The following is a 72,089-nucleotide window of genomic DNA, read 5'->3' on the forward strand; positions in this document are numbered from 1 at the left end:
GTGCTTTAGCCATACGAATAACGTGGTCAATCTTATCCTCAGGCACTTTCTCCCTTGGCGGCGGTGGCGGTTTCGGTCCAAAATGGGCGTCCACTTGGGCCTTCTCTATGGCTTCGTTTTGCTCATTGGTCATGTCGTAAGGCTTCTGCGGAAGAAGCCCGAGGCTTGGACCATATTGAAATCGCTTGCCTCCTCCTGTACCTCCTGTACTACCTCGACTTGTAGCACTACGCACCATAGCTGCGGCGGCTCTCTTCCGCGATTGTTGAGGTAGCGGAGATGGCTGACGCGGTGTCGTACATGGAGGAGGAGTGGGACGCGTTGGTGGACTTGGAGGAGGATGAGTGGCCTCACACGTTGGCTGAGTTGAAGCAGGAGGAGTGGCCTCATGCGTTGGCTGAGTTGAAGCAGGAGGAGTGGCCTGAAGTTGTGCCGGACTAGGAGGAGCAGGAGTCGTCTGCTCCTCGTCACCTCCTGGGATGTCAAGCTCTAGCTGACGCGGTGTCGGTGGCCTTCGAAAGATGATGCAATCCTTTCTCCATAGGATGATATGATGTATGGCCTCTCCCAGTGTGTGCTCCTCGTCACCTCCAGGATTGTCAAGCTGTGGCCCCGAATATTGGTCCACCACCTCATCAACCATGACACGAGCATAGGCGGCTGAAATCGTTCTGCAATGGAAGGTTGCTCCGGGGCGATTTGTATAAGCAACAACGTCCGCCACCTTCACGGATATGTTCTTTATTTTGAAGTGTAGCTCACAGTTAGTGTTCTCCATGATGTCATCCACAGGGTATATCCAGCAGTGCATCGCCCGGGGCGGAACCCACGCTGCTTCTCGGCATAGATGGGACGGTGCTATCCAATGCTGGATCATCCGCTAGCTGCTGCCGCTGCTGAGACCCCCCTTCCTGGCTAAGTGAGTCGATCTGCTGCTGCCGCCGCTGGAATTTGAGTGCCAAGTCCGCGTGCGTTGATTCTAGGCCTTGAAGGCGTTCTGCTTCCTGCTTCCTCTGCTCGTCCTCCAGCTTCTTCTTTTTCTCCTCCTCCATCTTCCTTCTCGCACGGCTTCTGTAGTCGGTGTTCCATTCAGAAAAGCCCTCATACCACAGAACAACTCCCTTGCCTCGTGTTCTTCCCGTGTGTTCAGGATTTCCCAGTGCGCGTGTAAGCTCGGCGTTCTCTCTGTTGGGCATGAACATCCCCTTTCGAGCTTCTTCTATTGCTTCAACTAACTTAACATCGGCTCCTTTAAGACATGCCTTCTTCGAAACCTGGCCTGTCTTCAGGTCCAACACCCCCCCATAAGCATAGAACCAAGTTCGGCACCTAGGGGGCCAGCTCAATGTAACTGGAGTGACCTGTGCAGCCAGCATCTCTTGCTCAGACTTATCCCACTTAGGCATTGCCACCGCGTAGCCACCTGGCCCCAGCCTATGGAATTGCTCCTTTTTTGCGGCATTTTATTTTTTCTGGACCGTTCCTTAGATAATTCTGATTCCTTGAATTTCACGAAAGCGGGCTATTGTTCTCTTTGCTTCTCCAGTGTTCCCTTGAATTTTGGAGTCTTCTTTCCTCCTTTGACGTAGTTATTCCATACAGTTTTCTTGTGGTCGTTGAATGCAATTGCCATCTTCCTAAGAGCAGCGTCCTTGACTTTCTCCTCATCTGCAGCTATGAAATGATCTGGTAGCTAGGGTGAAATGTTCCATGAGATTCTCCCAAAGCACAGTTTTTGCTCTGCCATCGACAAAAGTAAGATCTGGACGGGGCTTTGATGGCTCTTTCCATTCTTGAAGGGAGACCAGGAGTTGGTCCTTCACAAGAACTCCGCACTGACGAACGGACTTGTTCGCAATGTTCTTAGGGGCTATTGGTTCGCCATTAGTTTTGATGGCATCGATGTTGTACTTTACACCCTCCTTCAACTTTTTGCCCGGGCCTCGCACTCTACTTGTAGAAGATTTGCTCGATCCGGAGGGCTGAAAGAAGAAAGATCGATTCGTCAATATATCTTCAAATCATTTAAAACATGTGAAGAAAGATCGATTCGTCAATATAAATACACCTCGCCGGTCTCTGTTATTTCCAGATCAACATTTTCTTCGCCATCATAATCATAGTCGTCGTCCATGACTTCATCAATTCGGTCGTCGCGATCGAATATCATATCATCACCCTCCCCGGTATTGTTCAGATATTGGGAGCCGTCATCTTCTTCATTTCGACCATCTGGCGCGCGAGGGGAGCGTATGATCTCGAACAGGGCCTCTTCTCCCTCTCTGCCGATATTGTCCGCCATAGCTTTTATTTAACTAATTCAGAAGAAATATAAAACAATTTAGTATTCAAATTACAATGCATGCATGCAATCAATAAGGAAATCCTGAATCATAGTACATAATATGCATCATCTCGAATAATATATAATCTCGAATACATCGTCTCGAATATTATATATCAAATACATCACTAGCTAGCTAGCTAATAAAGATCGAATACTATAGAATAATCTAGGCCACTCGAGGTTCCTGAGGCGCGGGCGGTGGACACCCAAAGAGAAGGAACCATCACAGGATCATAGCTCCGGTCATCTCCCCAAAGTCCCTGCCAGGTATTTGAGAAGCTGACGTCCACAGCAGCCATGTAGCGACGGACGTGCTCGTCCTCCTCCCTGACACGGCGACGCACCACCTCCGGCAGGGCAGTCTCCCTCCGCACCAAAAGTGGCCCACGGGAACGCCACCAAAGGAGCTCAGGGTCGATGACGGGACCCAGGATCCTCACCAAGCGGCGAGCCCACGAAGGTAGCACCTCCCAGTGCCAGCTCGGTGGAACCCAGCCCCGGACATGGGTCCTCTGAAGCAGGAGGTCGTCGCGAACGGGTCAACGGCGAGGATGCGCGCCGGGCATCGTCGAGAACAAATACTATACGCCGCAAAAGGAACATTTTTTAAATAATTGGATTGTGATTTCTTATATGCAAATTCTAAATTTCTATAACTAAAATTATAAGAAAATAAAAACTAACATTTCTATAACACTTCTAACATTTCTATAACAATTTGAAATTAATCTAATTCATCTAGCTAAAACTAACAATTCTAAAATTTCTAACATTTATATATACTATTTGACATTAATCAAATCTAATTAATTAATTCATCTAAAACATTTGTATAAAAAACAGAAAAAACAGAAAAAACTAAAAACAGAATCGTGTGTGTGTGCGCATGCGTGGGCGCGCGCATGTGTGTGTGTGTGCGTGCGCGCGCACGCGGGTGCACCTACGGCGCCGGCGGCGCGGCGGCTTCGATTGGAGGGAGGAGAGGGGCCGGGGAGAGGGGCTCACAGCGCGGGCGAGGACGAGGTGACGGCAACGGCGATGGCGAGGCGAGGGGACGGCGAGGCAGAGGGGACGGCGACGGACGGCGACGGAGACGGCGACGGACGGCGATAGGGACGGTGACGGACGGCGACGGGGACGACGACGGGGGCGGCGACGAGGGGCGGCGGCGACGGGGCAGAGGAGAAGAAGCAGAGGGAGAGATGAGAAACTGAATTTTTTTGAAGTGTTTTCTTATATAGAACCCTCCTTTAGTACCGGTTGGAGCCACCAACCGGTACTAAACGGCTGTTTTGGCCAGGCGAAGCAGCGGGAAGTGCACCCCCTTTAGTACCGGGTGGTGGCTACAACCGGTACTAAAGACATCCCCTTTAGTATCGGTTGGAGCCACGACCCGATACTAAAGGGGGTGCACTGGCGCAGGTGCGGTGCGGGCAAGTTTAGTCCCACCTCGCTAGCCGAGGGGCGCTCGCACCTGTTTATAAGCCCCGGCGCGGCATCTCTGTTGAACTCCTCTCTATAGCAGACTTCTGGGCCTAACTCTGCCACTTTGCCCTATGGGCCTATTGGGCCCTGCGGGCCTGCATCCTGGCCCAACGACAGGTTGGGTTTCTAGTCGTATGGAGGCCGCAGTGGCCCAGTAGGTGGGCTTTTTATTTAGTTTTTGTCTCAAAAAAATTTAGTTTTTTTATTTTCTATTTTATTTATTTTCATTTATTTATTTCTGAATATTTTTTCTTTAGGTACAAAAAATTACAAACTTTCTGTTAGTGCCAGTAGTTTTAAAATTTGAATAGTTTAAATTTGAATTATTTGACGAACTAATTTGTAGACGAAGTGCATCCAGTTTTTGCTCATAAAATTTCTTCGCCTTTCAAATGCCAAAACACATAAGTACCCTAACTATTACAAAGATTCCCTCCGATTTGTTCGAAGCAGCACTTTCCAGATATATAAGTCCAGAAAGTCACTTGAGAAGAAAGTGATGACGGTGAAGCCTATCACATCCCAGAGTGGGATCTTTGGGTGTGAAACTTTTTCTTCGCGTGTGTCCCTTTGCGCCGTAACCATGGACAATCTTCATCATTTAACTGGATGCTTGGATCAACATTCACTCTGAATGGAGCAATTTTGTCAAACTTTTCATAATCTTCTGACATGTTTGTCTTGTCATCCACTCCCACGATGTTTCTTTTCCCTGAAAGAACTATGTGGCGCTTTGGCTCATCGTATGATGCATTCGCTTCCTTATCTTTTCTTTTTCTCGGCCTGGTAGACATGTCTTTCACATAGAAAACCTGCGCCACATCATTGGCTAGGACGAACGGTTCGTCCGCATACGCAAGATTGCTGAGATCCATACTACGGGTCTTCCGTTACCCCGCCTCATGTCATATTGACCCATTTGCACCAAAACAAAGGTACCTTCAAACCACGTCCATAGTCAAGTTCCCATATGTCCGCTATGCAACCATAATATATTTCCTTTCCCGTCTTGGTTGTTGCATCAAAGCGGACACCACTATTTTGGGTTGTGCTCTTCTTATCTTGGGCGATCGTGTAAAATGTATTCGCATTTATCTCGTACCCTTTGAAAGTCATTATATTCAAAGATGGTAACTAGGACAGCAAGTACATGTCATCTTCAATATCGCCATCATGCATGGCACGTGTCTGCAACCAACCGGCGAAAGTCGCCGTTTGTTCACGTGTAATCTAGTCGTCAGACTGCTCCGGGTGTTTGGAGCATAGAAAATTCTTGTGTTCCTCCATATACGGAGCCACCAAGGCGGAATTCTGTAGAACTGTGTAGTGTGCTTCAGTGAGAGAATGTTCGTCCATACATATTATTTGATCCCCTCCTAGCGTGCCTTTTCCATCCAGTCTGCCCTTATGCCGCGATTCAGGAACACCAATCGGCTTAAGATCAGGAATAAAGTCAATACAAAACTCAATGACCTCCTCATTTTCATGGCCCTTCGAGATACTTCCTTCTGGCCTAGCACGGTTATGAACATATTTCTTCAATACTCCCATGAACCTCTCAAAAGGGAACATATTGTGTAGAAATACAGGACCCAAAAAGTTAATCTCTTTGCATAGGTGAACAAGGACGTGCGTCATGATGTTGAAGAAGGATGGTGGGAACACCAACTCAAAACTGACAAGGCATTGCACCAAATCATTCTGTAACCTTGGTATGATTTTTGGATCGATTACCTTCTGAGAGATTGCATTGAGGAATGCACATAGCTTCACAATGGCTAATCGAACGTTTTCCGGTAGAAGCCCCCTCAATGAAACCGGAGGCAGTTGCGTCATAATCACGTGGCAGTCATGAGACTTTAGGTTCTGGAACTGTTTCTCTGCCATATTTATTATTCCCTTTATATTCGACGAGAAGCCAGACGGTACCTTCATACTGAGCAGGCATTCAAAGAAGATTTCCTTCTTTTCTTTGGTAAGAGCGTAGCTGGCATGACCCGGATGCATGCCGTCTTTTCCGTGCATACGTTGCAGGTCCTCCCGTGCCTCCGGTGTATCTTTTGTCTTCCCATACACGCCCAAGAAGCCAAGCAGGGTAACACAAAGATTCTTCGTCACGTGCATCACGTCGATTGTGGAGCGGACCTGTAGGTCTTTCCAATAGGGCAGGTCCCAAATTATAGATTTCTTCATCCACATGGGTGCGCGTCCGTAAGCGTCCTTCAGAACAGGTTGTCCGCCAGGACCCTTTCCAAAGATTACCTTCAAATCCTTGACCATATCATGTACATCAGCACCAATACGGTGGCGAGGCTTCGTCCGGTGATCCGCCTCACCTTTCAAATTCTTGCCTTTCTTTCTGACGGGATGCCAGCTCGGAAGAAATCGACGATGTGCCAGGTACACATTCTTCCTACAACTATCCAAATATATACTGTCGGTATCATCCAAATAGTGCGTGCGTCCGCGGTATCCCTTGTTTGTCTGTCCTAAAAGGTTACTGAGAGCAGGACAATCATTTATGGTCACGAACAGCAACTCCTTTAGGTCAAATTCTTCCTGTTTGTGCTCATCCCATGCATGTACACCTTTTCCATTCCACAGCTGTAATAGTTCTTCAACTAATGGCCTTAGGTACACATCAATGTCGTTGCCGGGTTGCTTAGGGCCTTGGATGAGCACTGGCATCATAATGAACTTCCGCTTCATGCATAACCAAGGAGGAAGTTTGTACAAACATAGAGTCACAGGCCACGTGCTTGGTCCAAACATTATAGTGGGGCATGAAACCGGACTCAAACAGGTGGACGCGAATGGTTCTTGAGGTAGAGTAATTGTGATCATTCTTATAGCCAGCACATGGACAAGGCATAAAACCATCCGCACGCTTGTTTGCCTGAGCCGCAATCAGAAAAGTATGCACGCCATCAACGAACTGGGGAGAGCATCGGTCATCGTACATCCATTGCCGGCGCATCTTTAGTACACACCACCGAATAGACCAAACTAATACAAGTTCATACATAAAGTTCCTACAACACTTAAATGCAACATACAAATAACCATCTAGGTAAAGTATTTAAATGCGATCAAGATCGCAACTAAGGTAACAATTGATCCAACAGCATAATGATACCAAGCCTCACTATCAATGGCATATTTTCTAATCTTTCTAATCTTCAACCACATTTTCTCCATCTTGATCTTCTGATCATCGACGACATCGGCAACATGCAACTCCAATTCCATCTTCTCCCCCTCAATTCTTTTCAATTTTTCTTTCAAATACTTGTTTTCTCTTTCAACTAAATTTAACCTCTCGACAATAGGGTCGGTTGGAATTTCCGGTTCACATACCTCCTAGATAAAAATATCTATGTCAACTTGATGGGCATAATGTGTTATAAACACGAAAGGCAACAAATAGTTTTTAAAGAGAATATACCACTTCCGAATCGTAGCATGGACGAGGGCCGACGGGGACGGATATCAAAACCATGGCACTATGTATAACAAACAACGTACGGGTAAGATAATTATACAAGTAACTATATATCTAAATCACACAAACATGATTTTTTATATAAAAAAGATAAGAACAAGAGGCTCACCACAAGGTGGTGCCGGCGACGGGTCAGTGTGGATGATCGACGGTGGTTACGACGGAGACGGGAAGGCACTAAGTAAACCACACCTACATATGCAAACTAAGAGTTATTTTAAGCTCAAATTGCATATAAATCAAATAAACTACCACATATAATTCCTCCCAAATTACTAAAACCCACAAATTAATCACTATATAAGGCATTACAAAAGCTAATCTAGCAATGAGAGATGAAAGTACAAAGTTGCTACCTTTGTGATCACTTGAATGGATGGGGGCCTTCAAATCTTGACAAAATTTGGGAAAATCTGTGATGAGCTCGAGGGGAAGAGAGGAAGAACAGAGAGGAGAGGGGAAAGGGGGAAGAATAGAGCGAGCTGGACGAAGGGTTTATATGTAGGATGACCTGTAGTACCGGTTCGTGGCACGAACCGGTACTGTAGGTGCTGGACGGGCCCCAGTCTGACAACATCCCATTAGTGTCACGAACCGGTTCATGGCACGAACCGGTGCTAAAGGTTCGCCACGAACCGGTACTACTGAGAGCGGCCCGCCTAGCCGTTGGAACCGGCACTAATGGTCCCATTAGTGTCGGCTCGATTCCAAACCGGGACTAATGAGCTGCACATTAGACCCTTTTTCTACTAGTGACCGAGGCTTAGTAGTAGCGCGGGTTAAAGAGATGCGCTACTGCTACTTACCAGTAGCGCCTTTAAGCAAGACGCGCTACTGCTACATGCTTAGCAGTAGTGCAGTCTTGTAATAGCTCGCTACTACTACAATAGCCACAGGCCTCCCGCCAGGATACGTATAGTAGTAGCGCCCCTCCCAAAACCGCGCTACTGCTAACAGAGTAGTAGTAGCACGTTTTTGTGGAAGGTTGCTACTTCTAAGTTTGAACTTGGCCACATGGTTGGCCCGATGTAGCAGTAGCGCTTGCCAACATAGCGCGCTACTACTGCTCTTTTAGCAATAGCGCGGTTTCCCCAACCGCGCTACTGCTAAAGCGCAGCCACCAACTTTTCTTTCCCTCTCCTCCCGCTACCCACCCACTCCCCCATCCTCTCTTCCTTTCACTTTCCCCCACTTTCCAACTAGCTCTCCCACCTCCTCTCTCCCTCACTTTGCTTCTTCCTCACTACTCCCCCCCATTACTATCTTTGATCAAAGGTAGAGTTTTTAAAAATTATGCACCACCTGCGTTGACAGGCCAAGCGACCCTGTATCAGTTAAACGCTCTTCAGCCAGATCCAGAGCGTCTAGGGTATTTCAAGGGGTACAATTCGGAACACGCCTGGACTCACAAGACATGCTCATGGAATTTTCCTTGCTTCGAAGACGTCCTTTGCCCACACAACATCGATGTGATGCACATTGAAAAGAATATCGCCGATGCACTTTTTGGTACATTGTTCGGCATAGAGGGGAAGTCAAAGGATAATCCTAAGGCTAGAGTTGATTAGGAGGCGCTATGTGATAGACCGTTACAAAACATGCAGGAACTGAAAGGAAAGCAAAACTAGACAAAGCCAAAGGCATGGTTCAGTCTTGGAAGACCAGCTATGAGGGAAATTATCTTGTGGGTGAAAATGCAGTTGATGTTCCCCGATGGGTATGCAGCGAATCTAAAGATGGGGGCGAGTCTTGAAAAATTGAAAATATTTGGTCTCAAGAGTCATGATTGGCACATATGGATTGAGCGGGTAATGTCGGTGATGTTGCATGGCTTCAACCCTGAGGATGAATGGCTAGTACTGGTAGAGCTAAGCTATTTCTTCAGTGTTCTTTGGGCGAAAGAACTATCGCCTGGCTTGCTAGAAGAAATGAAAGAGTTGGCGCCAGAGATGATCTGCAAGTGAGAGAAGATCTTTCTGCCGGGCTTCTTTAATCCAATGCAGCACTTGATTATGCATCTCCCGACCGAGGCAAGATTGGGGGGGGCGTGCAAAATCATTGGTGCTACGCAACTGAGAGGAAGTAGAAGACGCTTTGAGGAAAATGTAAAAATAAATGTAGAATTGAAGCATCGGTGGCCAAGGCATTCATTACTGAAGAGGCGGCTAACTTCATGATAGCACACTATGAAGCCAAAAATCATCATTTGCATAATCCGAAGCCTCGGTACAATGCTGGCTGATGTCTACTACACAACCTTTTCCTTGTAGACTCGTGTTGGGCCTCCAAGCGCAGAGTTTTGTAGGACAGTAGCAAATTTCCCTCAAGTGGATGACCTAAGGTTTATCAATCTGTGGGAGGCTTAGGATGAAGATGGTCTCTCTCAAACAACCATGCAACCAAATAACAAAGAGTCTCTTGTGTCCCCAACACATGCAATACAATGGTAAATTGTATAGGTGCACTAGTTCGGCGAAGAGATGGTGATACAAGTGCAATATGGATGGTAGATATAGGTTTTTGTAATCTGAAATTATAAAAACAGCAAGGTAGCAAGTAGTAAAAGTGAGTGAAAATGGTATTGCAATGCTTCGGAACAAGGCCTAGGGTTCATACTTTCACTAGTGCAAGTTCTCTCAACAATGATAACATAATTGGATCATACAACAATCCCTCAACATGAAACAAAGTGTCACTCCAAAGTCAGTAATAGAAGAGAACAAACAAAGAGATTATTGTAGGGTTCGAAACCACCTCAAAGTTATTCTTTCTAATCGATCTTTTGGGCTATTCCTATAAGTGTCACAAACAGCCCTAGAGTTCGTACTAAAATAACACCTTAAGAGACACATCAACCAAAACCCTAATGTCACCTAGATACTCCAATGTCACCACAAGTGTCCGCGAGTTTGATTATACGATATGCATCACACAATCTCAGATTCATCTATTCAAACCAACACGAAGAACTTCAAAGAGTGCCCCAAAGTTTCAACCGGAGAGTCAAGACGAAAACGTGTGCCAACCCCTATGCATAAGTTCACAAGGTCACTAAACCCGCAAGTTGATCACCAAAACATACATCAAGTGGATCACGTGAATATGCCATTGTCACCATAAATAAGCACATGCAAGACATACATCAAGTGGTCTCAAATCCTTAAAGACTCAATCTGATAAGATAACTTCAAAGGGAAAACTCAATCCATTACAAGATGGTAGAGGGGGAGAAACATCATAAGATACAACTATAATAGCAAAGCCCGTGGTACATCAAGATCGTGCCAAATCAAGAACACGAGAGAGAGAGAGAGAGATCAAACACATAGCTACTGGTACATACCCTCAGCCCTGAGGGTGAACTACTCCCTCCTCGTCACGGAGAGCGCCGGGATGATGAAGATGGCCACCAGTGATGATTCCCCCCTCTGGCAGGGTACCAAAACAGGGTCCCGATTGGTTTTTGGTGGCTACAGAGGCTTGCGGCGGCGGAACTCCCGATCTTGGTTCTGTTCTAGAATTTTGGGGATATATAAGAGGTGTTGGCGTCGGGAACAAGTCAGGGGGGTCCACGAGGCAGGCACAAGGTAGGGGGCCCTCCACCCTCGTGGTGGCCTTGGGACTCTTCTTGTCCATATTCGATGCTCCGTGGGCTTCTTCTGGTCCAAAAATAATCTCCGCAAATTTTTCAGGTCAATTGGACTCCATTTGATATTCCTTTTGTGCAAAACTCAAAAACAAGGAAAAAACAGAAACTGGCACTAGGCTCTAGGTTGATAGGTTAGTCCCAAAAATCATATAAAATAGCATATATATGCATATAAAACATCCAAGATAGATAATATAATAGCATGGAACAATCAAAAGTTATAGATACGTTGGAGACGTATCACTGGCGACCGTAAAAAGGTGAAGGAAATATGCCCTAGTGGCAATAATAAAGTTGTTATTTTATTTTCCTTATTCATGATCAAGGTTTATTATTCATGCTAGACTTGTATTGATCGGAAACTTAAATACATGTGTGAATACATAAACAAATACCGTGTCCCTAGTAAGCCTCTACTAGACTAGCTCGTTGATCAAAGATGGTTAAGGTTTCCTAAACATGGACATGTGTTGTCATTTGATGATCGTTTAGTTTTATTGCTATAGCATTCTTCATGTCGAATACATATTCCTTCGGTTATGAGGAATACCTTGTGTGCTATCAAACGTCAAAACATAAATGGGTGATCATAAATATGCTCTAGAGTTATCTCCGAAGGTGTTTGTTGAGTTGGCATAGATCGAGATTAGGATTTGTCACTCCGAGTATCGGAGAGGGATCTCTAGGCCCTCTCGATAATACACATCATAAGCTTGCAAGCAAATGACTAAGGAGTTAGTCACAAGGTGATGTATTACGGAACGTGTAAAGAGACTTGCCAGTAACGATATTGAACTAGGTATGAAGATACCGACGATCGAATCTCGGGCAAGTAACATACCGATGGACAAGGGGAATTACGTATGTTGTCATAACGGTTTGACCGATAAAGATCTTCGTAGAATATGTAGGACCCAATACAGGCATCCAGGTTCCGCTATTGGTTATTGACCAGAGAGGTGCCTCGGTCATGTTTACATAGTTCTCGAACCCGTAGGGTCCTCACGCTTAAAGTTCGATGATGATATGCTATTATATGAGTTATGTGATTTGGTGACCAAATGTTCTTCGGAGTCCCAGATAAGATCACGGACATGATGAGGAGTCTCAAAATGGTCGATAGGTAAAGATTGTTATAAAGGATGATGGTAATCGGACACCGGAAGTGTTCCGGAGGGTACTATTTACATATCGGGTCACCGGAAGGGGTTCCGAGAACCCCCGGCAAAACATACGGGCCTTTTGGGCCAAGAGGGGAAACGCACCAGCCACAAGGGGCTGGTGCGCCTCCCATATAGGCCGGCCTAGGAGGAGAAGGAAGGAGGGGAAGGGAAAGGAAAGAGTGGAATAGGATTCCCCCTTCCTTCCCTCTCCCCCCATCTTTCCTTTCCTCTCCGACAAAAATGGCAGAGGGCGCGGCCACGGGCAGGAGCCCAAGTAGGATTCGGACCTACTTGCGGCACCCCTTGTTCTCTCCCCTCTCCCTCCCACCTATATATACGAGGAGGGGGGCGCCTAGAACACACCAGACAAATGCCTAGCCGTGTGCGGCGCCCCCCTCCACCGTTTACAACCCCGGTCATATTTTCGTAGTGCTTGGGCAAAGCCCTGAGGAGATCACTTCACCATCACCGCCACCACGCTGTCGGGCCGGCGGAGCTCATCTACTACCTTGAAGTCTTGCTGGATCAAGAATGCAAGGGACGTCACCGAGCTGAATGTGTGCAGAACGCGGAGGTGCCATGTGTTTGGTACTTGATCGGTTGAAGCGCGAGGAAGTTCGACTACATCAACTGCATTGTGAAACGCTTCCACTTACGGTCCACGAGGGTATGTCGACACACTCTCCCACTCGTTGCTATGCATCTCCCTGGATAGATCATTACATGTGCGTAGAATTTTTTTTGTTTTGCATGGAACGATTCCCAACAAAAGGGTGGATCCAACCTCAGCCTATTCAAAGGGAAGCTCGCACCAGCCGGTGATTCAAATTCCTTACCGTTGGATGTCGAAGAATGGCGGACCATTTCGTTGTATATCTTCAACAACCTAACAGAAGTGTGTCCGTACATCAAGTAAGTTCTCCGTACATTGTTTCGCAACTTCTAATTCCTTTGAACTGCTCTTATTCCCTGATATTTGATACAGTCGATACATCACCAAATTCTTGTATGGAGCGGCGATCCAAAAGGATTCCGTCAAAGAGAATGAGCTTTTGGCAAAGCATGGGGGAGGCTATCCCACTTCATCTCTTGCTTCAAACAAATGGTAATTTCCATTAGACCATTTTATTTCTTCGTCTAGTTTGCGGCTAATGCAACAATCCTTTCATATTAAACTTGTAGGCCAATTCAGAGTTGATGGACGCGGAATTGAGACAAGTTGCTAAGGGTTTTGACTATAAGGTCTGTTCATTTGAAAAATACGACATCAACGGGTATCGCTTTTGTTCCTATGGCAAAGAGCTATCTATGGCTGACCGAAAGTCTACAAATTGTTGTGTCTCTGATATCGGCGAAGGAGATACCGAGTATTATGGAAGAGTTGAAGCAATTTATGAACGTCTATTCTATGGTGCAAACCCACCAAACGTCGTAGTCTTCAAATGTTATTGGTTCCAGCCGAAGGAGACTAGAAGGACTCATGAACATATAGGTCTAGTCGAAATCAAACAAAGCGCCCATTTGGATGGTCCCAATGTCTATATTACGGCTCAATAGGCAACCCAAGTTTTCTATCTACCGTGTGCCGGTCAAAGTGATCCAAATCTCAATGGTTGGGATGTCGTTTGTGAAGTACCGCCACGTGTTAGACCACCTCCCCCAATGAACAGGATTATGAACCTCACATTAACCCAGACACATATGAAGGAGAATTCTTCCAAGAAACACGTCTTTCCAAAAAACATATCAAGAACCGATCTACTTCACCCCAGAACATTAAAGTAGACAGCGATAGTGAATCCGACTTCACCACTGAGCCGAAACAAGAAGAGCCGGAACAAGAAGAGGTTACTACTGCGGATGACCTGTTAATACTTGACCGATTAGGTAAAGGAGTCCTTCCACATGATGATGCATTTATTGATGATGTGATGAGCACGTCATTATTGATAGTGATGATGATGATGCATTTATTGATCTCGGAGCATATATAGTTGATGAAGATTAATATTAGTAATGTCAGGTATTCAATTATTATTATGTACATATATATTATAAACTAGTTCATGTTATCAGACATTCAATTTTTTATTATGTTCATGATGATGATACACTTAAATTATATACGTATTTTTTTTATGTTGTACTAATTTGGTTTACTCTTTGTCATTGCAGGTATTTACAGATGGTGGGTGCGGGTCCAGAGCGCTCCGAGGCTCCTTCAGCGGCGCGTGCTAGGAGGGGTGCTTCCATTCCACCCCAGCACCTCTGAAGAGTGCTGCTAGACAGTATGCAGACACCACCGACAGGCGCTTCTTCTTCAGCCGGGAGGGGTCAGCGGAAGAATAGGGGTGCTAGAGGTGGACGTGGTGGCGGGAGAGGTAGGAAGGCTGCTACGCCTTCCTCGCCACCACCCCCAGGTGATTCACCCGACCACGCAACTGCTCCGTCTGAGGTGGACCAGTTTGATGTGGACCCGTCTCGGAGTCCGGTCCACGAGCCTCGGGCCGACAAGCCTCAGGTGATACATCTCCAACGTATCTATAAATTTTTATTGTTCCATGCTATTATATTATCTGTTTTGGATATTTTATATCCATTATTATGCTATTTTATATTATTTTTGGGACTAACCTATTAACCTAGAGCCCAGTGTCAGTTCCTGTTTTTTCTTTGTTTTAGAGTTTCGCAGAAAAGGAATACCAAACGGACTAAAACTTCCGCGATGATATTTCTTTGACCAGAAGCACACCAGGAGACTTGGAGATGAAGTCGGAGGAGCCACAAGGCGGCCACAAGGGTGGAGGGCGCGCCCAGGGGGTAGGGCACGCCCCTATCTTGTGGGCCCCTCGTGGGTCTCCTGACCTAATTTCTTCGCCTATATATTCTCATATACCCCAAAACCATTAGGGGCATCCACGAAAACACTTTTCCACCGCCGTAACCTTCTGTACGCGTGAGATCCCATCTAGGGACCTTTTCCGGCGTCTTGCCAGAGGTGGATTCGATCACGGAGGGCTTCTACATCGACGCCATTTCCCTTCCGATGAAGCGTCAGTAGTTTACCCCAGACCTACGGGTCCATAGCTAGTAGTTAGATGGCTTCTGCTCTCTTTGATTCGTGATACCATGTTCTCCTCGATGTTCTTGGATATCTATTTGATCTAATACTTTTTTTGCGGTGTGTTTGTTGAGATCCGATGAATTTTGAATTTATGATCAGCTTATCTATGAATATTATTTGAATCTTCTCTGAATTCTTATGTGCATGATTTGATGTCTTTGCAAGTCTCTTCGAATTATCGGTTTGGTTTGGCCAACTAGATTGGTTCTTCTTGCAATGGGAGAAGCGCTTAGCTTTGGGTTTAATCTTGCGCTGTCCTTTCCCAGTGAGAGTAGGGGCAGAAAGGCACGTATTGTATTGTTGCCATCAAGCATAAAAAGATGGGGTTTTCATCATATTGCTTGAATTAATTCCTCTACATCATGTCATCTTACTTAATGCGTTACTCCGTTCTTTATGAACTTAATACTCTAGATGCATGTTGGATAGCTCTCGATGTGTGGAGTGATAGTAGTAGATGCAGAATCGTTTCAGTCTACTTGACACAGACGTGATGCCTATATTCATGATCATTGCCTTAGATATCTTCATAACTTTGGGCTTTTCTATCAATTGCTCAGCAGTAATTTGTTCACCCACCATATTATTTTCTATCTTGAGAGAAGCCTCTAGTGAAACCTATGGCCCCCGGGTCTCTTTTCCATCATATAAGTTTCCGATCTACAATTTTAGTTTCCAATATACTATTCTACAATCTTTTACTTTCCGATCTATAAACCAAAAATACCAAAAATATTTACTTTATCATTTACCAACCTCTATCAGATCTCACTTTTGCAAGTAACCGTGAAGGGATTGACAACCCCTTTATCATGTTGGGTGCAAGTTTGTTTCATTGTTTGTGGAGGTATTTGGTGATTTGTGTGTTGTCTCCTATTGGATTGATACCTTGGTTCTCAAACTAAGGGAAATACTTATCTCTACTTTGTTGCATCACCCTTTCCACTTCAAGGGAAAAACCAACGCAAGCTCAAGAAGTAGCATCGGGTCGCCGAGCCTTCGCCCCACGAGACTCCGGTCCCAGAGACTTCGTCCCACGAGACTCCGGAGCAAAGCAGGGATCACGCTATATCCCACGAGACTCCAGAGGCGATTGGCCATGCTGATGGTAGCGAGGACCGCTTTTTTGATGATAGATATAACGAGGGCGAACTGGTTGAGGGGGGCAAACGTCTACCAGCTTGGTGGTACAAAGCTCCCGCCCGTGCCGGCGACCCGCGAGCAAAGGTGGTTGATTGCGCCTAATGGAGATAAGTAAGTGCATTTACTCTTTTTTAACCTTTTGTCTCCATGTTTCTTCAAATTAATATCTAATGCATTGGCCTTGTCATACTGCAGGGGTTGGAAACATGGCCCTGGTGTATTCAGGCCGAACCAGGTCCTTGGTGTGCTTTGCCGGCAGAACTTCCCGGGGTGGGACACGTTGCCAGGTGAGGGTCAGGTTCGTCGACAGCTAGCATTGAGCTGGGAGCTATAATTGGATGCCCCGGCCCTGCTGGAGGACAGGTTCGACTGTGTATTGTGCCTGATGGTGACCGAGATTGTGATCCGGACGTTTTGGGTAATTTCTCCTTTACAAAATTAAAAATCAACAGTACCTAGTGATTGTACTAATCAGTATTGCCTTGTTTGATTGCAGACCTTCTAAGTTGTCTTGAGGGGGAGCAGGAGGCAGCGGCTATGGTTATCGAAGTCGAGTGCAGGCCCTACTTCAGAACTTACAGCACGAGGCCCGGGTGCATGCTGTTCGAGACTACTATGCCTCGACTGGTATTAAGAGGTATAAGACAAAGTGCCGCGGCAAGTTTCTGAGTAAGGAGAAGTACATGAAGGTAATTACCTATTGTTAAGGCCTTTTCTTACTTTCCTCGATTTGATTCGTAGGTGTAGCACTGATAATTCGCTTGACTAACATAGGTGCCCTCGAGATGCTGTGCGGATAGGATGGACTGTTGGGAGGCGTTGGTGGATGAGTGGTGCTCTCCCCAATGGCTAGCCCTCCACGAAAAGGCCAAGGACAAGCGTGCCAAAATGGTTGGTGTGCCACACCATTAAGGGAGCTCCAACCTATGAGTACAGGGATAACAGGGACAGTGCTAGGACAACGTATCAGTCCATCCCCAATGGCTATCGAGCCATGGGACCTCCCACCACAAGAGATCATCACCAGCTCTGGATCAAAGGACGCAGGCTCGGATTAAAGTCCTCCCCTTTCCTTGTCTTCCCCTCGTCTATCTGGTGGTGGGAGGTCCCAAGGCATTATGTGAGTTTGACCTCGATCATCTAGAGAGCTTCACCAACATCTCCTCCCACCACAACCTCATGAGGTACACAGACGAAATGATGGATTGAACTTACTTCTCGAGCATTTTAGTCATGGTCGCATACTCCTCGGGATCGTTTACTAGTCCCTGCTCAAGCTTTATCTCTAGCGGAATAAAGTGGAAGCTGCGCACGGATGCATAACTCATCAATTACATTACTATAACCTCGAGTAATAAGGGAAAACGAATATGCACAAGAAAGTGACACTCGCTTGAATTCGTAAGGAAAGAGTATTGTATCTTTGTTTTGATTTCGATGTAACGATCATAGCAAGTTGGCCTCGATTTGTTTGGCATCATGTTTTAACATTCCATTCATCTATGAGATTTGTGTTAATGAACCCAATATCACCAATTTGTTTTTTCTTGCATTCGGCGATCTTCAATCTGCATAATATAGTGAGGATAATTATATATACATGAAATAAAAGAGCTGAGCTATATATAGAGACTTAATTACAGAAGTAGTACTTACAGACATTAGCAAGTGATGATTACTTTGTCGAGGGCCTTTTGATTGAAAAAACTGGAAGAACTCCTCATATGGAACAGACAACAGATCAATTCCAACGAGGTCGTGCTCCTCTTTAACTCTCCGCGTCCATGTATCCTTCCCAGTCTTGCTACAGATGTCCATGTACCAATCATGGAATCTTCACATCATCGTTGTTAGAGGAGGATGACCAGGTTTGACGAGAGGCTTCCCGTGCTGGTATTTGAATTCGTCCACATCCATTTTATCAAAAAGTGCATCGTCGGACATGTAATCTCAAGGATTGGTACCGGGCACCATCCTCGTATGATTAGCGACGATATCGCTAGACACCTTAAGCGGGGGCACGATTGCTTCGCTTGTTCGCTGAGCTGGGGAATTTTTTCCCACTTCTTCGTTCTGCTAACCTTTGATCACTACAAGTTCTTCCCGACCGCTCCGCTTCCTTATATGTACTTTCAATAATGCGGTCATAGTTGGTTTGCGGCATCCAAAGTGCGCTTCGCTTTCACCGGATCTATCTTCTCCTCCAGAGGTGGACGTTTCTTAGCACTTTGCGTGTCAAAGAAGTCCTTAACTTGGGCTTCACAGATCTTCTTGTTTTCCTCCTCGCTCATCTCGTATGGTAACTTCTCTAGAGGCTTGAGAGAAGGAACGAATCTGTATTGCCTCCCGCCTCTAGCTGTACTGGTTGACGCAGGAGCAGCCGAAACGGCCGCAACTGTCTTATTTTGTTGCTTACGAGGCGGAGACGAAGAAAGCAGAGTGCTACAATGCGCTGGAGCAGCCGGAGCGGCGGTGTCTGTGTTCCGCCGTCACCGATGAGGCGAAGGAGGAGGCGGGCTGTTCGGACACGCCGGAGCAGACGGAGAAGGAGGCGGAGTACTGCCGCTCTCACGTGCCGGAGCAGGAGGCGGAGTGCCCTGATCACTCGCCGAAGGAGGAGGAGGAGGCGGAGTGCCCAGCTGACTCGGCGGAGGAGGAGGAGGTGGTGGAGGCGTGAAGTTCAGAAGCTTGATGTGCTCCTTCCGCCATATAAATGGAGTCTTCAGAGCAAGACCCAGCTGAGTCTCCCCTTCACCTGTAGGGTGGTCAAGCTGGAGCTCCTCAAATCCCTCCGTTATGTCATCCACCATCACAACAGCATAGCCTTGTGGAATCGGAAGGCAGTGACAAGTTGCGTCGGGTTCAGGAGGGAACACAAAGCCGACAACCATGTTGGCTTTGAGGTTCTGCCATTGCGTCATACGCTGGCACTGGTGTGACTCCTTTATAACATCCACAGGGTTGCTAGGGCCCGTGAAGTCAGGATGCTGAACGAGCTCGGTGGAAGTCACGCTGCTTCTCCGCTGAGATGGCGGGGTAGCTTCTAGGGTAGCTTGGGCATGATCTCGCTGGTTCTCAATAGCTTGTCGTTCCTCTAGCTTTCGTACCCTTGCTTGAAGGTTCTGCGGTTCACTCAGCTCCACTTTCCTCCTCCTATCTTGGGTTTTGTAACTGCCTGCGTTGGGAAACCCAACCTTCCATGCAACGGATCCTGGCGTGCCTCGTGTTCGTCCAGGGTGCTCAGGATTCCCGAGGGCCTATGTGAGCTCGTCGTTCTATCTGTCGGGAATGAACGTCCCTTCCTGTGCTTCCTTCATTGGTGCCAGAAGCTTCATGATGGGTGTTGCAAGTTGCTCGTCCGTCCAACTGCACTTCCCTGTTTCAGGGTCCAAAGTTCCCCCAACCCCGAAGAACCAAGTCCTTAAATGGTCTGGCCAGTGCAATGTCTCTGGTTCGACCCCTTTAGCAATTAGGTCACTCTCAGCCTTGTCCCACAACGGCCGGGCTTTGAGGTAGCCACCTGATCCTGTGGGATGGTGATGCTCCTTCTTTGCAGCATTTATCTTGTTTGTCGCTGACATCTTCTTACTCTTCTCCAATGTCTTGTGGGCCACAAATGCGGCCAGTGATCTCTTATCTTCTCAAATCGAGCGGTGAATTCTGGAGTCTTTTTTTGTCGACATACGTTGATTTCAACTCATTCTTCCACCCCCTTAATAGATCTGCCATCATCTTGAGAGCATGAGCCTTGACCAATGGCTCTATAACTGGCTTATCCAGATCCTCCTCTGCCGGTAGGGTGAAATTTTCCTACAGCGCGGTCCAAAGATCATCTTTCTATCTATCTTCGACATAAGAAACTTGAGGGTCTTCCTTCATAGGCTTATACCATTGGTGGATGCTGATCGGGATCATGTCCCTAACAAGAACCCCGCACTGAGCAGAAAATGCTTCCGTGGTCCAGAGGGTTTCAAAAGGTTGGCCGTCGCGCGCGATTTCTTTGATCGTGAACCTTTCATCCTAGCGCAACTTTTTCTTCAGGCCTCGTCTCGTTACCGAAGTTTGGCTCGATCCGGAGGGCTTTAAAAGAAGAAAGAAGTGTTAATATATGTACATACCAAAACAATTAATGCATCAATTAGCTAGTCAGCACATGCTTCACATATATATATATATATATATATATATATACATATATATATATATATCACTACTGGAATTAGCTTATTTGCCGTCTGCCATCTCTTTGCCGTCCGCTGGCTGACGGCAAAGAAGTGGCTGATGGCAAACAATGTCTTTGCCATCAGCCAGCTCTTTGCCGTCCGCTGGCTGGCGGCAAAGAAACTATGCCGTCCGCTAGCAAACGGCAAAGAGGTTGGTGGGTCCAGTTAAAGTGTAACCAACCCTAGCCCACCATCCACACCTCTTTGTCGTCCGCAAGCGGACGACAAAGAATGTTTGCCGACCGTTGGCGGACGGCAAAGAGGCGGGTACGTTAACGGCTGTCCCGCCCCCGTCCTCTATCTCTTCTCTCCACTCTCTCTCGCACGTTCCCTCCCCACCCACAACTGCGCCGCGGCCGCCGACCCCGTCTGCCATAGCGCCGGCCGCCCCGCCACCACGCACCCCTCCCCTGCGGCGCCCCGACCTACACCGCACCCCGCCGCCCCTTCCACGCCGCCCCGCCCCCACCCCCTCCCGTACGTCGCCATCCCCCACCCACACCGCCCCGCGCTGCCGCCGCCCCCGTCCGGCGTAGCCGGCCGCCCCGCACCCCTCCCCGACCTGCACCGCGGCCCCGCCGCTCCTTCCACGTCGGCCAGCCACGCCCCGCCGTCCGCGCCCCGCCCCGTCCCGCCGCGGCCGTCCGGCCTCCCCCGCCACCAGGTCGTGCCTCCTCCAGCGGCCGCCGCGGCCGTCGGGCCTCCCCCTCTGCCGGGTCGCCGCCTCCTCCTGTAGGTGAACTCCTCCCCCCTTTTTTTAATTAGTTTCTTTTTGTTTCTTTTAGTTTAGTTTCTGTTTTAGTTATAGTTATAGTTATAGTTTAGTTTTAGTTTAGTTTATTTTATTTTAGTTTTAGTTTTAGTTTAGTTTATTTTAGATTAGTTTTAGTTTTAGTTTAGAACAAGAAGAAGAAGAAGAAGAAGAAGAAGAAGAAGAAGAATAAGAAAGAGGAGAGGAGGAGAAGAAGAAAGAGGAGAGGAGGAGGAGGAGGAGGAGAAGAAGAAGAAGAAGAAGAAGAAGAAGAAGAAGAAGAAGAAGAAGAAGAGAAGAAGACAAGGCAAAAAGAGACCCCGACCCCTGACCCCCGACACCCCGGCACGACACCCCGACCCCCGACACCCCGGCACGACACCCCGACCCCCGACACCCCGGCACGACACCCCGACCCCCGACACCCCGGCACGACACCCCGGACATGATGATGATTCAAAAACATCATATATATTTGTGTTGATCGGGTGTATTTTTATTATGTTCATGATGATGATACACTTAAATTATATACATATTATTATGTTCATGTCAGGTATCCAATTTTTTTATGTTGTACTAATTTCGTTTACTTTTTTTCATTGCAGGTGTTGACAGGATGGTGGGCAAGGGTCCAGAGCGCCCCGAGCCTCCTGCGAGCGCTACTGTGGGGGTGGTTCCATTATTGCACCCCAGCCCCTCCGGAGAGCGCTGCTAGATAGTATGCAGACAACTGCGGCGGGCGCTTCTACTTCGGCTGGGAGAGGTCGGGGGAGGACAAAGAAGGCTGGTAGAGGTGGACGTGGCCCCGGGAGAGGTAGGAAGGCTGCTACGCCTTCCTCGCCGCCACCCTCAGCTGATGCACCCGACCACAGGACTGCTCCGTCTGACGTGGACCCATCTCGGACTCCGGTCCATGAGCCTCTGGCCGCTGATCCTTCGCCCCACCAGACTCGTGTCGCCGATCCTTTGGCCCATGTGAGTCCGGTCCTAGAGTCTTCGTCCCATAAGACTCTGGTCACGGGGTCTTCGTCCCAGAAGACTTCGGTCACGGGGTCTTCGTCCCACAAGACTCCGGTCCTGCCGTCTTCTTCCCACGAGACTCCGGTCTCACCGTCTTCTTCCCACGAGACTCTGGGGGCTAGTGGCCCGGAGGATGGTAGCGAGGACACCTTTTCAGATGATAGCTACAGCGACGACGAGAAGGTTGAGAAGGGCAAGAAGGTCTAAAAGCGTGGCGGCACAAAGCTCCCGCCTGTGCCGACGACCCTCGATCAGAGGTGGTTGATTGCGCTTAAAGGGTTGAAGTAAGTGCATTTACTATTTTTTAACCTTTTGCCTTCATGTTCCTTCAAATTAATATCTAATGTGTTTGCCTTGTCATACTACAGGGGCTGGGTATACCCCCTTGAACGTGGTGTCTGCAGGCCCAACCAGGTCCTTGGCACGCTTTGCCGGCAAGACTTCCCTGGGTGGGTCACGATGCCCGGTGAGGGTCAGGTTCCACAACTAGCACTGAGCTCGGAGCTGTACTCTGTTGCCCCGGCCCCTCCAGGAGAGATGGTCGCCGGTGTCGCGTGCGAGACGGTGGCCGACATTGTGTTCCGTCAGTTTTGGGTAATTTCTCCTTTAGAGAATTAAAAATGAACACTACCTGCCTACTGATTGTACTAATCATTGTTGTATTCTTTGATTGCAGACCTTCTACAGGGTTTCAGAGGGAGAACAGGAGGCCACAGCTATGGTTGTCGAAGCCGAGTGCAACCGCCTACTTCAGAACTTACAGCACGAGGCTCGGGTGCAGGCCGTTCGAGACTACTACGCCTCGCATGGTATTAGGAGGGCCAAGAAGAAGTGTCGCAGCAAGTTTCTAAGTAGGGAGAAGTACTTTTTGGTAATTATACCTAGTCTTAAGGCCTTGAACTTAGTTTTCTTGATTTCATTCGTAGCGCTGAAATTTCTCTTGACTCACTTAGGTGCCCCCGAGATGGTGTGTCGATAAGATGGACTCTTGGGAGACGTTGGTGGATGCGTGGTGCTCTCCCGAATGGCGGCTCGAACACCAAAGGGCCAAGGATAAGTGCGACCAAATGGAAGGTGTGCCACACCATCAAGGGAGCTCCAACCTGTTTGAGTATGGTGATAACTGGGTATGTGGTTTGCCACATGATTCATGCAATTTCATTCTTCATGGTAGCATTTATCCTTTCCAAAATGACTTAATATGCTTAGTTAGTTAAAATGACATAATAACTTCATGATAGCTCTATAAAATGACTTAATATGCTTAATATGCTTAGTTAGTTAGTTAAAATGACTTAATATGCTTAATATGCTTAATATGCTTAGTTAGTTAGTTAAAATGACTTAATATGCTTAGTTAGTTAGTTAAAATGACTTAATATGCTTAATATGCTTGATGGTAGCATTTATCCTTTCCAAAATTACTTAATATGCTTAGCTAGTTAAAATGACATAATAACTACCTTGGATAGTTCATTTATGACATATTTAGCTCTAAAATGACATAATAACCTTCAGATAGCTCTATAAAATGACTTAATATGCTTTAGTTAGTTAAAAATGACATAACTACCTTCGGTAGCTCAATAACGACCTAAACTAATCTTAGTCCATTTCATTCATGACATAATTAGCTCTAAAATGACATAATAACCTTAGATAGCTCTATAGAATGCCTAAATATGTTATAGTTAGCTAAAAAATAGCATAACAACCTTGGATAGCTCAATAATAACATAATTAGCATAGTTTGGTCAAAAATGGCATAATAATCTTAGTTACCTCGAAAATGACCTAAACTTAGCTTATTTTCCTCGAAAATGAGATAATAACCTTTCTTAGCTCCAAAATGACCTATTTACATAGAAATATCATTCTTAATGCTAGCTTGAGCCCTTAACTAATATTTTGTTCCTCTCTCTCAGGCGCAGTACAACAAGAAGCCTGTGCCAAGTCTGTTCGACCTCTATGGCATGGCCCATATGGCCCCGTACAAGAAGGCCAAGGCATTCACGGAGTCTGACCTAGATCATTCAGAGAGCTTCACCAACATCTCCTCCCACCACAAGCTTCCGAAGTACAGAGACGAGGGTTACATGAGGAAAGGGGAGGACTTTAACCCGAGCTAGGATCCTTTTGATACAGAGCTGGTGATGATATCTGGTGGCGGGAGGTCCCATGGTTCTCAAGCCATTGGTGATGGGCTGATACATTGTCCTAAGACTCTCCCGCAGATCAAGAAGCGCCTGAGTAGCTCTGATCCTGAGATAACGCCTCATGCACAGCCCACGGAGCTCGCCGTGGCGGTTAGTTATACGGACTCTCTGACCTTTCCTCCATTACATTGTGTGTGCATCCGTCGATGATTACAATGCTAACGAGGAGTGTTGTGTTGCAGGCAGCGGTTGAGAAAGAGAGATTGAAGACCCAGGCGCTTTTGGAGGAGGCAAAAAGGGAGGCGGCGGAGAGGGAGAGGGAGAGGGAGAGGGAGAGGGCGGAGAGGACGGCTAAGCTGTTGGAGGAGGAGAGGAACCGGAACGATGCGTCTCACCGGGCCCTATAAGAGCTCATCGTGGTACGTTTCTTGTGCATATTAGCCCAATCATGCACATAATGTTCGCATTACTAACTAATATGACTGACTCATGAGAACCAAATGTGCAGACCATGTGCGAGAAAAGCGGTCAGGCCGCTCCGCCGATGCCCCAGATTGGTCTAGCGGGCACGGTGAGTTTGATTTGAATGGTCCTTAGTTACTACTATTCAAATTTCAGTTTGCATCATGCTAACGAGACATTATTGGAACTGATCTTTGGTTCAGCATGGTTCCCGACAGGCATCGACCAATCCTTCCGTGTATGCCAATGCCGGAACCCCGACCAGTCCTTCACCTCCGTCTACCAACAATGGCGCAGCCCCGACCATTCGTACGCCTCCATGATAATGGTATTTTTCTTCTTATTTAGCCTGTTTAGTCCATTTATGACATAATTTGGCTTATTTAGTCCACAAATGACATAATAAGATGAAGAAAATCAAGGAAGAGGAAGGAAAGAAGGAACAGAAATAAAAGAAGAAGAAGAAGAAGAAGAAGTTCTTCTTCTTTTCTTCTTCATCTTCTTCTTCTTCTTTTCCTCCTCTTACTTGTTTTTATTCGTAAGTGGCATCATAACCTTGCTAACCTCATAAATGTCATATACTTAGCTCCTTGTCCTCTAAAATGACACAATAAGCTTAGTTAGATAAAAAATGGCATAATTTGCTACGTGAGCTCAAAAATGGCATTTTTCTTCTTATTTAGCCTATTTAGTCCATTTATGACATAATTTAGGCTATCCAGTCCACAAATGACATAATAAGATGAAGAAAATCAAGGAAGAGGAAGGAAAGAAGGAATAGGAAAAAAGAAGAAGAAGAAGAAGAAGTTCTTCTTCTTCTTTTTCTTCTTTTTCTTCTTTTCTTCTTCTTCTTCTTCTTTTCCTCCTCTTACTTGTTTTTATTCGTAAATGTCATCATAACCTTGCTAACCTCATAAATGTCATATACTTAGCTTGTTGTCCTCTAAAATGACACAATAAGCTTAGTTAGGTCAAAAATGGCATAATTTGCTACGTTAGCTCAAAAATGGCATTTTTCTTCTTATTTAGCCTATTTACTCCATTTATGACATAATTTAGCTTGTTTAGTCCACAAATGACATAATAAGGTGAAGAAAATCAAGGAAGAGGAAGAAAAGAAGGAATAGGAAGAAAAGAAGAAGAAGAAGAAGTTCTACTTCTTCTTCTTCTTCTAGTCTTCTTCTCCTTCTTCTAGTCTTCTTCTCCTTCTTCTTCTTCTTCTTCTTCTTCTAGTTTTCTTCCTCTTCTTCTTCTAACTTTCTTGTTTCCCATTTTGCAGATTTAATTCACTATATGGAAGCTTGCATGGATGGAGTGCTTGTTTCTCTATTCTTCTTTTTGTTTTTATCGAAGAATAATGTGGAACTTGTTATATGGATGCATGTGTTGGATCAACATTGTGATAGTAGTGTTGGATAAACATTGTGATAGTAGTGTAAGATGTATGGATGAAACCGTGTTTCTTATGTATGTATATATGTTGTCATGGCAGGAGCTATGTGTTGCATAGATCATATGTCTACTGTGCCTGTGAAAAAAAATATGTATATTTGTGTGTGAATTCCAGTGAAATTAAATGGATATAAATGAAAACAGGGGATATATAGCCTCTTTGCCGTCCGCTAGCGGACGGCAAAGAGTACACGTGGCAGCTTCCTGTAGACACTGGGAACACTGGCTGCCTATTTGGTCAGCTATGCCGTCTGTTAACGGACGGCAAATACCTTTGAATCTTTGCCGTCTGCTGGCGGACGGCAGAGCTGGCCACGTGGTAGCTTCCCAGTGTCCGCTGGCGGACGGCAAAAACCTTTGAATCTTGGCCATCTGCTGGCGGACGGCAAAGAGCGCCGTTAACGCCCTAACGGCTCTGATGCCACCCCACTGCCGTCCGTAGTCTTTGCCGTTTGCTGGCCTCAGGCGATGGACGGCACAATCGTTTGCTGTCAGTTTCATGGAAGCGGACGGCAAAGAAGGCCTTTGCTGGCACCTGTTCAGATGGACAGTTTGCCATCTGCTGGCGGACAGCAAAGATGTTTGCCATCCGGGATCTATGCCTTTTCCGTCTGCCATGGCAGATGGCAAAGAAGCTGTTTCCAGTAGTGTGTATATATATGTGTGTGTGTGTGTATGTGTGTGTGTGTGTGTATGTATATACCTCGCCGGACTTTGCAACAACTGATCCCGACTCCTTTCGGTCACCGGAGCCGTCACCACGGTCGTCGGAGCCATCATGATCATGACTTTCCTCCTCCATTGTTCGATCACCGTAGCCTTCTTCCTCTCCTCCCAGACCATCGGTATCGTTGAGAAATGACAAGACATCACGTCCGTCGCGGATTATGTCCCCCAATATCTCTTCTTGTTCGAAGTCTCTTTGTTGATCCATAGTTTCTGCAAATAATACAACATGGAAATAAATACACAAACATGAGAGATGGATATATTAATAGTGGCAAACATAGACCTAGCTAGCTAATCACAACACTTCTAGGGTTTGGGGTGGCCTCGACAACACTCTTTTAACTTGGTAAATTTGGGTGGCCTCGACGCTTCTAGGGTTTGGGGTGGCCTCGGCAACGCTTCTAGGGTTTGGCCCGGACCGCCTCTCTCATGAATGTCCGACATCCGGACCGCCTCTCTCATAAATGTCAAACAAGGGATTTAACAAGATGGCGCCATTCTGGATATGCAGAAAAAAATGGTCCCTATTTTTCCTGATCTCATCTACCCTTCTATATGTCACGTTGTCTAGTGTCAAAGGATTCAATACTTCGACAAAAGAGAACATGCACATATAGAATGGTAGATGAGATCAGAAAAAAATAGGGATCAACTTAATTATGCACATCCATAATAGGGGCATTCTTGATAAATCTCTTATAAATCTCGAGAGAGTTTGTCGGGTAGGGGCGGGAGGGAGTACGAGATCGACAACTTTTTCCTATGGTTTGGGTGTCCTCGAGAGTTGGTCGAGTGAGATGGGGTTGATCGACGTCCCCCTATCGACCCCTCGGCGATCCTCGACCCTCGACCCCTCAACGACCCTCGACCCTCATCCCCTCGGCACCGCGATAGAGGATGCAGTCATTAGGGCATGCATGTATCTTCCGCACGTCCAATCCTCGAGGGCATACAACCTTCTTTGCTACATACGTACTGTCGGGCAATTCGTTATCCTTTGGAAGCTTCTTCTTCAATATTTTCAGTAGCTTCTCAAATCCTTTGTCAGGTACAACATTCTCTATCTTCCATTGCAGCAATTATAGTACGGTACCGAGCTTCGTGTTGCCATCTTCGCAATTGGGGTACAACCCTTTTTTGTGATCCTCTAACATGCGATCGAACTTCAGCTTCTCCTTTTCACATTCGCATTGTATCTTTGCATCAACAATGACCCGGCGAAGGTCATCATCGGGCACATCGTCTGGTTCCTCAGTGGAGCGAGGTGGGAATAAAAAACCACTGTCAACTAGGAACCTCTAGTACCGGTTTGTGGCATGAACTGGTACTAAAGGTGCCAGTGGGCCCCCAGCCTGACCACAGCCTGCAACAGCCACTTTAGTACCGGTTCGTGGCTCGAACCGGTACTAAAGGGTCACCACGAACCGGTACTAAAGGGTCGCCACGAACCGGTACTAATGATCTCCGCCCCCTAGCCGTTTGGACCGGAACTAATAATCACATTAGTGCCGGTTTTGTTACAAACCAGGACTAATGTGCTTCACATTAGGCCCTTTTTCTACTAGTGGAGGGATTCATGCGTACACATACATGTGTGTGTGCTCATATATATATATATATATATATATATATATATATATATATATATCGTATTACAAACAAAAAAATAATCCTCTCCTAAGTCAAATTAACCACTCTCGTTGTCAGGCAAAAAGTAGTGACGAACCAAGAAGGCCACAGATAGGAAGCATCGATATCGCTGATAACGGCTTAAGTGGGTGCAAGAGGACAACCACCATCGCTTTGCATGTGGGACAAACATATGTTGAGTACCCAAAATGCACAACTTTGATGTGCCACATGCCTCGAAAACCGTAAACCATGCACCCACACGGAGCGAGGTTCATGAAGTGTACTACATTTGATGGTCCCCTTCCCCTTCTTCGATGCATACTATATGCTCCTACCGTAATACAACCCAAAAAGAATCCTCATCGATGGTGAAATTAGTTAACCTCTCCCGATGTAGGTCAAAGTGATGCATGCATGGACGATGGCCTCGTGGGCCCACAGATGGAACCGTCACACGTGAGTGTCCTAGCTAGGATAGCCACCGCATGCATGCATGTGGCGCAAAGAGGTGTTGTGTGATGTTTGAATGACCAATTTCACAATTTTGATGTGGCACGTGCCAAGGAAACCGAAAAGTCCCGACACTGAGTGAGATGTACTTGTTCACGGACGCGTATGTATAGTATATATGCTAGTCCCCTCCCACCTCTTCGACGCGTACGATATACTACCATAACACAAACAAAAAAGATTCTACATTGCTGGTCAAATTAACCTCACTACCGGCTGTTCGTCAAGGTGATGGACGACGACCTCGCGGGCCCACGGAAAGCGTCATACGCGAGTTTCGAGTGTCGTGTAGGACAACCATCGACTGCATGTGGCCAAAACATGTATGTATGAAAGGGTTGTGTAATGTTTTAAATTACGAATTCACGACTCTGATGTGGCACCGGCCTGCCTAACAAAACGGCCAACCCACACGGTGGCTCACAACTCGTAGTGTACTGCGAGCCACCTGCCACCCCCAGACGCACACATCCACACACACATCGCGAATCCACCGCAACTACGATGCATGTTTAATTAATTATCCTGCGGTGAACATATATTTTACCAAAGGAGGGATGTTTTAATTCGGAAAAAACAGAGATCATTAAGACGGTTTAGTACATTAATTGATTGATTTTCTATAGGTATAATTTGCAAAAATTAAATTCGAGCTACATGCAGATGTGACAGTGCACCTAAATCGACTGCAAAAACACATGTGTGCCTCACTGGGTGCATGTTTACTCCCTGTGCAACAAATTTCAAACAATGAGAATCTTGATTTTTAAATTCTAGTACATCCGAAAGTTATTTGAAGTTCATGAAACTTATCGTGTTGTCATATGGACACCAATACAAAGTTCATGAAACCACATACAAAAGTGGTATTGATGTGTGCTGTAGCGCCCCCCCCCCTCATATATAAAGGAGGGAGGGAGGGGAGGCCGGCCCTAGGCGCGCTCCAAGTAGGAGTCCTACTTGGGGTCCTAGTAGGATTCGGCCCCCCCTTCCTTTTACCGGAGAGGGAAAGGGGGGAGGAGAGAGGGAGGAGAAGGAAATAGGGGAGCCGCCCCCTCTCCTTGTCCAATTCAGACTCCTTCCCTGGTGGGGGGCGCGCCACCCCTTTTGGGCCGGTGTGCCTCCCTACTATTGCCCATATGGCCCATATCTTTTCCCGGGGGGTTCCGGTAAACCCTCCGGTACTCCGATATGTACCCGATACATTCCGGAACACTTCCAGTGTCCGAATACTTCCTTCCAATATATCGATCTTTACCTCTCGGACATTTCGAGACTCCTCGTCATGTCCGTGATCTCATCCGTCCGGGACTCCGAACAACATTCGGTCACCAAAACACATAACTTCATATAATACAAATCGTCATCGAACCATAAGCGTGTGGATCCTACGGGTTCGAGAACTATGTAGACATGACCGAGACACCTCTCCGGTCAATAACTAATAGTGGAACCTGGATGCTCATATTGGTTCCCAAATATTCTACGAAGATCTTTATCGGTCGAACCGCTATGACAGCATACGTTATTCCCTTTGTCATCGGTGTGTTACTTGCCCGAGATTCGATCGTGGGTATCTTCATACCTAGTTCAATCTCGTTACTGGCAAGTGTCTTTACTCGTTCCATAATGCATCATCCCGTAACTAACTCATTAGTCACATTGCTTGCAAGGCTCCATATGATGTGCATCCCGAGAGGGCCCAGAGATACCTCTCCGATACTCGGAGTGACAAATCCTAATCTCGATCTATGCCAACCCAACAAACACCTTCGGAGATACCTGTATTGCATCTTTATAATCACCCATTTACGTTGCGACGTTTGATAGCACACAAGGCATTCCTCCGGTGTCCAGGAGTTGCATAATCTCATAGTCAGAGGAATATGTATTTTGACATGAAAAAAAGCAGTAGCAATAAAACTGAACGATCATTATGCTATGCTAACGGATGGGTCTTGTCCATCACATCGTTCTCCTAATGATGTTATCCCGTTCATCAAATGACAACACATGTCTATGGTTAGGAAACTTTACCATTTTTTATTAACGAGCTAGTCAAGTAGGGGCATACTAGGGACACGGTGTTTTGTCTATGTATCCACACATGTATCAAGTTTCCGGTTAATACAATAGTAGAATGAATAATAGACATTTATCATGATATAAGGAAATATTAAATAACAACTTTATTATTGCCTATAGGGCATATTTCATTCAGTCTCCCACTTGCACTAGAGTCAAGAATCTAGTTCACATCGCCATGTGATTCAACATCAATAGTTCACATCTGTATGTGATTAACACCCATAGTTCACATCGCCATGTGACCAACACCCAAAGGATTTACTAGAGTCAATAATCTAGTTCACATTGCTATGTGATTAACACCCAAAGAGAACTAAGGTGTGATCATGTTTTGCTTGTGAGAGAAGTTTAGTCAACGGGTCTGTCATATTCAGGGCCATATTTATTTTGCAAATTTGCTATGTCTACAATGCTCTGCATGGAGCTACTCTAGCTAATTGCTCCCACTTTCAATATGTATCCAAATTGAGGCTCAGAGTCATCCGGATCGGTGTAAAAGCTTGCATCGACGTAACTCTTTACGACGAACTCTTTATTACCTTCATAAACGAGAAATATTTCCTTAGTCCTCTTAGGTAACTAAGGATAACTTTGTCCGCTCTCCAGTAATCCACTCCTGGATCACTATCGTACCCCCTTGACAAACTCATGATAAGGTACACAATAGGTCTGGTACACAGCATAGCGTACTTTATGGAACCTATGGCTGAGGCATAGGGAATGACTTTCATTGTCTTTCTATTTTCTGCTGTGGTCGGGTTTTGAGTCTTACTCAACTTTACACACTGCAACACAGGCAAGAACTCCTTCTTTAACTGTTCCATTTTGAACTACAAAATCTTGTCAAGGTATGTACTCATTGAAAAATCTTATCAAGGCTCTTGATCTATCTCTATAGATCTTGATGCCCAATATGTAAGCTGTTTTACAGAGGTCCTTCATCGAAAAATTCTTATTCAAGTATCCTTTTATGCTATCCAGAAATTTTATATCATTTTTAATCAACAATATGTCATGCCTAAGGCTGGACGTACGGAGCGGGCTTTTTGCCCGCTCATGGACCGCTCTGGACCGGACCGATCGGTCGTGGCTGGCTTGAAAAACTGGCCGGTCTGAGTTTGGAATATCAGCCTGAAAATCGACTTGTCCGGTCCGGCCTTAGATCGATTATCTCGAATGGACCGAAAGAACACAGTTGTTTCTGACGCATAGGAGTAAACACATGCAATGGTTTATGTGGCTCGAGGTAGAATAAGAGACAGTTATCTCCGCGATTTACTGCATGTTATCGGAGCGACAGTTATTTCCACGATTTACTTTGTAGGAATAGGAATCGGTCGCCTAAAACGTTGCAGTTTTCCTTTTATTCTATTTTTTGTGGGTGTGTTTTCTTTTTATTCGACGGAGCAGAAACAGAAAGAACAAAAAAGATGGGCGCGATCAGATACGTTCCTGCCATCTTGCACCTCCCAATGATCCTATTAACCCGTTCCATCGAATGGAAGATAGATTGGTGGGAGATCATAATTTGTATGACGGAATGTACATTTGTACGTGGGCATACATGTTACGGGCACTAGTAGAAAATATGCCTTTAGTCCCGGTTCGCAAAGGCCATTAATCCCGGCTGTGCAACCGGGACTAAATATGCGCGACTAAAGGCTCCCCTTTAGTCGCGCCTCTTACGAACCGCGACTAAAGGCCCGTCCACGTGGGCGCCAGGAGTCCGTCGGGGCGGAGGACCTTTAGTCCCGGTTCTCGTGGCTAACCGGGACTAAAGGCCTCCTCCGCAGGTTTAGGGTTTTAGCCCCCCTAAACCTGGTTTCTTTTTAATTTGTAGTGTTTTATTTCTTTTATATTTTATTTTGTGTTTTATTTTAATTTTGATGAAGTTTCAGTACACATATTCTACGCTACTATATACATGCATATGAAATTTCAAACAAGAAGAATTCAAGAGGAATATATAATATATATTCAATCTCGGGTGACCATATACAACTTCGAACAAGTTTCCATACACAATTAGGATGGATGACCATATACAACTTCGAACAAGTTTCAATCTCGGGTATGCATATAAATTTCTTCGTCCTCGGTATAGTGTTCTCCTTTAGGATTGATGACTTCCCTCATGAAAAATCCTGCTAATTCATCTTGAATTGGTCGGAAGCGAGCTTCTGGACTAAGCCTCCTCCGCAAGTTATCCGTCGCCTTCCGCACGCTATCCGATGCCTTCCGCTCAGAGGTGTGTCTCCGGATGTTCTCACAAACATAGTATCCACATAGATTGGTCCCCGGTGGCTGCTTATCCACATTAACTAACCTTCTAAAATCTAGCTCATGTTTGAATTCACCGACAATTTCTTCTGAGAACCGTCTCCAAACCCTACAGGGCAAAGAAAATTAAATGAACAAGGGAGTTATTAGTTACTTGATATTAGGAAATGAACGAAAGAGACCGATCGATATAGAGCTCAAATGATTGAAAATAATTACTTTTGCAGCATTTTTCTCATGTCGGCCCAACGCTTTGAATCCGAATCCATAGAGTCCATGATTAGAACTCTGGAGGTGTGAAGTTCAATATTTAGCAGAATCCAGTGGAACCTGCGGACACGTTACATGCACAGTCATGCATAACTCATCGATTAGACATACCATGCATGGAGTAAACAAAAGAGAATGGGCACAAGAGAGAAACACTCACCCAAAATGGTAAGGAAATAGAATATGACTTTTGAGTTGATGCTTTCTAAGAAACTTGTACAAGTCTTTCTCCACGTCTTCGGGGTGATTTTGTAACACATGTCCATTAACGATATGTGGGTCAATGAACCCAACATCATGGATGTTTCTTATTTTGCATTCCCAAATCTTCAATCTGCATAATAGCGTACGCAACAATATAGTTAGGACAATATATATATATAGTGCAGGCAATGAAGAACGAGATGAGGTAGAAATAAATCACTTACAGAACGTAGCAACTCAGGATAGATTTGTCGAGCTCGCGCAGATTGAACAGCTGGAACAATTCACTCATATGAACTTGTACAGAGTACCGTTTGGTGTGATGCTCCTCTGTAACATCCGCATAAACATATTCTTTGTCGGCCCATGTTATGAAATGCTTGTACCAACGTAGCAGATTTCGCATTTGTGGTGGTAGACTCTTTTCCCGCGCAGGCTCGACGAGAGGCCCATTCCGCACATATTGTAATGCTATCTCACATACTGGCGCATCCTCAAGGCCTAACAAGGCACGAAGAGTCAAACCCATCTCGGACGCTTGTTTCATGGCACTCGCTACAGTCAATCCAAGTGCTGCCGCAGCTGCTATGATCTCGGGGTCCTCTTCCGGACCGGCTTTCACTATGAGCGGGGGGATCGATTGTTTATTCTGCATCCCGAGCTGGTCAACTTGTTTCCCGCTTTTTTACTTTCTTCTTTCTCCTCCTTCAATATTTTTGCTTGCCTACGAAGTTCATGTCCATAGTCGTCAGGCATATTCAGCTCGGCTTGGGACGGTGTCGTCAAAAAATCCTTAGCCCACTTCTTTTGCTTCTCAGTGAATACTTGCTTGGGCTCAGGCTCTTTTATCGCCTTCGTATCCGCCTTCCATTTCTCATAATGAGCAGACGCGGCCAATTTGGTTTCAGCTTCACTAAGTTCCCAAGGCCTTGGGAGGAGAGGCTTCAGTGATGGCTCCGGTACCCTTGTGGTCTTAGGTACATAAGGGTCCGGGTTAATAGTCCAGGAGCGGGTTTCCTTGCTGTCCGCCTGCTTCTGCTTCTTCGCCGGAGGTGGATTGGGGGGCGTCGTACCCGCCGGAGGAGGATTGGGGGGCGTCGTACCCGCCGGAGGAGGATTGGGGGGCGGCGGCTGCTTACCCGCCGGAGGTTGTGGATCGGGGGACGGCGTCGAATGGCGTGAAGGAGGTGTAGGTGAACCACCACGACCACCACCACCGCCACCACCACCACCACCATCGGAGGGGGGTGGACTTGTTAGCCTTGGCGCCTCGCCTGGAAACACTATGTACTTCTTTTTCCATAGAATGATCTGGCGCTTGACATCTCCAAGTCTTCTCTCCCCTTCGGGTGTAGCTTTGTCAATCTCCAGGTCCTCAAACTCTTGGACTATGTCTTCCACCGTGACACGAGCATAGCCATATGCAATGGGGTTGTTGTGGTGGAGTGCTCCAGGTGTACAGGGTAAAGCACTGCCGGTAGCTACCTTCGTGGAAACGTTCCCCACGGGATAATGCAGATCACATTCTTTCATCTCCTTTACATCATCCACGGGGTAGTGAGGCTCCGGTGCACGAATCTCGATCGTCGGTGCATTAGCACCAGCGGGGCATCCGTGGAAGCCACGCTGCTTCTCCGCTGCTGGCTTCCGCGATCCGCTTCATGATCTTCATGCGGCCCTGCAGCCGATTTTTCTTTTACTAGTTCATGCACGGTCTGCTTCAACTCATGGAGTTCCGATGCAAACTTCGCCAAAAGATCTGCATCCCGGTCCGTCTTTCTCTTACGGCTTCTGTAACAGTACGGGTCATTGTCCTGGGAAAACCCTACTTTCCACGGAATTCTGCCTTTGCCTCGTACACGTCCTCCGTGTTCATCATTCCCGAGGGCTGTTGTCAGTGCGTCTTTCTCTCTGTTGAACTTGATCAAGCCCTCTTGAGCTTGGGTCATTGCGTCAATAAGGGCTTGGGTGGGAGCAAACTTTTTCTTCCGGTGAACACACACCCCTGTCTCCGGGTCTAGCGATCCCCCATGCCCGTACCACCAGCTTTTGGCCCTTGGGTCCCATCCCTCTGTACCTAGAGGGATTCCTCGCACCCTCAGGTCCTCCTCCATCTTCTGCCACTTAGGCTCCGAAAGGCGGTATCCTCCTGGCCCCATAATATGATGGAACTTTTTCTTACTCGCATTATCCTTATTTTTTTCGATATTTCCTTGAAATGCTCCGATTTCTTTTGCCTCACAAATTCTGGCCAATCATCTTTCAGTTTCTCATGTTGTCCATTGAAATCCGGAGTCTTGCCCTTGTTGACATAGTCACGGGTTAAATTTTTCTTGAAGTTCCGGAATGCTTCGGCCATCTTCTGAAGAGCGAACTCTTTAACTAGCCTCCTCCTCTCACGTCCACCCGGAACCTCGTTACCGAATTCATCGACTTTGTTGTATTCCGGAGGTAGAATGAAATGTTCCATAAGCTTTCTCCAGCAATCCTTTTTCGTTCTCTTGTCGACAAAACTGAAACCAAGACGTGCCTTCTTTGGCTCCTTCCATTCCTGGACGGTGATCGGACGTTGTCTCTAACAACGACTCCGCATTGGTTGATAAACTTTGAGGTGTGCTGTAGGGGCTTGCCGGTTTCACTGACAAAATCAATGGCATATGTTTCTCCTGTTTTCATCGCCTTGGATTTGCCACGCTTTGTCGTACTCGATCCGGCCGAGGGCTAAAAAAAGAAAGAGAGTCGCGCGCGTTAATACATATGTATTCACATTTCAGTAAGTTTGTATCACGAGAGGCTCAATGTATATATATACCTCGCCGGAGGTGGTTGCTACTTGCAATTCGAGATCGTCGTTTGTTGACGGTTGACCTCCGTCGACAATGTCCGTTCCTTCACCTTCTTGATCATCGACAATGTCTGTTCCACCGTCAAGGTTCAGAAAAGAAGAGACTACATCCTCTTCTTGCTCATATTCTGAGCCCGGCACATAAAGAATCTCGTTGTTTATGATGCCCATTAAACAACGTTCAGCCTCCGGATCCCTAAGCGGCTCGGCTCTATCGTCCGCCATATATCACTCCTGCATGTAGTAAAAATTAATGAAGTATAAAGGAATTAAAAAATAATATTAAGGGGACATAGAGGAGGAGCAGCGACGGTTGAATGATTAAGAGCTATTAATTTTTGCTTTCATTTCAGCCATTTTTGGAAAACAACAAAAACAGAAATACTTTAGATGTCAAACTGCATGTATAAGGTTGAAAACATGTGCCAAATGTTTCACTGAACATTTTGAGGTATTAAACATAATTTTTGGATAATTATTTAATTAGTTATGCCATTTTCTTTTTCCTTTTCTTTTCTGACCAGAACAGAAAATTGATGTTTTTCCTTTTCTTTTAATTAGTTATGCCATTTTCTTTTTTTTCTTTTAATTAGGGGCGGTGGCGGCGGCAACTCGCAGGGCAGTTGCGGCGGCGGTGGCAGCGCAGGGAAGGGGCGGCAGCACGCGACGGCGCAGGGGGAAGGGGAGCGGAGCTCACTGGGGGGCGGCGGCGGCAGCGCGCAGGGGCAGGGGCAACGGTGGCGGCGGCGCGCAGGGCAGGGCAGGGGCGGCGGCGGCAGTGCAGGGCAAGGGCGGCGGCGTAGGGCAGGGGAAGTGGCGGGAGAGCTCACTGGGGGCGGCGGAGCTCACTGGGGGAGCGTGCAGGCTCGGGGAAGGGCGGCGCAGCAGTAGCCTGGCGGCGTCGGCGTCGATCGGTGTCGGGGCATGGCGTCGGCGTCGAGAGGAGAATGGGAGGTGGGGGGAAATTTACTAAGTGCTGTATATATAGACAGAGCATTGGTCCCGGTTCGTGGCACCAACCGGGACCAATGCCCCCCTTTAGTCCCGGTTGGGGACACCAACCGCGACTAAAGGTACCTTTAGTCGCGGTTGGTGTCCCCAACCGCGACTAAAGGTTCTTTCGCGCCGTTTTCGTTCCCGCGCGGAAAGAGCCTTTAGTCGCGGTTGGTGTCCCCAACCGGGACTAAAGGTACTTTTCATTTTAAAATCTTAAAAATACAAATAATATATCAAAAAATTCAGAAAAATAAAACTAATTCATTTTAAAATCTTAAAAATACAAATAATCTATCAAAAAATTCAGAAAAATAAAACTAATTCATTTTAAAATCTTAAAAATAGAAATAATATATAAAAATATTCAAAAATATAAAACTAATTCATTTTAAAATCTTAAAAATACAAATAATATATCAAAAAATTTAAGAAAAATAAAACTAATTCATTTTAAAATCTTAAAAATAGAAATAATATATCAAAAAATTCAAAAAAATAAAACTAATTCATTTGAAAATCTTAAAAATACAAATAATATATCAAAAAATTCAAAAAAATAAAACTAATTCATTTGAAAATCTTAAAAATACAAATAATATATCAAAAAATTCAAAAAAATAAAACTAATTCATTTTAAAATCTTAAAAATACAAATAATATATCAAAAAATCCAGAAAAATAAAACTAATTCATTTTAAAAATTCAGACCGATTGTTTTGTTCTACATCCTCGATCCCTTGAAGGTTTGACAAAAGGTTTGATACATCATTCAGTTCATCGACCAAATACAAATCATCCGGATTCGCCATCATACGTCCTGCCGTGCATTTGGTATGCATATATGCACTCAGTAGCCACGGCAGGGCTGTATGATGGCGATACCGATTGTTTTGTTCTACATCCTCGATCCCTTGAAGGTTTGACAAAAGGTTTGATACATCATTCAGTTCATCGACCAAATACAAATCATCCGGATTCGCCATCGTACGTTTTAATTCACATGATCCATTCAACAAAGTTTGGTACAATAAATTATTACACATCAATTCTTCCCTTGTGTCCCTGCTTGCTTACGATTGTGCCGTATCCATGGAGCATCCTCATCATTTAACTTAATGCTTGGGTCAGTGTTCACTTTGAAGGGCGGAATTTCACCAAACATATTATAATCTTCTGACATGTCTGTCTTGTCCTCCACTCCCACGATGTTTCTTTTCCCTGAAAGAACAATGTGGCGCTTTGGATCATCGCATGATGTACTGATCGTTTTCTTATCTTTCCGTTTCCTCGGTTTGCTACTCATGTCCTTCAAATAAAAAACCTGAGCGACATCTTTGGCAAGGACGAATGGTTCGTCAAGGTAACCAAGATTGTTGAAATCCACCATTGTCATTCCGTATTGCTCGTCCACCTTTACCCCACCTCCTGTTAGCTTGAACCATTTGCACCGGAACAAAGGGACCTTAAAGGAGGGTCCATAGTCAAGTTCCCATATCTCCTCTATGTAACCATAATATGTGACCTTTTGCCCATTCTCGGTTGCTGCATCAAAGCGGACACCACTGTTTTGGTTGGTGCTCTTTTTATCTTGGGCGATGGTGTAAAATGTATTCCCATTTATCTCGTACCCTTGGAAAGTCGTTATAGTCGAAGATGGTGTCTTGGCCAACATGTACAGCTGATCTCCAACATCATTGTCATTCATTAAATGTTTTCGCAACCAACTGCCGAAAGTCTCCATGTGGGCCTTTCTAATCCAGGATTCAGGCTTCCCCGGGTTGTCCGAGCGTAAAATATTCTTGTGTTGCTCGAAGTACGGAGCCACCAAGCTGGAATTTTGCAGAACTGTGTGGTGTGCTTCAGTCATAGAATGACCGTCCATACATATCGTTGATTTCCTTCCGATCGTGCCTTTTCCACTTAGTCTCCCCTCGTGCCGCGATTGAGGAATACCAATCGGCTTAAGGTCAGGAACATAGTCAATACAGAACTCAATTACCTCCTCATTTCCATAGCCCTTGACGATGCTTCCTTCTGGCCTAGCACGGTTACGAACATATTTCTTTAATACTCCCATGAACCTCTCAAAGGGGAACATATTGTGTAGAAATACAGGACCGAGAATGGAAATCTCTTCGACTAGGTGGAGCAGGAGGTGCGTCATAATATCGAAGAAGGATGGTGGGAACACCAACTCGAAACTGACAAGGCATTGGACCACATCGTTCTGTAACCGTGGTAGATCTTCTGGATTGATTACCTTCTGAGAGATTGCATTGAGGAATGCACATAGCTTCACAATGGCTACTCGAACATTTTCCGGTAGGAGCCCCCTCAAAGCAATCGGAAGCAATTGCGTCATAATCACGTGGCAGTCGTGAGACTTCAGGTTTAGGAACTTTTTGTCCGCCATGTTTATTATTCCCTTTATATTCGACGAGAAGCCAGACGGGACCTTCATACTGCTCAGGCATTCAAAAAAAATGACCTTCTCTTCTTTGGTAAGAGCGTAGCTGGCACGACCTTGAAACCATTCCGGATGCCGGTCATCTGGGTCTTTCAAAAGTTGCTGGTCCTGCCGTGCTTCCTTTGTATCATTTGTCTTCCCATACACGCCCAAGAAGCTTAGCAGGTTCACGCAAATATTCTTCGTAACATGCATCACGTCGATTGCAGAGCGGACATCTAGGACTTTCCAATATTCTAGCTCCCAAAATATAGATTTCTTCTTCCACATGGGTGCGTGCCCGTCAACTCCCCGCGGAACTGATTGTCCGCCAGGACCCTTTCCAAAGATGACTTTCAAATCCTTGACCATATCAAATATCTCAGCACCAGTACGTTCCGCAGGCTTCGGCCGGTGATCTGCCTTGCCGTTGAAATGCTTGCCTTTCTTTCTTACGTTATGATTTCGGGGAAGAAATCGACGATGACCCAGGTACACGTTCTTCTTACAATTACCCAAACGTACACTTTCAGTCTCATGTAAGCAGTGCGTGCATGCATTGTATCCCTTATTTGTCTGTCCCGAAAGGTTACTGAGAGCAGGCCAATCGTTGATGGTTACAAAAAGCAACGCTCGTAGGTCAAATTCCTCTTCTTTGTGCTCATCCCAGACACGTACACCAGGTCTGCCCCACAACTGTAAAAGTTCATCAACTAATGGCCTTAGGTACACATCGATGTCGTTCCCGGGTTGCTTTGGACCTTGGATGAGCACTGGCATCATAATGAACTTCCGCTTCATGCACAACCAAGGAGGAAGGTTGTAGATGCATAGAGTCACGGGCCAGGTGCTATGGCTGGAGCTCTGCTCGCCAAAAGGATTCATGCCATCAGTACTTAGACCAAATCTTATGTTCCTTGCGTCAGCTGCAAAATCTTTGAACACTCTGTCGATCTTTCTCCATTGCGTTCCATCAGCGGGGTGTCTCAACTCCCCGTCGGACTTACGGTCCTCTTTGTGCCATCGCAACGACTTGGCATGCTTTTTGTTCCTGAACAGACGTTTCAACCGTGGTATTATAGGAGCATACCACATCACCTTGGCGGGAACCCTCTTCCTGGGTTTCTCGCCCTCAACATCGTCACCAGGGTCATCGCCTCTGATCTTATAACGCAATGCAGTGCATACAGGGCATTCATTCAAATTCTCGTATTCACCGCGGTAGAGGATGCAGTCGTTAATGCATGCATGTATCTTCAGAACCTCTAAACCTAGAGGGCAGACAACCTTCTTTGCTTCGTACGTACTGGCGGGCAACTCGTTATTCTTCGGAAACATATTCTTCAACATTTTCAGCAAATTTTCAAATGATGAGTCAGCTACACCTTCCCGTGCCTTCCATTTTAGCAAATCCAGTGTGCAGCCCAGCTTTTTCAGACTATTATCGCATCCTGGGTACAACGACTTTTTGTGATCCTCTAACATGCGATCCAAATTCTCCCTCTCCTTGTCAGTTTCGCAGCGTCTCCGTGCATCAGCAATGGTCCGACCAAGATCATCAGCGGGCTCATCATGTGCCTCTTCTTCACCTTCACCTAACCCTTCCCCACCTTCAGCATCATCCTCCATGAAAGTATCACCGAAATGATCATGATAGTTGTCATCGATATCATCCCCTTCTTCATCTTCTTCCATTCTAACCCCTCTTTCTCCATGCTTGGTCCAACAATTATAGCTTCGCATGAAACCGTGCCGAAGCAGGTGCATGTGAACGTCTCTTGAGGAGGAGTAACCCTTCTGATTCTTACAGACAGCACATGGACAGATAATAAAACCTCGCTGCTTGTTCGCATTTGCCACTACGAGGAAATCTTTCAAACCCGTAGTGAACTCGCCGGAGAGTCGGGGACCGTACATCCATTGCCGATTCATCTGCATTATTATTATATAAAGTATATAATTAACCATCATGCATTTGTTAAACTAACTAGCTAGAAATAATACAAATTAAACAATGAACTACACACATGCATATTTTATCAATGACACATGAAAGGTTCAAGTTGCTAACCGCGATCGCGGAGGAAAAATAAATGAGAAAGCTCAAGTGTGGCTCGGACACTTCATATCATGTTTGTTTCATGCTCTCGGGCATTTCATCGAACACCTTGTGTGCATAGGAGGAACCAAAAGCAAACCCACCACCCCCCTTCTGAATTGTGGCTAAGTGAAGTGAGCTGAGTCCTATATATAGGGATGGGCCTTTAGTCCCGGTTGGCCTGGCCAACCGCGACTAAAGGCCTTCGGGCCAGCCTGAGGACCTTTAGTCCCGGTTGGCCAGGCCAACCGGGACTAAAGCCCCTCCCGTCCGCCAGCTGTCGACCGAGCGCGCTGGGCCCAGATAGTTGGTCGCGGGTCTCCTCCCGAACCGCGACTAAAGACCCCTTTGGTCGCGGTTCGATTATTTTAGGGACTAATGGGGGCGTATGGAAGCCTCTTTTTCTACTAGTGGGGTCCTACTTATTTGCAACATGCAAACTGTAAAAATGATAGTTGCCAACCAACCTTTGGTTGGATGGTTAGAAGGACAGTGATATCCCCAGCCTATCAAGTTTCTAGTCTTGGTGCTCGCATTATTTCGGGATTTATTTAAGGATTTCCGGCGATGCAATGCGCTTTCAGTGAGAGGAGACGTTCCCGTCGACGATGAGGCGCCTACGGTGACTTCGTAAATTTCAAGATAACATGCTGGCTCAGTCTCTCGGAGGTGCTCATAGGGGTAGGGTTTGCGTGTGTACTGTAAAAAGGATAGTTATGGCACACGTAACGATCCTAAAATATGGACTCCTATCGACTAAACAGAGTTAACTTGATACTTACAAAAAACAGGGAGATTTTTATAAAACACAAAAAACAGGGAGATTTTTATAAAACACAAAAAACAAGGAAAATTAACGAGACAGAAAACAGGAAACAGCCCTAAACAAAGGAAACAAAGAGGCAACAAGATTAATTGCGTAACACTAGTGACGCCAGGAACATAACCACCCTTGGACTTCATCCTCTCGGGGGCCTCCCGAATGAAGAACCCCAACTTCCCCTAGTCAGGCAGACCGGGGGTGACCACCGTTGGCTCCTGCGACGCCGCCACCTCCACGGCAACACCTCCATTCATCGCCGTCGCGTGTCCATGGCCACCCTGACCACTTAAATGTGCTCATGATCGGCACGCGGCTGTTTCCCCTCTCCTTCTCTCCTCCCCTGAGCGGTCCTCTCGGTCTGGCCCGAGCTTTACCACCGCCGGTCCGGTCCATGAAAAGTGGACCGCGGCACTTCTCGGTCCGGGCCGGGCTGGTCTGCCGGTGGCCGGTCCAGACGGCGGCTCGGTCAGGGACCGGACCGGCCCGGACAGTGTCCACCCTGAGCCGTGCCCTCATCCCTGGCTCTCTTTGGGGGCGGTTTGTACTTTTGGTAGATCGTGATGGTGTGATCCTTCTTCGGCAAGTTGCTCATGACCGATCATGGCTGGCACTACTCCACTGATCACCGCAGACGGATAGGGTGGTGGAACACAGGCTCTAATACCAAATGTTGGCATAATTTCACGCTTGTGGATTTTAGGCTCCAGCTGCAGGAACGTAAATTTATGCTCCATTGTGAATTTTATGCTCCAGCTTCAAGTAAGTTTGTGTTCCTTCCTGGATTCTTATGCTTTCTGACCAGAGGAGGAAGAACAAGAAGTGGGGGAGAACACGAGGAGGAAGAACACAGTGGACAAAGCAGATTTTGTGATGCGTAAGTTTGCGTCTTTTCTGTTTCCCTCCTTTATTTAACAGAGCAACAAATTGCCTGAGAATCCTGCCCACCATCCATTTCTTCCGTGCCATCCCACGGACAAGAAGGTGGCCAGTCCGTCAGACGTTTACCGGGAAAAATAGACGTTGTGAAAACTAAATCTAGCCAATGAATCGGACTCAGCCGCAACGTGAACTAGAGCACGTTTTTGGCATTATTTGATACATGCAGTAAAACAAATAACGTGGCATGCTTGGGTGTGAACTGTGAAGCCTGATGTGATAGAAGCAGCAACCATGAGTTTGACTTGAACGCACGTGCATCATGCTGCATCGGGTCCCTGGGATGATCCTTCTTTCAGCCCATCCATGTCGCAGTTCTTACGGCTGCTAAGTTGTTCCACCTCACCCTTCATTTCCCCGTGACGTGGAGAGTACTCCTGTGAATAGGATTGAGATAATCCAAGGATCAGCCTTTAGCTCGCCTCCCATACAATGGAACGGTTGCTGTTTTTTATTGTAGTAATCTTGATTGATGGAAGAAACAATGTCAGATAGGAATATATAAATATATACCTGCAGCTTGTCGAGCAGTTCACTGGCTGTCGTACCCAGCACGATGATGTGGCGTGCGGTGGGCGCGATCAACCCTTCCTCCATGGCCTTGTCGATGAAAGATAGCAGAGCGTTGTAATAGCCGTCCACATTCAGCAGCCCAACCTAACTCGGTAACCGTCGTCAGATTTTTTTATACTAGCCACAATGAAGAGTAACATACACATATTCCTAGACTATTTTATTACCTTCATAGTGGTTAGTAACATAAGTATGGTGTCATGCAAAGTTTCATTTATTAGGTTATAGACTCATTTTGCATTAGGAAATGTGATGTTACAGTAACTACTGACTAAGTTACTGAAACTACCTCTCTCCTTATTAACTCATTGCCACATAAGCAAATTTGCTGAGTTGGACTCGATGTTACTGCTGAAATTACTCCCACTGTGACTAGTCTTACATCTATGTTGGTGCATACGTAGGCGCATTAAATGTGCACTTACTGGCTTGTCGTGAATGCGAAGCTGGGCCCATGTGATTACTTCTAGGAGCTCTTCAAGCGTTCCATACCCTCCTGCAACACAGGATATATAACTCATGCATGCTTTGTTCACAAGATCAAACTTTTCGTTCAAGTTATATCTATTTGTATTTATATATGAACATTTCTTGTTTTTTTGAGAGAAGTCGTTGTCGCCTTATTTCGTGAAAAGCGGTGGCTTATTTCAGATGTCAACTTGCCCCGAACAGACCAAATTACTTATCCTTTGTTCAAAGATCAATATCATGGCATCAAAACGTTTCGTCTTTTTTATTTATTTCAAAAATACTACTAGTGTAAAGGAATTTATGTTGCCCTCATTAATGGACTGCGGCACTAGCACCGGATGGCTATATGACCTAGAGAGAGCTGCAGTCCCGTTCATGAGCTCTGCAGGTGCTAGCGGGACGCACTGACCAGGGAGCGCTATAAATGCATCAGATTGCCTGCCCATCTCAGCTTTCCTTTGGTGCATGTCTGCCACTTCCTTCACCTCCCCCGCTGTCTCACCAATTATCTGCAACGGAAAACAACATGTTATGCATGCAACGTGTTGGTTAGAAAACCTAAAACCAGACACCACGTCCATCTTTCTACTTCATATAAGCAAAATCATCAACAAATAAGTTTCTCGTAGCCAATGAAGTAACAACTTTGCGTACATGATATATGCTGCTACCAAAGTCCCTGTGCAATGTGGCCGAATATGCAGATACTGGATATTATTCGTAAGAATTTGATAAAATAAAATTTTACATTTAAGCCTTCATCAATATATTAAAGTAGTCTACACTATTGGGTCATCATTAATGCATATTAATGTAAGTTCTTACATTAACATTTTGTCGTTAGCATTGTTTAATGTTTTTTAAACAATGCTAACGAAGAAATGTTAATGTAACCACAAGAACAAAACTGTAAATCGAACGCTAGCTATGCTTGGGTCTTATTTTATTATTGAATTTATTTGGGCCAAATGAACATTATTATATAAAAATAAAATATTGATCAATTGTTTGCCTGGATTTAAGTACATATTGTCCAAGCATTATGAATTTGCCATGAAATAAACATAAAATAGCATGCAGTAATTCGTAGGTTTACCTGTTTGCTAAATATTGTGGCGGTCAGTATGTAACAATTTGATAAATAATGTTGTTTCGAAGGCTTCGAAACAGATATGGGTGCAATTAAAATTGACGGATAATGATGTGCTGAGGAATCATTGGAAACGAAACAATGGCACAACTTTCAGAAGGCGGAGCGTGCATGGTTACCTCTCTGGGCATGAGGGTTGTGGGAATCATCCTGCACAGGGAGAGCACTATGAGAAATCATTGAGCACTGGCAACCAAGGAAAGGACACATCCGGCCGGACTCTGTTTCATTCTTCCCATCGTTTCCTGGAACAAACCTGATTCATCATTACTGTTTAATTACATTACATACCCAGTTACTTGCCTCCCTCTGCTGTGCACTGCTTGAGAGACCAGGCCCATGAGCCCCAGGCTGCCTCCTCCGTACACCAAATCAATGTTCCTTGCAACCTATATAGTTATTTAGTGAAACCATATGGCAAAACTCCCCGGCAGCCACCTAACCGGAATCAATGCTACTATTACAAGTGCTTGGGCAAAACTCGACACGTAAGTATAGCTAGTCGTGTAGCTTCTGTTTGTACTATGTACAGGCGAAATATAAAGTCAGTGTACTCACGTCCATGAGACAACCACAAAGGTTTGAAAAGATCAGACAACAGAAGTAGTGAACTCGCAAAAGAAACGGAAAGGTGTGGCTACGCTTAGGTGTAACCCACCCGAGTTTTCATAAAACCAACAAAACCCGATATTAAACTTTCTCAGTGGTTGGGCATGCGGCTGCGCATCCTAACTACCCGAGTTCAGTTCCTAGAATTGACAGATGATGTATAGGGGTTTTCCTTCATTTATTGAGGATCAAGTTTGGTGTGTGGTGAAACCACTCATCAAAAAATATTTTGATACTCTTTTTTTTTCTGAGGACCATGTTTATCTTGGCCTCATACAAAAATGGCCGTATGCATTCCTAGTTGGTGCAGAGGCCGGGGAAGTGAAATTCTCCCCCATAGAAAAAGCCGTCCCTCCCGTCCCTCCCCCGTGCCTCAAGTGCCTCCCCCGTCCTCCCATCCCTCCCCCGTGCGGCGGCGCCGCCCCGCACCGGGGACCCCCGCCCTCCAAGTTCTGTCTGGATCCCGGGGCGGCGGCCCTGGATGGTGGTGGCCGGTGAAGCTCGGGCTTCCCGCGGCGGCATGGCGTGGTGCAGTCCCTGTCCAAGGAGGATCTATGACGGCGATCTGCTATGGATTGGTTCGGATTAGAGAAGGTGACGAGCGCGCGGGATCCTTCTCGGCGGCTCTCGCGACTTGGCGAGGTGGGATGGGAGCCCTCCTCCTAGGCTCCAGTGGTGGCACAATCAGGCAGTGGCCGGTGCGCCAGGGATCCCATGGTGGCACTGTTACTGCGGTTGGTCGCCGGATCTAGGCAGCTGGATCTGGGGGCTTTGAAGGCGGTCGAGACGGTGCACAGGTTTTGGGTGGATTTCTTGGGACGGATCCGGGTGAAAACCTGATCTTCGGTCGATGGCCGGAGCCGGTGATAACGATGCCCTTATCATCGTTTCCTTCATGAAGGCATCATCGAGGTGAAGGTCCCAACTCCACTCAATACCTGCGGGGTAAACCCTAGATCAGCTGGTTGGATGTTGGCGGCAATCATGTGTCGTAACCCCCTTGGGGGGGGCATTCTTGGAGGTGCACTCGGCTTCGCGGGACCAGCAGACGGCTTCTTTGGTGGAGCGGCGCTTCATCCATACATTGATGGCGACGGATCTGGACGGCGTGGCGCAGTGTAGATTCAGAGTTCGATGTGGGAGGATGGACTCGCGCAGGAGGACGACTCTGTCTGGCGTCGTGGTGGCGTCGATGGCAGAGCGACCTGGCACGGTAGATGCAACAGTACAACTCTGAAGATGGACTCGTGACAGGTGGCTGCGGCGGCCTCATACCCGGCAGGCGTCCTGGTTGAGGAGTGCGCCGGACTGGTAGGAGCCCCATACCAGGCAGGCGTCCTGGTTGGGACCTCAGGTCTTAGATTTTTAGGTTTGGCTGCGATGTCTGTTTGGTATTAGGCCCAGACTATCAGCGCCCCTTCATCAATTGGATAGGTGTAGTGACAGTTGTTGCTTAGACGGTGGCTTCAGTCTTACTGTTGTATGACTTTATAAGGTCTTGTGAGAATAATTAATAAAGTGACACATGCATCGTCCAGATGCAGAGGCCGGGGGTCATTCTCCTTTTCTAAAAAAATACACGTAGAAAGCATGGAGACGAGGCAAAGCTTGACACGGTAAAAAAAACCAATCTATACCGACTGGAAATGCAAAAGCACAACACTTATGTAGCATGTCGGTTGGACCAGCGATGCATTGTCCTTTTGTCGTTGTGAAGAATGGATGCCCAGGCAGACACCGGCATTGAAGACCTACACATATGCCTAGGTTAGCATAGGCGCTGCAGCGAGATAGGGACGGAGGAGCGAAATCATGACCAGATCGAAGAAGTGCCCACCGTTAGGGCCACCATGGTCGCCTTTAGGGGAGGACGTCGACGCTGTGCTCCAGGCTCCAGCACGATGGGCTGCGCTACAGCGGCAGGAGGGATCACTGAGCAAGGCGAAAACAGCGGTGGAGCGACCAAGCCATTAATTATGATTCCGTTTTGATTTCCCTAACCATGAGTGCATCATTAACGGGTTGGTGGGCAGCGCTGTCCTAGATTAATGGGTGCATGGCTTGGAGAGAGGGAGGTTCTTGACCGGAAATAGTCGTGTAGCTTCTGTTTGTACTATGTACAGGCGAAATATAAAGTCAGTGTACTCACGTCCATGAGACAACCACAGAGGTTAGAAAAGACCAGACAACAGAAGAAGTGAACTCGCAAAAGAAACGGAAAGGTGTGGCTACGCTTAGGTGTAAGCCACCCGAGTTTTCATAAAACCAACAAAACACAATATTAAACTTGATCCAAAATTTTGGTTTTTTACACGAATCTTCAAAAAACCGACAAAACACTTATCAAGCGTGATCTAAAAATTTGGAGTTTTCGAGACATCAAAAATGATAAAATGTTTTAGAGCATGTACAACCGGATCGCTCATACCCGCCCCAAACGACCGGGAGGTCTGCCCAATCACTGTTAGACGCAAAACCCATACCCAACCACAGTCAAGGGTTTTGGGTACCAAATACCAAAAAATTACGGATAGGGGCCGAAAAACGAGGTCACCATCGTTACCAGGAAATACAGACCAAATACCTTTCGAAATTTTCAAATTTAATTTGAATTCAAATATTTAGACCAAGTCAGGTTGCTAAGGCACTAGTATTTGACAACTACCTGGTCATAGCACAATGGTTTTTACTCATAGCCTTCCATTCTCGTTACCTTCGTGGTTTTTAGTCGTAACCTACCTGCTTATAGTTCGAACCCCGACGTCCAACTTTTCTTTAATTCCGTTTATATCAAATAAATTAGGCAAAATACAAATGGCGCAGAAGGGCTTCCAACACAAGACGTCGTCTGGAAGGGCAAGAACCGCGAACCGCTAGGCGATCCATATTTATGCGTTCATAATCAGTTTCGCCACTAGTTGACTACGTTGGTCATTTAAATCAAATAAAATCGAATTTTTTGGTCGAAACGCCCATTTACTAAACGGGGGTCGAAAATATCGGTAACTGCTCGGTAGCTCGAAATTTTGAGAGTTAACCAAAACCCTTACCCAGCTGGCAAATCTGGCCCAAATGCCCGGGCTAACCAGCAGTCCCCATATCCGGACACGCCCGGGCACCGCAACCACGTCAGACCAGCCCGCTCTGGTCCACCCCGCCCCTACCACCATCACCACAAAAACCCAACCCACTCGGACGAGCCCTAGTTACTCTCAGTCGCTTCGGCCTCTCCGCTCCCCCCCCCCCCCCCCCCGCGTCATCTCCACTTCTCTCCCAATCTCCCCAGCTCCTCTACCATGGCCAAGTCCGGCCGACTCCTGTAGTGAGACCGATCCCATGCACTGGGACGGCCTCATGAAGGAGGAGGACGCCAACTCCAGCAGCGACGTGTCGGACGACGAGGAGATCACGCTCTGCATCACATTCCAGCACTCGCGGCTGGACAATGGTGGGAGCCTAAGCTCCATCTTGTCCGCCGTCAACTCCCCCGGGTCCTGGCGACGCAATGGGCCACGGTCGCCCTTCTCGCGGCCGTCGTCCCCCTCAGGGCCGCTCCAGAACTGGAACAGGGTAGCTGTGTCCCCTTCCCCTCCAGCGCCAGCACCACCCGGGCAACACTAGGTGTTCCGGCGCACTACTCCCATCCGCATGCGCATGCAATTGTCGGAGGCGAAGGCGGTCCGGCGGCTGCGGCGGAGCCCAGCTCTTTCCGCGGTGTGCATGCTCCATCCCCGTCGACCCGGAGGAGGCGCTCCCTGACCACGGCTGAGTCCGACGCTAGGTGCTTCTGATGCAGAAACTTGTAGGCGCTCCGCCTCGGGCTTGAGGCTTGCATGCACCTCGTGAGCGAGAACGAGAGCGCCAAGGTGAAGGTGACACAGCACGCGCAAGAGCCGGCCGACGCCATCTGTCGCCTGTCCAGCTACATCCCCTAGGCGTCGGAGAGGGGCACCACCAGCACAGAGGACGACGATGACGAGAGTCATCCGACCACGGACGCGTACACGGAGATGGACCGCCACGTTACTGACCACAAGGGAATAGGTCCGGCCAAGAAGTTGTGAACTCCGGCTGCCCGCCATTGCTTTATGTTCATGATTTAGTTGTTTTATCTCCGTTTTATGTTGAATTTGAACTTTGTCGGCTCTTTTGGGTAAACTAATTGCATGTCTGATGTCCGAATTGCTTAGTTTTTATGCTACCTCCATGATCTACGTACTATGTATGGGTTTGTATGGAATACGACATTGGAATATGGGGTTTGTGGTGGTGGAGGGAGAAAATTGGCTTATGTAAGAACCAACCTGTGGTTGGATGGTTAGAGGGACTGTGGTATCCCCAGCCCACCAGGGTTCAAGTCCTGGTGCTCGTATTTATTTCAGGATTTTCGGCGATGCACATTCAGTGGGAGGAGACGTTCCCGTTGACGACAAGGTGCCTACAGTGACTTCCTAAATTTCAAGATGATATGCCGGCTTAGTCTTTCGGAGGTGCTCATAGCGGTAGGGTGTTTGTGTGTGCATTCATAGGGGGTGAGTGTATGCGCGTGTATATGAGCGCTTCAAAAAAAAATCCGCGTATGCCCGCCACTGCCAACGGAGACGCCCTGACCCACCCGTGGACGTATATGGCAATAAATTAGCTGGTTGTGGTTGTAGATGCACTTAGAGACTTGCAAAATTTCATCCACAACCAAAATTCGAGGAGCTCTAAAAAAGTCTGTAGCTTTTTTTTTTTGCGTAGAACTCCTTGAATGTTATTTCTGTATGAAATTTTGCAACTACCTAAAACATTCGGTCTTGATTAATGTACCAAAATTTCTGAATTTTAGTATCACATTGTTATATATAATCTTGTTATTTTGTATCTGCATTTTGATTTCAGTTATGAATGTAGTCTAGATGGTCTAGGGCATTGTAGGCAGATGAAACTTCGTTCGAGTCGTACAAGAGGCGAGATGCCAAGTGTAAGGTGTGAAGCCATGCAACAATGTCATGTGATACAACATGTACGAAGAGGTGGAGGACAACCTGCGTGAACCAGTCCTGGAGCTGGTAATTAAGTAGCCAAATGGATCAGGATTAGTAGTTGATGCATGCATGTTTTGTTGACCGGGTCATGAGGCCGTTGAGAGAAAGTTGCCCAAGGGCCGAGCATTGGCGTCCATGCAGTTAGCGGGTGCATGGGTTAGTGGCGTTAGTTGCCGAATATGGTGGCAGGGCTGCGTGTGTGCGTGCCCTATTTAACTTGTAAGGCCTTGTACAATGAAGGGAGGTGTTTAGAAAAATAAACCGGGTTTTTCTGAAGCACCGGTGCCTATTTCTATAGGAGGGATGCTTAGTTAAGCATCTACTCTGTATAAATAAGCACCGGTGCTTAAAAAAATTCTAATTTATTTTTCTAAGCACCTCCCATTTGTGACAAGATAATAGAGGGAAGAAAAGGACGTCCGGCTGTGTGAAGCAGCACATCGCCAAGTATCTTGTGTGAGTGTTGTGTGAGACAACCAGAGAGCTAGCTACCTGCGTGAGTTGAGAGAGTCAGTTCCAACACACATTTGATATTGTTTCTTCGGTGTTTTGTAACTCGGGTAGACTACAATCGACAGTAGAAGATCCACTCTCAGAAAGAAACTAGTACTCTAAATATTAGTGTATATCCCAGCCCAAATAGAATGCGACTTCACGGCGAGAAAAGAAAATTACAAAGGCTAACGGGACGACGAAGAAGTTCATCAGTACGTACCAGCTCCTTGCCAAGCTCAACGGCAGCATCCTGGTAGCTCTTCTTGTTGCCCTTGCTGCTCCCACAGAAGACGCATATCCTTCTGAACCGAGACTGAGCCTTCCCTTGCCCGCCTGCCTCTTCTTTCTTCTTGATCTCCATCTCCTCTTCCCTAGCCATGCTAATATCTGTCCGGTTGCGACGGTCGACAAGAGAGCGCACACTGAAGCCTACCCAAGAATTGCACCTCCTCTTGGCGAGCGAGGTCCCATCTAACCCCGTTAAATAGTTGTCCGCCCACGGCGTGCGGTAACTTCCCATTGAGTTGCTAGCTGGTGTGATTTTTTACCTGAGCTAGCTGGATTTATTTTTTTCATCAAAGGTATGCTGCACTATTTCAGCGCCAGTGTTCAAAAAGATCTTATATTATGGAATGGAGGGAGTACACTTCATCTTTAGCCGGTGTACAGTGTATGGAAATTGAAGGTATGTATTGATAGATATTCACAGTTCACATAGAGATATGAAAAATCCATTCTACAACTATCACAAATAATTTCCTATTAATACATCATATATGCAGTATCCATTTATAATTGTTTTAAATTTGTAGGCCAATACCTATTATGCCATTTCCAAACGTAAATGTAATATATTTGTGTGATGTGTATCATTTAAGTGTAGCACATAGTATTATTCAAGGTAAGATGAATATGCCATGCTAAGATCTAAATTATGGAGCATTGGAGTTAGATGCACGACTATAAAAAGTTTGTATGTTGACAAATAATGGCGAGAGTCTAGCAAGATGATTCTTATGTGAACTTTCGATGGAATAACAAAATAAATTATCTAAATGGATCGAATAACAAAGAATTAATCCGTGTATATAGGACAAGTAAAAAAATGAAATGCCAAATGGATGGCATCGCCGCTGGCGATTTCCGGGACGCTCCAATGTTAAGGTGACGGTTGGTTAACTCCGGTGATGTTTCGGCCGATGCACGTGCCGGTTGCCGATCTTCGAGCCTCGGACCTGAAGGAGAGAAGCGAGGTGGGTAGTAGAGTACCCGCCGGGTTGGAGGAATCGTCTGTGGGAGGTGCAAAGCTGCGACAGACTCCAGTACGGCGGTATATGTGTCAATCACTTGGAGAAAACAAATAAATGAACTGAGACTACATCAGTTGTACAAACGGGAAAAGGAGTGATGGGATTCAAGATCTTACGCTCCACAAGATGCACTTGTAGTAGCGATTGCCCGGCCATTTGCCACCACTGAATATGTCGCAAAGACTTGACCGCAGCGAGGACATGGAATTATTGGGAGCAGATCTGTGTTCACTGCTACGGGACGGGAGACGAAAAAGAAGATGCCGTCATTGCTGTGGTGCAGTGAATTGGAAACAGTGCGGAGAGGAAGGGAAGGACGCTGCCGGCCCATGAAGATGAGCAAACGTCTAGCACATTGAAGACCATGGTGGGCTCCAGCGATAATGGGTACACTCTCCGTTCCGATTTACTCGTGGTGATTTTGAGTAAATCGGAACGGAGGGAGTACCTGACAAGTGCAGTGGCACTGTTCAATACTGTTGTCCCAACCGGAAAACTCACACTAGTAGAAAAAGGGCCTATTGTCCCGGTTCGTGAGGGCCTTCTGTCCCGGTTTATGAACCGGGACTAAAAGGCCGTTAATAATGCCCTTGGCCTTTAGTTCCGGTTCTTACATGAACCGGGACAGATGGTCCTCCACGTGGCCGTTGCGGCCAGCCCAGGCAGGGGGGCCTTTGGTCCCGGTTGGTGACCAACCGGGACCAATAGGCATCCACGCGTTAGCATCTGGCTTGAGCTGAGTTTTTTTTTAAAGGGACTGGTTTAGCGGTTTTGGGGGTTAATTTAGGTTGTTATTAGGTAGCTAATAGAGAGAAATGTCCTCTCTTATATATCCGTGCTTGGTTGACCAACGCTACTGCTATGCCTAAATATGGCTTAGATTGAAGTGAAGGCAACATGTGGTGCATGTCGAAAGTAATACTAATCCTAACTTGATCAAGTTTGGATTGTACTAGTTTCGACATGCACCACATGCATGTTGCCTTCACTTCAATCCAATCCATGTTCATTTTCACCCGCTGATATATAATAACTCTTCATGCTCGCATCATGCATCATCATATATAATAACAAGTCCTACTAATCATCATCATACAATTTTTACTCGTTATTAATAATAAGTCATACGATCATTATCCTCATAGTCATCGAACCAACCCTACTTAATTGTTCTTAGCACATGATCATTAGTATTAGGTAGGACCTAAATACCCTCTTTAAGGTAAAATAGCATAAAACAATATAGACCCTGACTTGCCATTATGGAGAATGAAGATCATCCTGTCTCCAATTCTTGCGCTTCGCTTCCTTTTGCTTCCAAGAACCTCCTTACGACTGTCCATACATTTTTTCCATTCCTTGATTTGCATGTCTCCACTTCTTTTAGAAATCCGGTATGGACAGTTGAGATTTGTAGGATGACCTGGACGTATGTTCAAAACATTAAGGCGACCACTCTGATACATCAAATGATGCACACAATTCTCTGGGATTATCTGTTGAAAAACATAGTAATAACTTCATAGTTAGAAATGATGTACTAGTTTTAGAAGTATGCAAAAGATGTATGGATGTCGTAATAGTAAAAAATCTTACCAGGGTATCTCCATAGTAGTTACCGTAGTTCAACATGTGCACTAGTGGCACGTATTGACCATAATGTGGAGGAGTTTTACAATAGATATTGTAATTCTCAAGATCAGTACAAAATCCGACCAGATGATTTTTCTCCTTATAAGTTAACTCAGAGCCATCGGTGTAGTAGGTTCTGTCTACCATGTTCCGCACATTGTTTGAACAATCAAAATAAGCTGTCAATGAAAATAAGCTGTCAAGTATTTTGAAATGAACAATATAAATTAGTTAATAACTATGTTTGAGAAGATCACATAGGGAAAGAATTGGAAGCATATCAACAAGGACCCAAATGTCCATATTGTCTTGCTCGATTTTAGGATCACCAAGATCCATGGTGGCAAGCATACCCTTATCAAAACCATACATCTTGCAAAGTGCTTCCTAATTTTTGCAACCAAAATGGGTTACACTCTCAGAATTGTACAGCTTAACTTCAAAATCCACACCATGATGGGTCCTTAGGTGAATTTTCTTTGTTTCCATACTTTCATGGTCTTCAAAACCCATCCTCTCCAAGACATCGCCGTCTTGCATAGCGTGGGATAAGCTAGTCGAATTGGAAAGGATGAAAATTACACGTTGAAATAGTTGAAGTCATGCTTAATTATGAAAAAAAAAACTCTTGTACTTGCGTACTGTTTCAACATCGAAGGTCTCCTCGAGCTTAATGCTGAAGCGAAGATCTTCGTCCAGCTCAAGGAACCTGTCGCACATACCTCGGTCGTCGTGGCACCAATCGCACTCCCCCGGGCGGTTTTCTTCGTTTGAGTACGACATTTCCTATGTTCATAATTCAAATATTAAACTTGTACAATTAAATATATGTGCTAAAAAACCTAAATTACATCATTATTATTCATCACGGGTTGACTATCGGTCTGTCGAGCCTTTTCTTGAAAACTCTCAGCTCACGTGGTGTACATATTCGACCGTCGGTGATGGTAGCTCCTCCTTTCATTCCCCAGTGCATTACACCAAATTGTCTAGCACGCGGGAATGAAGGAGAAGCTACCCCCACGACAACAGTCGGGATTCTTCGTCCTCTGATATATGGTGGAGACTCGACAGACTTAAAGTCAACCTGAGGACTCATATTATAGGACACATATTGACATGGAGATTTGGCTGGTCTCACCTCGAGGTCGGAGGGGGGTCGGTGACGGGGACGACGGCGCAGATGATGGAGGGGGCTCCTAGATTTCTGTAAAAACAAAAACCCTATAAGCTATCAAGTAATCAAATGCATACGCCTTGCATAGTGCTCTCCAATTTTAGCATTCAAAGTAGGAGTACTTTTCCAATTTGAGCATTCAATAAGCAAAACAAAATCGTAAAATAAAGTAGTATTCAAATTAGCATGCATTAAATTATAAGCAAAACTACATCATCTCTTGCGTCCGTACATCGTCGAATATTATCACTAATTAATACACCTCGAATACTATCATACATATAGCACCGCTAATATAGCTCGAACCGTAGCGCCCGACGGGTATCGGTGCGGGCGGTGGACATCCAAAGAGAAGGAACCATCACAGGATCATAGCTCCAGTGAGATCCCTGAAGAACCTGCCAGGTATTGTCGGACCTGCCCTCCAACGCAACCATGTAGCGACGGACGTGCTCGTCCTCCTCGCTGACACGGTGACGTACCACCTCCGCGATGTCCGGAAGCCTCTGCACCGTCACTGGCCCATGCGACCGCCACCAAACAAGGATCGGGTCAACGACAGGCTGGCTCCTCACCAACCTACGCCCCCCGGAAGGTAGCACCTCCCAATACCAGCCGGTGGAGCCCAGTCCCGAACATGGCCCCTCTGATCAAGCCGGCCTCCTCCGCCAAGTCGACGACGAGGATGCGGGATAGGCATCGTCGACGCCGATGCGGGAATAATTGCTTGAACTAAAAAAATAAACTATTTCTATTAATTTTCTTGCTAAAAATAAACTACTTCTATAGTAAAATAAAGTAGTTTTACTAAATCAACTAGTTCAACTACTTAGCACTTATTATAAATAAAATAAAGTAGTACTCACTAAAAAAAATACGTACTTCTATATATAGTAAAATAAACTAGTTTTATTTGATCAACTAGTTCAACTACTAATTAAGCACTTACTATAAATAAAATAAAGTAGTACTAACTAAAAATAAACTAGTTTAACTAGTTCTATTATTTTTCTAACTAATTATATTAAACACTTTCTCTTCTTATTTTCCTTTTTCCTCTCCTGCTTTTTTTCTAAATATGAACATATATATACATAAATGACTTTGATCATACACAATTTTCCTATATATACACAATATGAACATATACATAAATTGACAAAGAAAATTCTATGAACAAAAAAAATCATTAAAATTTTATGAACAAAATTACAACAGAAAAAAATCATAAAAATTCTATTAACAGAAAAAAAAATCATAAAAAATTGACATATTCTTTGCATATATATGAACATACAAACATTTGCATATTCAAAAATAATATCACCAAAAAACTCTATGAACAAAAAAAATTCTAACACAATATGAACAAATTACAACAACTCAATTAACTAGACATCTAAATTAGGAAAATTCTAACACAATGAGCTCACTGTGCAAGGGGGCGGCGACGAGGAGGCAGGGCATGGGGATGGCGACGGTGAGGGGCGCGGCGACGGCGACGGTGAGGGGCCCGGCGAAGGGCGACGAAGCAGGGGCACGACGACGGCGACGAGAGACGAGGAGCCAGGGCCGGCGGCGTAGGGGCAGGGGGCGCGGGGCGGGGCAGGGTGCGCAGGGCGGCGACGGCGTCTGGGCGGGGCCGGCGGCGTCGGGGCAGGGGGACGCGGGGCGACGACGGCGACGGCGAGGCGCAGAGGGGCAGCCTGGCAGCGTCGTCGGGGCGGGGAAGATGAACTGATTGAAAATTTTCACAAGTGCTAGTTATATAGACGAAGCATTGGTACTAGTTCGTGGCACCAGCCGGGATGAATGCCTCCTTTAGTCCCGATTGGTGCCACCAACCGGGACCAAAGGCCTCTTTTCAGCAGCCCAAAGGGCGGGAAGCAGAGGCCTTTGGCACCGGTTGGTGGCACCAACCGGGACTAAAGGCCGGCATTGGTACCGGTTGGAGGCACCAACCGGGACCAAAGCCCCCCTTTAGTCCCGGTTGGTGCCACCAACCGGGACGGAAAGCCTTGCACAGCGGCGTGGTGGTGGGAGTTTAGTCCCACCTCGCTAGTTGAGAGAGAGCCGCACCTGTTTATAAGGTGTGGTGCGCCTAAGCTGTCGAGCTCCTCTCTAAAGCAGGCTTACGGGCCTAACCTCTCTATACATGCCTGTGGGCCTACTGGGCCTTCTGCGGGCCTGAATCCTGGCCCATGGATGGGTTTCTAGTCGTATTCAGGCCGTGGTGGCCCAGTCGGTGGCATAATTTTTATTTTTCCCTGTTTTTTGTTTTCTTTTTTGCTTTATTTATTTTGTTTTGTTTCTACTTACAACAAAAAACTTATTTATTTTATTCCATTTTGTTTCTAATTACTTATGTATTTTACTTTATTTATTTTATTTTTATTTATTTTACTGCTGCTATTTTGTTTATTTTATTAAGGTTTATTTATTTTATTTATTATAATTTATTTTATTTTATTTTATTTTGTTTCTACTTATTTATTTTATAAAAGTTTATTTTATTTTGTTTCTACTTATTTATTTTATTTTATTTTATTTTGTTTCTACTTATTTATAGAAGTTTATTTTGTTTATACTTATTTATTTATTTTATTTTTTGCTTTTTGTATTTATTTTATGAAAATTCTTTTTGCATTTAATGTTTTGATAATTTTAGTTGCATAAATTCTATATAATTTTAGTTTCAATAATACTAGAGGTTTATAAAAGCTTTTTAGTGGATTCCTTTAGTACCGGTTCTAAGGCTGTTACAAAGGCATTTTATTTGGTGTTCTAAGGCTGGGCCCTACGAGCACCTTTAGTACTAGTTCGTGGCATGAACCTGTAAAAGAGTTTTTTAGTTGATTCTTTCTGCAGCTGTTTTTTAGTCCCACCTCGCCAAGCGAGAGGCACTCGCAGCGGTTTATAAGCCCTGGGTGCAGAGACGATGAAGGAGAGGCGCAATGCTCACCTGCACGTTGCTTAGCTTCAGGCCTTGAGGAAGTGGTGTAGACTGCACGGAGCTATCAGGGTTTCAGACGAAAACTACACATAGCTCCGTGCAGTCTACACTATTTCCTCAAGGCCTGAAGCTAAGCAATATGCAGGTGAGCACTGCGCCTCTCTTTTATTTTTAATAACTTATTACAACTCCGGACTTCTTGTGTATTCAAAATGCAACATTCAAAGCGACATCATTAATTTTCAACCCTTTATGTCTTCATTTGTTATTTTTCATGCATTTACTGTTTTTTGAGCTATAAGACTCTGAAATTGAAAATCATTTCAAATGAACTACGAAAAGGTTGAAAGTTGGCATGGTATCATTATTTCACCCACATAGCATGTGCTGAAAAGTTGAGAGGGTTACGGCAAAAACCGGATGCACTTCGTGTACAAAACGGACAATCTGTTTCGAGATATCAGGGTTTCATACGGAAACTCGTCTGTTACAACAGGCATTTCAAATGAACTACGAAAAGGTTGAAAGTTGGCATGTTATCATCATAATAGTTGTGGAGAGAAAGTCTTCACTTTTTCTTCGCTTGTGTCCTTTGCTTATTGCGCCGTAACCATGGATAATCTTCATCGTTTATCAGGATGCTTGGGTCAGCCTTGACATTGAAGGGAGAAATTTCATGAAACTTTTCATAATCTTCAGACATGTCTGTCTTGCCCTCCACTCCCACGATGTCCCTTTTTCCTGAAAGAACTATGTGGCGCTTTGGCTCATCGTATGATGTATTCGCTTCTTTATCTTTTCTTTTTCTCGGTTTGGTAGACATGTCCTGGACAACGAGTACAGCTCATCACAAACAGTGTTGTCACCTGTGAGACGTGTTTCCAACCAACTGCTGAAAGTCCTGATGTGTTCACATGTAATCCAGTCATCGGACTGCTCCGGGTGTTTGGAGCGCAGACTGTTCTTGTGTTCATCTACATACGGGGTCACCAAGGTAAAGTTCTGTAGAACTGTGTAGTGTGCTTGAGACCAAGAATATCCGTCCCTGAATATTGTTGAGTCCTCTCCAAGCGTGCCTTTTCCAGCTAGTCTCCCCTCATACCGTGATTTAGGGAGACCTATCTTCTTAAGGCCAGGAATGAAGTCAACACAAAACCCAATGACATCCTCTGTTTGATGGCCCATGGAGATGCTTCCTTCTGGCCTAGCGCGGTTACGGACATATTTCTTTCGGACTCCCATGAACCTCTCAAAGGGGTACACATTATGTAGAAATACGGGGCCCAGAATGACAATCTCATCAACTAGATGAACTAGGATGTGCGTCATGATATTGAAGAAGGATGGTGGGAACACCAGCTCGAAACTGACAAGCCATTGCACCACATCACTCCTTAGCCTTGGTATGATTTCTAGATCGATCACCTTCTGAGAGATTGCATTGAGGAATGCACATAGCTTCACATTGGCTAATCGGACGTTTTCCGGTAGAAGCCCCCTCAATGCAACCGGAAGCAGTTGCGTCATAATCACGTGGCAGTCATGAGACTTTAGGTTCTGAAACTTTTTCTCTGGCATACTTATTATTCCCTTTATATTCGACGAGAAGCCAGTCGGGACCTTCATACTAAGCAGGCATTCAAAGAAGATTTCCTTCTATTCTTTGGTAAGAGCGTAGCTAGCAGGACCTTCATACTGCTTTGGAGGCATGCCGTATTTTTCTTGCAAACGTTGCAGGTCCTCCCGTGCCTCAGTTGTATTTTTGTCTTCCCATACACGCCCAAAAAGCCTAGCAGGTTCATGCAAAGGTTCTTCGTCACGTGCATCACGTCGATCGAAGAGCGGACCTCTAGGTCTTTCCAGTAGGGTAGGTCCCAAAATATAAATGTCTTCTTCCACATGGGTGCGTGTCCCTCAGCATCACTCGGAACAGCTAGTCCATCGGGACCCTTTCCAAAGATTACGCGTAAATCATTGACCATATCAAGTACGTGATCACCGGTACGAATGGCGGGCTTCTTCCGGTGATCTGCCTCGCCTTTGAAATGCTTGCCTTTCTTTCCACATTGATGGTTGGTCGGAAGAAATCGACGATGGCCCAGGTACACATTCTTCCTGCATTTGTCTAGGTATATACTTCGTGTCAACTAAACAGTGCGTGCATGCATGGTACCCCTTGTTTGTCTATCCTGAAAGGTTACTGAGAGCGGGCCAATCGTTGATGGTTACAAACAGCAACGCGTGCAGGTTCAATTCCTCCTGTCCGTGCTCATCCCACGCACGTACACCGTTTCCATTCCACAGCTGTAAAAGTTCTTCAACTAATGGCCTTAGGTACACATCAATGTCGTTGCCGGGTTGCTTAGGGCCTTGGATGAGAATTGGCATCATAATGAACTTCCACTTCATGCACATCCAAGGAGGAAGGTTATACATACATAGAGCCACGCGCCAGGTGCTGTGATTGCTGCTCTGCTCCCCGAAAGGCTTAATGCCATCCGTGCTTAAAGCAAAACATACGTTCCGTGGGTAACCTGCAAACTTAGCCCAGTACTTTCTCTCGATTTTTCTCCACTTCGACCCGTCAGCGGGTGCTCTCAACTTTCCGTCTTTCTTACGGTCCTCACTGTGCCATCGCATCAACTTGGCATACTCTTTGTTTCCGAACAGTCGTTTCAACCGTGGTATTATAGGAGCATACCACATCACCTTCGCAGGAACCCTCTTCCTGCGGGGCTCGCCGTCAACATCACCAGGGTCATCTCGTCTGATCTTAGACCGCAATGCACCGCATATCGCGCATGCGTTCAAATCCTTGTACGCACTGCGGTAGAGGATGCAGTCATTAGGGCATGCATGTATCTTCTGCACCTCCAATCCTAGAGGGCATACGACCTTCTTTGCTGCGCACGTACTGTCGGGTAATTCGTTATCCTTTGGAAGCTTCTTCTTCAATATTTTTAGTAGCTTCTCAAATCCTTTGTCAGGCACAGCATTCTCTGCCTTCCACAGCAGCAATTCCAGTACGGTGCCGAGCTTTGTGTTGCCATCTTCGCAATTGGGGTACAACCCTTTTTCGTGATCCTCTAACATGCGATCGAACTTCAGCTTCTTCTTTTGACTTTCGCATTGCGTCCTTGCATCGATAATGACCCGGCAGAGATCATCATCATCGGGCACATCGTCTGGTTCCTCTTGATCTTCAACAGCTTCCCCCGTTGCCGCATCATCGTGCACATCGTCTGGTTCCTCTTGATCTTCAGCAGCATCACCGTATTCAGGGGGCACATGGTTGTCATCATCCTCTTCTTCTTCGCCGTCTATCATAACCCCTATTTCTCCTTGCCTCGTCCAAACATTATAGTGTGGCATGAAACCCTTGTAAAGCAGGTGGGTGTGAAGGATTTTCCAATCAGAGTAAGACTTCGTATTCCCACATTTAGGGCATGGACAACACATAAAACCATTCTGCTTGTTTGCCTCAGCCACTTCGAGAAAATCATGCACGCCCTTAATGTACTCGGAGGTGTGTCTGTCACCGTACATCCATTGCCGGTTCATCTGTGTGCATTATATATAATTATGTGTGTCAAAAGTAAGAAAATTAGACAAGTATCTATGTAAAGTAAGAATTTTTTTCTTTTAGAAAGAAGATAAGACCAAGAGCTCACCACGGTGGTGCCGGCGACGAGATCGGCGCGGGCGATCGATGGCGGTGAAGACGGGGACGGGGCGTGACAGACCGCTAATATAAACCTAGACAAATCTTGGGAAAAATGGAGCTCGGAGGTCGAGCTTCGAGAGGAGAAAGCTTAACTAGCGTGGCTCGGGCATTTCATCGAACACCTCATGTGCATAGGAGGTGAGCTAGAGCACCCAATGACCTCCCCCTCGCCGGCCAGCAAACAACAGAGCACTGTGGAGTGCTCTGCTGCGGCGATGGGGTATATATAGGCAACTCATTTTGTCCCGGTTCGTGGTATAAACCGGGACTAAAGCCCAGCGTTCTGTCCCGGTTCGAGCCAAGAAGCGGGACCAATGGTTGTGGGCCAGGAGCGAGGACCATTGGTCCCGGTTCGTTCCTAGAACCGGGACAAATGGGTCGAAACGAACCGGGACGAATGCCCACGAGGCCCCGGCCGGCCCCCGGGCTCACGAACCGGGACGAATTCCCCCATGAGTCCCGGTTCGTGACTGAACCGGGACTAATGGGTTGGCCAGGCCCGAACGAAAGCCCTGTTTTCTACTAGTGTCAAGGATATACAACCGTGTGCGCGGATCTTTATGTGAACCAAGGGCTCAGATAATGAGATCGTATAGTAGTATGATCCATAACGAATTTTCGCGTTTGAAATACCTTTGCTAGATCTCTTTGAGTATGAGTTACACTCTTTATTGTAGACATGCATACTATCCCCTAGGGCGTTAACTCTGAGAATTATTTTCTATATGAGAGTGCTTCTAAAATTAAAGGTGAATTATATATATTTATTTAGAGCATATTGTTTACTTTTCAACTGTTTCAACGGTATTAGAATGTAGCATCGTAGTCAATGTTAAAGAAATTATACTATAAGTCTTCTAGCCCAAGGCCTAGTCCGAAATAGATGTACTTTTATTTCTATTAATTTTTTCCTTATTTTGTTGACAATATTGCTCATATGTATTTTTAGTATGATTTTCATTCCTTTGGCAGCATGTGTGTAATTATTCACCAACGAGCCCCCCCCCCCCCCCCCCCCCCCCCAAATTTTAATGCACATGTCATGTTTTCTCTCTTTTGTTCAACAACGACTATGCAAATATGTCCTTCGGTCAACCTCAAATCCAATATAAGACACCAATTTATTTGATCTTTTCTCACTAACTTGTAAGGATATTTGTAATTGCTAGCTATTATCCCTTAAAATAATCGGTATGCCAGCTAATATTTGACCATATTGACCAGGTGCTTAATCTAAGCAAAAGAGAGAATCTGACATCATTGTTTTTTAATATCATCAATATTGAAATTATCTAAAGGTATTTTTCACTTTCTATTCGTCGGTCGGTGTGGAGCTTTTTCTTTCAGAAAAATAACAAGGGCGATAATAAGTGGGACATTTCAACAAATATTTTGTAAATTGTTTTGTAGTCCCTCCGTCCCATAAAATAAGAGTGTTTTTGACACTATACTAATGTAAAAAATGCTCTTATATTGTGAGACGGAGGGAGTATGTTTTACATTGTAGCATAATAGTACACACTTTCTTCCATAATGTAGTGAACATAGTTTTTTTTTTCAAAATTCAAACCTCATAAACTTTGACCAAATTTGTGGAGAAAAAATTTATATCCATAATGCCAAATAGATATCATTAGATTCGTCCTAACACATAATTTCATACATTACATATTTGGTATTGTAGATATAAATAATTTTCCTTATAAAGTTTGTAGAAGTCTGCAAAGTTTGACTTTTCAAAAAAAAATCTATGTGCACTATATTACCAAACAGATGGAACATTTTTTTGTCTTCCAGTCACTTTCATCTGTACATGCATGTAACCCAGTTTATACTTTATAGCCTTTTTAGAATATGTTTTGTCCAGGGATCAAACAATTAGTTCTGGATATTAAATAAGCACAGAAAACTGAAGTTTGAATGCTGAGCTAAAAGTTGATTAGTTTACGTGATATTTAGTTGTATACGTATCAGTAGCACATATGCCCGTGTGTTGCGACGGAAGAAAATTAGTATTTATTTAAATTTAGTAAGAATTATATGTGCAAGCAAAACCCTGTGCGCATGTCAAAAAGGAACATTTAGCTTCTCGGTTTCGTCGGGTGCGAAGTAATCAATCCGCTAATTTGCAATTTATTGATCGAGGGCATTAAGAGTTTTGTTACGTCATCGTACACAAGAGAAGGCCCGTTAATTATTCAATCTACTTTTCCCTTCAATTGAGGAGATTTTAAGGTATGAAGTTCCAAATATTATACGAAACATGAACCATTTTTTAAATCCTGAACAATTTTCATAAAAATTATGAACACTTTCAGAAAAATGCAAAACAAATTTGAAGAACGAACATTTTTAAAATCAAACATTTTTTGAAAACATATTCCTTTTTGATAAAAACATGAACATTTTTTGAATTTGTGAACATATTTTTAGAACGGGAACATGTGTTGAATATTCATATCATTTTTCAAAAATGTGTATCGTTTAACATTGTTTTGAATTGTGCAAATTTCGCTAAAACAAGAATATTTTCTGGATTGGAGCAATTTTTAATTTCCATTTTCTTTTTAGAAATCCCGAACAATTTTGAAAAACAATAAATGTTTTTGAAAAAATGGGAATCATTTTCAAGTTCTCAATATTTTTCAAAATTGCAACAATATTTTGGAATTCTGAACATTTTCTATAATTTGATTTTTTTTGGAAATTCTAAACGCTTTTTGATAATTTTGAATTTATGAAATAAATTCTATAAGAAAAATAAACTTGGAAGTGGTGGAAGAGATAGTGGAAGGAGAATAAGAAGTAAAACACAGAAACAAAGAATAATGGGCCATGCCATTATTGGTTATCTTGTGCGAAGCTCCGACTATTTGTCGCCCTACGCGAAAAATATAATTTTTCCAGCTGCGTCGGCAGAAAAATAAGTGGGCTGGTTTTGCTGGGCCACAGTGCATGGCCCACGGACAAAATTCTGGAAAAGCCTTTTTTTTCTAGCAGACAGACGCTCAAGAACTTAGTACCAACTCGGATAGAAAAAAAATCTTTTCAGTGGTGAACGGATGAAAAAATTGGTGAAACGCATCTTGCTTTATTAGTAGAGAAAGATTTGTCAGGACGTTTTTTGGGCGCTACTAGGCGCCGGTGCGCCGGCCGCGCCGGCCCAACTCACCTGTAGCGTAGGATGGCGTGAGATTGAGCGACCCAGATCTCTTCCCTGACTCGGTCGTGTCGCTTACCCCCACCTCTCTCGCAGCTTGAGCCTCGTAACGAGGAACAGATCCCGCGCATGCCTCGCCCTCGGCCGCCCTCCTCCGGCCACAGCCCCGTCATCGGTAGCAGCTAGCCGGCCGCCCTCGCCGCCGGTCGCGGATTCAGCGCACTCGCTGTGACCTGTAGCAAAAATCGCCTCGCACATCACCCTCGCCCCTAACCGTTTCCGCGGCATGCCCAACTCGGGCCATCAAGGCTGCCAGCAGCCTGCCGTCCCCCGACGCTCCAGTACCATGCGCTCCACCTCGCAGCCATGCCGGCTGTGGTCGCAGTACTCTCGGCCCCTCCTGCAGCCGGCTCCAGCAAAATCCAAATCGTGGTCGTAGCATCCCCACATATTGGTTCCAGCATATCCAATCCATGGTTGCAGCTTCCCCACAATCGGCTCCGGCAAAAATCCAGCCATGGTTTGTGGCATCCCTGCCGGCCAGTTCCAGCTATTAGAATACAGTGTAGAATACATGTATAGCTAGTAGGACGTGTGTGCAGTTTTCCTTGTAGCACTCGCGATCCCATGCCCCGCACTCGGCCAGCCCACGATCATCATCGTGGGTTCGTGCCTCTCTGTAACTCTACATAAGCTGCCCGATGGCAATACGATCGTTGTGTTCGATCTCATCTTGCCTTCATGGTATCAGACGCAGAGGATCTCAATCCTTTCGCGACCTATCCCTCCCACCCTTCCGCTGCCATGGACACCAACCCGGTCTCCTCCCCCGACTCCTCTGCTGACGGCGATCACGCCGGCGGAGGTGTTCTCCAGGACCCGATCTTCCACCCTGAGGCCGCGAGCCCTAGCATTGCGGTCCACCGCCGCCACCACGCGCCTTTCCCTTCTCCGTCCTCCAAACCATCGACATACGCCATCACATCCCCGTCGTTCTTGATCTCCACGGCGGCAAGTACGCTCAGCGGTGCCGTTTCTTTCACACCGTTGTCGGCATATTCGGCATTCGCGACCACATCATCGCTCCCGCTGCACCGGCCCGCCGTGACCCTGAGTGGGTTATGATCGATCACTGCGTGGTCCACTGGCTCTATGCCACGATCTCGCCGGAGCTTCTCGCCGCCGTCATGCAGCCTGATGACACTGCTGCCGTTCTCTGGTCGGCTATCGATGGCATCTTCCGCGACAACCAACTCTCGCGCGCGGTGTACCTCGACGCCGAGTACCACGCCAGGGGGATCAGACGATCATGCAGTACTGCACCTGCCTGAAGACGTTCGCTGATCAGCTCCGCGAACTGGGGCAGCCCGTCGGCGACAGGCAGCAACTCTTCAACATGATCCGCGGCCTGAACCGTCAGTTCCACGGTGCGATTCCCCACCTCACCTCGCGTGTGCCCCTGCCCACGTTCCTGCAGGCTCGTTCCTTCCTTCTCCTCGAGGAGCACCGTGCCGAACAGGTGACCCGGCTCCAGTCTGCGCACCCTCTCGTTGCGGCCCGGTCTTCAGCGGCTTCGGCACCACCATCTCCCGCTCCCCTGCCGCCTGCTGCTGACTCCGGTGGAGGGCGCGGACGCGGGCGTGGTCGCTGCCGTGGGCGGGGCAGCCCCGGCGCGTCGTCTTCATCAGCGCCGCCGCCTGCGGCCTCTGGCGCTCCAACGCTCCCAGGGCATGCGCCCGGCGCCAATTCCTGGACAGGGATGGTGCAAGCGTGGCCCATGCCGTGGCGCGCTCCCGGCGCCGGCGTCCTCGGGCCCCGTCCCGGCCCGCCTCATCAACAGGCCTACTTCGCCGGGGCGTCCGCATCCGTCCCGCCTGCCTATGGCTATGGTGCCTATGGCGCCCCTCCTGGTCTCGCCTACGGCCCGGCCCCCGGCTTCATCTACGGCTCGCCCGGGGCCAGCTCCAGCACTGCGCCTCCGCCGCCACAACCGCAGCCCTGGGACATGGGGCCCCTGCACGCTGCTCTTCAGGCTGCGTCGGCGCCCTCCCCGTCTCCTGCGAGCACATCGGACTGGTACCTGGATTCAGGTGCCACAGCACACATGACTGCAAACCCGGGTACTCTCTCTTCCCTCCGTGCTCACAACTCTCCCAACCACATTATGATCGGTGATGGTGCCCATCTTCCCATCACTCATGTTGGGCAGGGCTCTCTCATCACCACTAATTCCTTCGTCAGGCACTGGGAGGCCGTCCTTCGTCAGGCACTGCTCTAGGTCTCCTTTACCTGCACACCGTCGGCTACGCACACTTGCCACGCCTGTCGTCTTGTCAAGCATGTCCGCCTTCCTTTCTCTGCATCCACCAACCATAGCTATTTTCCGTTCCAGTTACTGCATTTAGATGTTTGGACCTCTCCAGTTGTCAGTGTCTCTGGTTTTCAGTATTACCTCGTTGTACTCGACAGTTGTACTCACTATGTATGGACGTTTCCAGTTCGCAACAAGTCAGATGTATTTGCTGTTCTTACTGATTTCTATGCCTATGTCCAAACACAGTTCGAGCGCCCAATCCTTGCTTTTCAAACAGACAACGGACGTGAGTTCGACAATCACGCCATGCGCGCTCTCCTCGTCAACCATGGCTCAATACTGCGCCTCTCCTGCCCTTACACAGGCCAGCAGAATGGCAAAGCTGAGCGTATCTTGCGCACCCTAAATGACAGCACCCGCTCACTCTTGTTCCATGCCGCCATGCCTGCTCATTTTTGGGCGGAAGCGCTCGCCACGGCGACTCTCCTCCTCAACTACAAACCCTGCTCCACCACTTCTTCTCGCACGCCTCATGAGCTCCTGCTCGGCAGCCCGCCAGATTACTCCACTCTTCGTGTGTTCGGATGCCTCTGTTACCCCAACATCACGTCGACATCCCCGCATAAACTGGCGCATCGCTCTGTCGCTTGCGTTTTCCTCGGGTACCCGCATGATCACCGTGGCTACAGGTGCTATGATCCGGCCACTTGCCGTGTTCTTACCTCGCGCCATGTGCGTTTCGATGAGCGCGTGTTCCCCTTTGCTGCCGCACGTCTCCCTGCCACCGGCCCTCCTTGCACTAATGGTGATGCTCCGGCTTCGCCATACTACGTGCCTGCTCCTGTTCAGGTCCCTACTGTGGCGCTGGATCCTCGCCCGGGGCCGGCTGCTTCATCACCGCGGCGCGCTGGCTCTCACGCCGCAGATTCAACGTCCGCCATTGGATCTGCTGCGGACGGCCCGCCTTCGCCCCCTCTTGGCGCGCACTCACTGGATTCAAGTGGGGCGGTCGGATCGTCATCGCACGGTTCTTCTTCACCCGCCCCCTTCGCGCCCGATGGGCGTTCAAGCGGGACGGCTGGATCCTCATCGCACGGCTCTGCGTCGTCTTCCTCGACATCGCCCTCGCCGCCCCAGCCCCTGCACGGATGATCACACGCGCGCGCGCCGGCGTGCACCGCCCCAACCAGTGCTATGCCAACGACTACGTCTGTACCGCCACCGTTGCTCTACCTCCGGGTGTCTCTCCTCTTCCGCGCTCCGTCCGCGACGCTCTTCGGCGATCCCAACTGGGTCGCGGCCATGCGGGAGGAATTCGCCGCGCTCGTCAGCAACAACACCTAGGAGCTCGTTCCCCGACCACCGCGCGCCAACGTGATCACCGGCAAATGGGTATTTCGCCACAAGCTGCGTCCAGATGGCTCCCTCGAACGCTACAAAGCCCGATCGGTCGTCCGCGTCTTCAACCAGCGTGCCGGCGTTGACTACGGCGAAACCTTCTCGCCTGTTGTGAAGCCTGCCACGATCCGCATTGTGCTCACCCTTGCTGCTTGACGCTCCTGGCCAGTTCATCAACTGGATGTGAAGAAAGCGTTCCTCCACGGTACGCTTCAGGAGGAAGTGTTCTGCTTGCAACCTGCCGGTTTCGTGGATGCCGCCAAGACCGATCATGTCTGTCGCCTTGCTAAGTCCCTCTACGGGCTCAAGCAAGCGCCGCGCGTGTGGTTTCTTCGGTTCGCCACCTTCCTCACCACCATCGGCTTCACTGCGACGCGCTCCGACACCTCCCTCTTCACCTTCAAGCGCGGTGTGGATGCTGCCTACCTGCTGCTCTACGTGGATGATATCATCCTCACTGCCTCCACCGACGCACTTCTCCGTCGCATCATCGCCAGCCTCACCAGCGAGTTTTCTATGAAGGACTTGGGCCCGCTCCATTTCTTCCTCGACATTCAAGTGACTCGTACGTCCCGCGGCTTCTTCCTCTCTCAGGCCCAGTACGCTGAGGACATCCTCGAGCGCACGGGCATGGACAACTGCAAGCCTGCACCAACGCCCGTCGACGCCAAGGCCAAGCTGCCCGCGGCCGATGGGCCGCGCGTCTCCGATGCCATTGCCTACCGCAGTCTGGCCGGCGCTCTGCAATACTTGACGATCACGGAGCCCGAGCTCGCGTACGTCGTCCAGCAAATCTGCCTCCACATGCATGATCCGCGGGAGTGTCACCGTGCTCTTCTCAAACGAGCCCTCCGGTACGTCCGCGGTTCCACGCACCTCGGACTGCATCTTCGCGCTTCCTCGACACTGGAGCTCCGTGCCTACACCGACGCCGACTGGGCAGGTTGCCCTGACACCCGACGTTCTACGTCGGGCTACTGCGTGTTCCTAGGAGATGCTCTCATCTCTTGGTCCGCGAAGCGTCAGGCCACCGTCTCGTGCTCGAGCGCTGAGGCCGAATACCGCGCGGTCGCAAACACCGTTGCGGAATGTGTCTGGCTTCGCCAACTGCTCGGTGAGCTTTGATGCGCGGTCACCACGGCGAGCTTGATCTACTGCGACAACATATCAGCGGTGTACCTCTCCAGCAATCCAGTCCATCATCGGCGCACCAAACACATCGAGCTGGACATCCACTTCGTCCGTGAACGCGTGGCCCTCGGCGAGTTCCGTGTCATGCATGTTCCAACGCGTCAACAATTCGCTGATGTGCTGACGAAAGGGCTGCCCACCGATGTCTTCAACGAGTTTCGCTCCAGTCTTTGCGTCTCCAACAACGACGCCAAGACTGCAGGGGGGGTGGGTGGGTGTGTTAGAATACAGTGTAGAATACATGTATAGCTAGTAGGACGTGTGTGCAGTTTTCCTTGTAGCACTCACGATTCCATGCCCCGCACTCGGCCAGCCCACGATCACCATCGTGGGTTCGTGCCTCTCTGTAACTCTACATAAGCTGCCCGATGGCAATACGATCGTTGTGTTCGATCTCTTCTTGCCTTCACCAGCATTCCAAGACCATGGTTGTAGCATGCTCGCTGTTGGGTCTAGACTCCTCGGGCCATGTTTGTAGCATCCTCAGGCTGGTTGAAGCTTTTGTTGGCGCAAATCCGGAAACCTCATGCACAAAGAAACTCAACTCGAGCACGAACTCGGAGCA

At 46.7% G+C, this 72,089-nt stretch overlaps 1 protein-coding gene across 1 annotated transcript; it reads right to left on the reverse strand.

The window, feature by feature from the left end:
* Positions 1 to 44,301: 44,301 nt before the first annotated feature.
* LOC123161849 (probable cytokinin riboside 5'-monophosphate phosphoribohydrolase LOG6) lies at positions 44,302 to 53,104 on the reverse strand. Its single transcript, XM_044579674.1, has 7 exons — positions 52,886 to 53,104; positions 46,823 to 46,920; positions 46,651 to 46,681; positions 45,791 to 45,890; positions 45,336 to 45,406; positions 44,851 to 44,994; positions 44,302 to 44,714 (listed from the first exon to the last, which is right to left on the reverse strand). Exons 1-7 carry the CDS (start codon positions 53,042 to 53,044, stop codon positions 44,598 to 44,600), a joined length of 720 nt encoding a protein of 239 aa, XP_044435609.1. The 5' UTR covers positions 53,045 to 53,104; the 3' UTR covers positions 44,302 to 44,597.
* Between the last annotated feature and the right edge of the window lie 18,985 nt (positions 53,105 to 72,089).

This window comes from Triticum aestivum, chromosome 1D (assembly GCF_018294505.1).
Source record: "Triticum aestivum cultivar Chinese Spring chromosome 1D, IWGSC CS RefSeq v2.1, whole genome shotgun sequence".
Taxonomy (NCBI): Eukaryota; Viridiplantae; Streptophyta; class Magnoliopsida; order Poales; family Poaceae; genus Triticum; species Triticum aestivum.

What these genes read in the sequence shown, in the direction of transcription:
- LOC123161849 (XM_044579674.1), bottom strand. Translation starts at nt 53,044, where the DNA reads ATGGCTAGGGAAGAGGAGATGGAGATCAAGAAGAAAGAAGAGGCAGGC. An exon ending in TTGAGCTTGGCAAGGAGCTG is followed by an intron (nt 46,921 to 52,885) that starts GTACGTACTGAT and finishes ATAACTATATAG; the next exon opens with GTTGCAAGGAACATTGATTT. An exon ending in AGAGGGAGGCAAGTAACTGG is followed by an intron (nt 46,682 to 46,822) that starts GTATGTAATGTA and finishes CTCCCTGTGCAG; the next exon opens with GATGATTCCCACAACCCTCA.